The following is a 72,089-nucleotide window of genomic DNA, read 5'->3' on the forward strand; positions in this document are numbered from 1 at the left end:
TACTTGTTGCATTTCTATATGTGGAGTATGATTAAAACTTGTGCTTAAATCTGATTCTTTTCTTCCTTTGTTTCCCTTGGCTCAAATGATCATCAGTGAAGCAGTAAAGCAGTTTATGGGACTCTGCCACCTCCCAAGATAAAATTATAAATCAGAGCTAATTTGTTCAGATGCATTAATGGATGGTTGACTCACAATGAGTTAGAATGTGGGAAGGGCAGCATCAGACCTTGGTGACAACCAAGCCACCCCGGTTGGTTCTATTCTCACTCTCAAAGGAGGACACTACAGGACTGGGGCTCCCAAAGCTGCATTGTTAGATCCTCAAACCAAATAAGAATGGTTGTTTCCCTGAAAACTCTGCCGTCATTCTTGGGACATTCAGGCACCTCCTGTAAGGCTCATCCTCACTGTGGAAAGTTATTGAATGTGGTGAAGTCAATTACAAAAAAGAAGGATGATCACAGTCAGTAACAGCTGACATGTCCCTCGGCTTTCTCATGTGCCAGGCATTACCCTTGATCTTTGGCCAACTGTCTCCTATTTTGTATTCACTTTTCAAATAAACAGCTGGGGCTTAGGAAGGTGAGGCACTTTGCCTGCCCTCCTAGGTAGGTAAGTGAGGAAGCTGGCCCACTCTAACCCCAAATCCCCACTCTTGACCACTAACTGCACCATTCTTCAGTGAGCACAGTGGGTTTGCACAGTTCCACGCTTCTCTGGCATTTTGGAATCCTATGAAAACTTTAAATCCCTTTCACCTGCTCATTTCTAATTAAATGAAAAACAAGCCTCCTTGTATGTGTTTTTTTATATTTCTTTGGAAACATCTTTTTTACATTTACAGCCAAGAGTGGTCGGAGCCCCAGTATGTGCCAAATGAGGTATGTCTTCTCTTCCCTTTGTACATCATGCTAACATTTGCTTATTTCAGTAAGTGCAATGGCTAATCATGTGGCTGTTATGCTTACTCTTTCATACTGGTAGTTTTAGCCAAAATATTATTTAACCTGTAATCCTATGAGAGCAGGGACCATATCCTCCCTAATGCCTATCCTGATTCTTGGAACAAAAACCTGTATAAATGAATAAAGGAAGGAAGGGAGCAAAAAAGAAGGGAGAGAAATGCTTAGAATTCCACTGTTCCTTGAACACCAGGTATAAAGATACACAGTAGCTGCCCTGCAAGAGCTCCAGTCAAATGAGGGAAGCAGACTTGGAAACAAATAATAAGAACACAACCAGAGAAAGACTATCAGGTCAGTGCAGAGAAGTATGAGAGCAAGGATGAGGGGATCTGGAAGATTTCTCAGCAGAGTGACACTTGGCATTGAGGAAAGCGTGGCATTAGGCGTTGGAACCAACCCCTGGAAAAAGTTGGAAGGAAGACAGGCAGGTGCTTGATGGGCAATACCAGGCCCATTTCTACAGGGGAGAAAAAGATTCAGAGAGGTCAGCCAACTAGCCAAAGATTGCAGCTTATAAATCTTGGACCCAGCAGTCTGCTGCTCTCCTCTGGATGGTCTGGCTAGCAAGCTGGTCACTTAATACATGCCCCTCTATTGTTCTTGAGAGTTGCCAGGTTTTGCAGATCATCTGATGATTTGGCCTCTAGGTGAACAAAGAGGAGTTTGTTTCCATGGCAGGTCCTCTTCTCATTCTTTAGACTCTCTTGCCCTCTTGTGGTTATGCAGAGCTACAGCCACCTGAGCTGTCTTTATACCTCAGAGAGAAAACATCTAATAATGAGTGCTGGATTGCAGCCCAATCCCTTCCCAGTTCCAAAACAACACAACTCTTGAGCCAAGAATCTTTTAAAAACATTTATCAAAGAATACACTCATGGTTTTAAATGATCATGCATATTTTAAATAGCAAAAGGTCCAAATGGAGGTAGGAGGAAGTAAGAGGAGGAGGCATGAGTATATCAGATTCTATTTGTAAACACAGACGTAGTGCATGCAGGTTTAGAAAGCCCAATTCAAAATTAGTAGAATGTCAATAAACGTAAAAACTAAGGCACAGAGTGATAGGGAAAGGATTGCCTTAAACAAAGCTACCATTTTAAGTTCTGGACCCCAGTTGAATTGTCCACCTGGCGAGAGTTTTGCAGGGTGGAAACAATGCCTTCAGCCAGTTATGAAATAAGCAGAAGTCTGTTCCCTGAGAGAAGACATCTGCATGAAACCTACAGGCATGTGGGAACCAGATCTTAACCTTGGTTTCAACGCAAGTATTTGAGAAATGACTGCAAACAGCAGTAACTACCAGTTTTGTCTTTTATTATTCAGCTTTCTTGTTAACTTCAGAGGAGTGCAAATGTGAAATGGACATCGCCCCATCCCAGCAGAGGAAAACACAACATACAGCTAACAGAGACAAAGACTTTCTATTGCCAGGAACAATGGCCAACACTCATCACTCTTGGTAGAGGCAGTAGGAAACTGGGATTCAAACACACAGTGAAGAATTTCAGTTAGATGCAAGGAAGAAATTTCCACAGGGACTGTGAGTGATAATGTGGTATGTTGCAAAGAAAACTGAACTTAAAATATAGAACACTGGATTTTAGCTCCTGCTCTGCCACAAACCAGCCATGTGACCTTGTAAGAGGCATTTTACTATTCTGAGTCTCAGTCCCCTCAACTGCTAAAAGAGTATCACGATAAATCTCTAACTTTCCATTCAACCCTAAATGTTTATAAGCCAAAGTTTCTATGATGCTTCCCTTTGGAGGCTGTCAAAGAAAGAGAGAATATTTCAAGCTATTTCCATTTGTTTGGACACAGATGTGGTTGGAACCAGGAGAATAACTTAAATGGCTTCTTCAGATAGCCTTCTCTTCCAAAGTGTAGGGAATTTGGGGATGCTTGCCAAAATAGATTGTTAGCCTAATTAATTGATTTTAACACCTCAATGTTTTAAACCTTAATGATCATCTTCCAGAAAACAGAGCAAAAATTCAAAGCAATGGAAAGGGGAAAAAACATGTAAGAAAATCTAAGGTACAACCCAAGGAGTTTAGTATCCATAGATAAATTCAGAGAGAACACAGAAAACAGATGAGTAGAATCATCAACTAAATAATTCACCAAAAGAGAAAAAATAAGTCCCAAACTAGAAGGCACAAATTTCCGATGGAAAGTACACATTTTCATCAAGTGCTCACCCAGCACAATAGATGAAGATGGAAAGAGACACAAACTAAGGCATATCATTGTGAAATTAAAAAAAAAAAAGGAAATTCCCAGAAAAATATTCTTGGGAGACCACAAGCTGACAGCTCTGAAGCAGACACAGAGAGCAACCAGTTCAAATTGAAACAGGTCAGAAGGGATCTAAAAGAGACTTCTTCAGCAAAGTACATGTAATAGAACACATTAGGTACTCCAACAGACTGAAAGAAGATTTTGACAATTGATAAAAATGGTTGAGGTCGAATTGGTAATATGTAAATAGAAACTGAAGCAAACCGATAATTAAGACAAGTTTATGAAGTCTAGAAAAAAACAAAACGTTGTGCAAGAAAGAAAAAGTACTGGCCACCATTATAGCCCAGTCCCTCTGTTTTGCATTTATTTTGTAACCATTGCATTGAGAAATTGGAATTTCAAATCAGTGGGAAACAAACAAAATTTTTTAATCGCTGTTTTCATTCACACTCTGTCAAATCTTCCTTCCCCGCTCAATAGTAAATCTTTTAACACCTCGAACAAGTGCCATAACTTTTCAGTTATTAAAATTCACTTCCATCCTGTTAATAACTCTGGACTCATATTTGATTCAAAACTTTTCCTCTCCCTCATTGCAAATCAGACCTATGGCTTGAGGGACTTGGAGAGTGAAGGATGACACTCTTTCATTACCGCACCACCTCTGTGCTCAGGTCTGGATTCTTTGGTGATGGGAACAAGGAAGCGAGATACGGGAGGCTGGTGAACAGCAAACAGCTCCTTACTTAACTGAAGTCATTGCAGTTCTCTCTCTGGCCAACCCTGACTGGCCATTAAGGCTGGGCACATGGGGAGGCATCCAAAGCCGACTCTTTTGTGAGGCTCATGAGTATGTTGACTGGAGAGCACTGAAGGGGCCTTCTGACTACATGTTTTGTTGACATGGCAAATGCTACTCTGGCCTCACCTCTTCTATCCTCCCATATCCTGTCACTCATGCTGCATCTCCCACAGCCCTTCGCTGATGGGGTCCCCTTATCCTGTGTGTAGCTCTCTCAAGTGGAGTAGCATCAAAAGGGCTCAAGCCCAGCCACCTCTGCAGGCTCCACTCTATCCACTAGAGGCTCACAGACCCCTGCCAGACTAACTGGTGGTTGTGCTGATCATGGTACTGTTTCTGCAGCCCTGTAGTCTTCCTCCAATTCTTTTCTCTTTCTCTGGTAATCAGGGGCAGATCAGCAAGTCTGATGCCTAAGGAATGAGAAGCCAGTGACCCTGTCTTGCACAGACACACCCAATCTCTACACAGGATTGTAGGGAACCCGTTCACTTGATGATGGGGAAGGAAATCAACCCCTGTGCTACCCGAAGGGAGAGTGGAATGACCTCTTACCATGAACACGGCACTCCTCACAAAGCTAGTGACTCAAAACATTCCCTGTGTCTCCCATTCATTCTCAAGACTTCTTATGTATGGGACCATCATTCCCCTTCCCACCCCTTCATCCTGTGTTTGGAGGGTGACAAGTGCTAATAGGGAAGTTCTGCCTCCTCCTCGTAAGCCTGGAGGGAGATATCTGACTCCTACTTGCCTCTTGTTAAAAAATAGGATTACTTGAGCATCTTCCTTTCAGGTTGGGATTTCAGTTACAATTCTGGGGCAACATGCTCTTACATCTGTTCTAATATCTGTCTCCCTGATTAAACTGTGAGCTCCCCGAAGACCACATCTTGTGATCTCATGCAAAGGCCATATGTCATTTTTCAATGTATCCCAGCCCCTAGCATAGCACCAGGCATATAACAGATTCTCAGTAAGTACAGAGTAAATGAAGTGGGAGTGAAAGAATAATTCATAGGTGGATGGATGGAAAGATAGATAGATAGATAGATAGATAGATAGATAGATAGATGATAGATAGATGATGATAGATAGATAGATAGATGATAGATGATAGATAGATAGATAGATAGATAGATAGATAGATAGATAGATGATAGATAGATGATGATAGATAGATAGATAGATAGATAGATAGATAGATAGATAGATAGATAGATGATAGATAGACAGATAGACAGAACCTCTTTCCTGCTTCCATTGACATTGACAAATAAGAAACTACTACTGGTCTTGTGTGTTAGTGTCAGCCTCAGACAGCAAGGGAACAACATGACTCTGTCATTTAGGAACTCCCAAGAATTGATCGTTTCAAGCTCTCGTTCTGTCCTCTTGCAGTCTTTTTCATCCTCATCCTCTTGGGTTTCATTAAAGAAACAATGTTATTTATTCTATATTAAGAAGAAAAAAACACTTTTTTGTCTGAAATATCTGGATAATAAAAATTTTAAATATCTCTGATATCACAGATATCATTAAGTATTGAGTCTTTTTTAAAAAATGTCCACTATTCACATTTAAATATGAGAAGATGGTATAAAATGACCCTTCAACAAGTAACTGCCAGAATTCTATCTTGCAAATGTTTCCTATTTGGAAGGAGGCAAAACAAAAGCCTGGTTTTCCAATTGCTGAGACTTTTCATTTATTTCTTCTTAAGGATTCACCCTTTCAATAACATACTCCATCATGATTTCTGAGTACCTGAGCCATGAAGGACCAGAAATCAAGAAACGTGGGAGATACCACTGACTCTTTTACCAGTCTCTTGTAAGAGTAGGCAAGTAATTCCATTTGATTTCCTCATCTGTGAAATGAGGAAATTGAACCTCATGAATCTTAAGATGCCTCTAAAATTCCTTAATTTTAAGATTCATCCAGTAACTCTAGGTACTTAAAAGCCATGGAAAATCTGATGACTGTAAGAACTCTTCTTTAAAGAGAAAATTATTTCTGAACCACGTTTAGCAGACCGACTAATGGCCCTCCAAAAATACCCATGCCCTACTCCCTGGATCCTGTAAGTATGTTCCATCACATAGCAAAAGAGACTTTGTAGGTTGCTGACCTTATGCTAGAGAGACTATCCTGAGTCATCTAGGGGGTCCAATCTAATTAATTACATGAGCCCTTAAAAGCAGAGTAATTTCTCCAGTGGGAATGAGAGAGAGGTTGGCAGAAGGAGAAGTTAGATTCGAGAGGTAAGAGAGACTCAATTACAGTCGCGGGAGGGAGCACCACGGGAAGCATGAGGAGGAATGGAGCAGCCTCTAGGAGAAAAGCCTGGTCCCCAGTGGGCAGCCAGCAAGGAAATGGGGACCTCTGTTCTACAACTGCAAGGAACTGAATCAGGTCATCAATCTGAAGGAGCTGGGAAATGGATTCATCCCGAGACTTCAGAAAGGAAAGCAGCCCTGCCAACATGTTGATTTCAGTCTTGTGAGACTCAGAGCAGAAGGACCACTGAGCCATGATGTGCCCGGACTTCTGACCCATGGAAACGATAAGATAATCAATTTGTGTTGTTTTAAGTATCTACACTTGTAGCAATTTGTTACAACAGCAGTAGAAAACCAATACACCAACCATACCTTTAACATCTCCTTCACTCTGAATTCATGTTCTACTTGTTTCTGCAGAAGGAAAGAGACAATAAAAGGATGTTTTACCATCATCTAGAGGATAGAAACTCAGCAGGCCCTACTTTTTTGTGCTTTTAGTTAACTGTATGTAAACAACCTCCTTGGATTTTCTCCCCTTTAAATATTTATTGTCCAAAATTGTCAATATTAACCATTCTGAAATCAGTTTTTAAGTTAAAAAATTTTAATTAAATTATTTTAAGGAAAAGAGCATCATGTTTTGTTTTTAATTTTTTCAGTCTCTTTGCCTCATTTTTTTCCATTTTGTGCCTTAATCAGAAGAAGGAGGAGGAGAAAGTGCTTTTATCCTATTGGCAACCTTCATGCTACTCTCATTAAGAAACTTTCAGCGTTTTATTACAACTTCCTTTGGCCAAAGAATTATGCCTCAGTAAACCTACTACATGACATCATTCCTTCCCCAGAGCAGTGTTGATTCCTTACAGGTCAATGACTGTGTACCAGACACTGTTCTATGTGCCGGATTCATGTTTTTCAAACTGTGGGTCAAGACCGTTTGGTGAGTTGTAAAATAAATTTAGTGAGTCATGACCAGAATTTCTGTAAATGTGAAATAGAATAGAACAGAGACTATCAGAGTGTATCACTAGTGAGAGTAAGTATTGTTTCATGAAATTTTTGTTAAAGTCATATGCGTCTCTCTGTGTGAGTGTGTACATCTAGGAACACCAAATAGAAATGTAAAAAAAAAGGAAAAAGGATGTCCTACTGTAGATTATGGTTTAAAAAGATAAAAATTAGTGCTCTTGATTCATCATTTTATTTAATCCTCACAACTATACATAAGGTAAGTACTGTTATCCTCGGTTTGAAGATAGGGAAACTGAGGCTGAAAGAGTTTGAGCAGCGTGCTCAGGATCCAGCAGCTAACAAATGGTAGACTTGGGACTCAAATCTAGATCTGTCCAAGTCCATGCTTCTTCCCATACCCCATATATCCTTCACAGAATTGAGAAACAAAACCAGAAGCCGTATTCAAAGCCATCTTCGCACTTTTGAAAAATGTCACGATACAAAGAAAATGTATATAAATGTTTTTTTTTTGTCTGTTTGTTTGTTTGTTTGTTTGAGATGGAGTTTCGCTCTTGTTGCCCAGGCTGGATTGCAATGGCATGATCTCAGCTCACTGCAACCTCTGCCTCCTGGGTTTGAGGGATTTTCCTGCCCCAGCCTCCTGAGTAGCTGGGATTATAGGTGCCCACTACCACGCCCGGCTAATTGTTTTGTATTTTTAGTAGAGACAGGGTTTCACTATGTTGGCCAGGCTGGTCTTGAACTCCTGCCCTCAAGTGATCTGCCCGCCTTGGCCTCCTAAAGTGCTGAGATTACAAGCGTGAGCCACTGCGCCCGGCCACATATAAATGTCTAAGCCTACTATGTTCATGCTAACATAGATCAGCTCTGCCTTCCGCCTTATCAGAGCCATTTCACATGCAATCATGTTTAGGACGAAGGTTGGTTGGTGATATATATGTGTTCTATGACCGTTTTACCCCAAAGCCTTTGCTGAAATTAGATATCCAGTAATGACAGCAAAGCCTATGAATTAGCAACAATATATTTTCCCATCATTTCATTCAGGGCTTATATGGAGTGATTATCTGTATCAAATGTTATTTGGGTTTCTCCTTTACTCTTCATCTCACCCTTCCACAGCTATGTCGATCTTTCTCCAACCGCACTGCACCCCCTAAACCCTTCCTCCAACCCATCCAGAAGGCTGCTCAGCCACTGGTTTGAAGAACCATGTCCTTTTTCCAGTGGTCAGCCACCTGGCCATTTTCAAGCTGTGCTCCTACAAACTCCAACTCAAGCACACACACAGCATGGACATGGAGATTCTGCAATCCAAAATATTATCAGCATATTTTGCAAATTGTACAATTCCTTAGAAACAGCATGAAATTTTCTGATATTCCTCTCCATGTCCTACATTTCATGTCCCAGTTTGTTTCTGGCAATCTGACTTCATGAGGCCATCCGAGTGCAAATCATCCACATGGAGCCATCGTGCCACATTAACATTTCTTCCTCATCATTCTTAATATTGGCATTAGAAATATACACAGAAAAGCTGGGCACGGTGGCTCACACCTTTAATCCCAGCACTTTGGGAGGCCGAGGTGGGCGGATCATGAGGTCAGGAGATTGAGACCATCCTGGCTCACATAGTGAAACTCCGTCTCTACTAAAAATACAAAAAATTTGCCGGGCGTGGTGGTGAGCACCTGTAGCCCCAGCTACTCAGGAGGCTGAGGCAGAAGAATGGCACGAACCCGGGAGGCAGAGACTGCAGTGAGCCGAGATCGCACCACTGCACTCCAGCCTGGGTGACAGAGCGAGACTCTGTCTCGAAAACCAAAAAAATGTAAAGAAACATACACACCGCAAAAAAAATATTATAAGGGAATGTGATTTATATTTCCTGATATCATCGTCCTATCTTTCCTATGTTTTTTGTGGAGAGAAGCGGAGGACATATTAAAAGAAACGTCTGAGAATAGTTTACAATTTTCCAAAGTATCTGAAAATGATATAGTTTTTCTATAGAAGTGAAACCAGTTCTTTTCCCTGCACCGTGTGGCAGATGGAACGAGTGGTTGGCTTTTTGAGTGGTTTTGCAGATCTGATCCAAGCAGATAAAAATGATTTTAAGTATCTGATTCCCCTTGCACTCCAACATTTGACTTCTGCCACTTGGTTAGAATTCAAGAAAAATTAAAATCTTACTGTGCAACCAGGGCTCGGATCACAGTAAGCAGCCAGACCACCTCACCCTGACAGTAATACCCTGGGAAAACCCACACAAGAATAAAAGCAGACCTGCTCAAGGCTCAGCGATGGGCACTTGAGTTCTATGCGTGTAAAAGGGGTAGAGGGTTTGTGGCGTTTAAATTATATTGTGTTAAATAAGGCTCTGATTTCTCCAGTCCTTCTCATGGGAGTTTCAGGGGATGAGCAAACCCCTTTTATGTAAATTCAGGAAGTCTTTATTCACAGCCAGAGACAAATTTAGCCCCATTCCAGAGCCAAAGAGACTCACTGACTACAAGGTTGGCCAGCCTCAATGCCAGAATTCACCATCTCCCTCATCCCTCAAGAGTTTTAGAATTGTAATCAATGAGCTCACCATAAAAAAAAAAAATCCTAAAATCATTAAAAGTCCTCACAGACTTTCTTCCTGAGCAAAGTGAAACCAGTTCTTGTGCAGAATGCCCCCAAAATGCCATATTCAGAGGGTAGGATTCTTTCTGGACCTCAGAGCTTTCCATCAAATTCTCTAAGTGGCCTGGTGACAACCTAGAGTCACCTTCAAGCAAATGGTTCAATCATTTTGACTGACATGAATGAGACTATTTGATCAAGTATAAATCAAATCAATCAAATCAGATGTTCAAATTGATCAATAAGTTCAACCAAATGAGAAAGAGCCAGTTGGGAGCAAAAACATCCTTGGTAAAACCCAGAAGGATAACAAATTTTCCAGGTATGGTACAAAATAAAAGTTTTTGATACCAAATACTAGTGGAACATTTCTGGTAGCCAGACAGTCCATGACCACGGACCACGAGAACAGCCATTGCTTCAGTTGCTGCTGCCAGGGAATTCCTCTAACCAGGCATTTTAGGAAGCTGCCATCCCCTAAGTAGTGGCTATGCTCTGACCTCACTCTCAAGCTGCCTAGACCACTTCATTTGTTAAACATACCCCAGAACTCTCCTTATTTCTGAAAAAGCAGCATAGTTGTAGCCAATGTTGATCTTGCAGAAGAGACCAACAAATCAAGCTATAGACGTGCTAATCCAGCAATCCAACCAATTAAAGAGCTTCTGCCCTCAAAGGGACACAGAGACATGCTTAGAGGCCTTTGCAGGGACCATGCAACTCTCTTTGTAGCAACACATTTCAAAAAAGAAAAAAAAAAAACTAAGTGTAGATACACATAGGGTCATCACACTAACTCTCTGCCTTCCTTCCTGCCTTCCTTCCACCACATGGAGATGAAAACAAGAAACGTAGCCTGTCTTAAAGCTAGGACTAAAGCTCCGGCTTTAACCATCACCTATCATCTTAACACAACCCAATTCTTCTAGCAACAAAGTATGACAGCTGCAACTGCCAACAGACAATTTTACCCTTCCATGACCTTGGCAACATTGAAAGAGCACTGCTTTCCCACTGATTTGATAGTCACTATTGGAATAATGACTCTAGATAATCACTACAAATAAACTTTCTCTCTATAATAGTAGCCATTCCATTTCTGGTTTTAATGTTATTCACCTTCTTCCAAATAAACATCTTTTCCCAATGCCTGGAAAGTTCTAACCTTGTTCCAAATTTATATATTACTTTTCCATTATCTCAGGGCAGCAATAATAATAATAATAACAGTTATAACATCTTCCTTCTCCTAGAAGAATCCTGGCCACTTCTTGCACTTTTCTGGTTTGGAATTCTCTGATGGGCTTATTTTTTTCTTCCTCCTCCTCCTCTTTAGTGGAAAATGTTACTTCTAACTGCTGGATTTAATTTAATTTAATTTAATTACAGCATTTTCCACACATGCCCACAGGCTCTTGGTAATAGTTGCATTTTTAATAAATCTAATATATAATAATGACTTTGTTTTTAATTTTCCACTGAGAGTTGGATCCTGAGTTGAACACAGAGCTCCAGACAGGGGCGTCTGGTTCACTCCATGTGATTGGATTTCAGGGAACCAAGGGGCTCCTAATTGGAAAATAGCTGTGCTTTCACCCTCTATCCCCACACACCTGTGTTTAATGTCCTCAGCAAGCATCCCATAGGACATGAAATGACCACTTGTTTCAGTAAAAATGATCAAACCGGTTGAGCAGGCATTCCTCAGGCTGGACTGTGAAAGGAAAATGAAGGTAAGCGAGCAGTGCCTGGCCAAGACCATTATACAAAGAGATTTTGTGGACAGCACTCTGGTGGTGGCCTTTACAGAGTGACCCACTGCTCTCTGCCTTTATCCACAAGTCACTGGGCCAACTTAGAACTGTAATTAAACATAGTTCAACCAAAAGATGAATTTCATGACTACTGACTTCTCCTTTGCAAAGACCATGGTTGATATTCATCGGTAGCTATTTTATGACTGTCCATGTTCAGTTCATTCAACTATATGGTAAGTTAACAATGTTTGGGGTTTTTTTCCCTTGTCTTTCTCCCCAATGCCATGTGTTCAGTAAAGAGCTCAGCACCAATAGCTTCCCAATAACATATAGGGCTATGTTTATTGGGTATTACCCTGTTTCAGACACCATTCTGAGCATGTCACCTGCACTGCTTCATACAAGTTTCTTGTGCTGTTGTCTTCATTCTGTGGATGAGAGAATGGAGACTTACAGAGGTTAAATATCTGGCTCAAGTTCACCCTCCTAGTAAATGGCAGAACCATCCAACTGCAGAGTCTGAGTTCTTAACCACTAGTCTGAGGTCACCAACTAAAGCCTTGTACAGCAAAATCTGCACCAAAGCACTCAGAAAGTGCTTTACTTTCTTAATGCATTGGGCATCCTCTTGGAGCCAAGTGTAACGTGTGATGGAGTGGACCTAAGCTATCTTAATAACTGAGATCTGCCCATAAGAAAACTTCTCTGTGGATTCCAAGCAGCTACAGGAAATTTGGGCAAGCAAGACAAGTCAGTCTTCAAAATGAGTGAGAGATCCTGCTACAGTCTATCTCACTTGACCATCGTAGGAGATGGCTGCTTCAGAAGGATGGTGTAAGAGATGGCTCCACTATGGTGCCCTGCTGGCCTTGCACATGTCCGGATGGGACATGCAGGCAAAGGCTTGGACTGCAGCTCATCTATGTCTTCAATGAATGTCTCACAATCCTCCCTAAACGTGAGCTCAGGAGAGGCTCATGATGAGCTGCTGTGAGACCCACCTACCTCCCTCTCTCTTCTGGGGGCTGTCACAAGGTAATTTCTCATTGCCTCAGAGGTTCTGATGAAGTATGAAGAATTCGGGGCTGCCTCCCTAAAAGCAGAGATGCAGGATATAAATCCATTGTACTGTAGCTTAGAATTGGCTCCTTAGCAAAGGGGAATCCCTTAAGTTGTGTTGCCATTGTCCAGTCCCTTTTATTTCTGTGTCGTTCCTTCCTGGTGTGTAGGATAAGGACCTCAGGGAGCTGAGTATCTTCAGCTACTTTTCCTTTTGCTGTCTATGTAAGTAATTAATGGCCTGAATGTAAAAGTGACTTGTTCTACTTTATAAGTCAGATCACTCAAGCCTTGGCCTTATATAGCATTTGTGTGTGTTTGAAGAATTGTCCCATCAAGTTGGTCACCTATACAGACAATGTAATGAAAATTAGCCAAAAGGAATATATCAATAAGAGCTCCCTCATTTCAAGTGACACTGTAAAGTGATACAAAAAAAAATTTATATATATTTATAAATAGCACACACGTGCACACATACACACACACACACATACACACACACACATACACACACACAAGTGTCTATGAAAAGCATCCCAGGGAAAATAGAAAAGTCACTAACTGAGGGATTTGCCTCTGTGTGTCTTTTGTTAACCAAGCTGGTGGTAATTTGGGGAAAGAAATGCAAATGCATTCAGTTTAACAAAACTAATATTTATTTTCTGTAAACAAACCCAGTAGAATTCTCAGTGGGCACATATTTCCACATCAGAATTTAACATTAAGTATTAATTCTGCATTTCAGAATCTGTGTAAATCCAAATGCTAAGATGTGTCTGAGGATGGATCCCATTTACTCATCAGGTCTCATATGGGCCATAACAATAAAAAGAATGCAGGGAACTCCCTGTTACATGGCAGGACTTGAGAATGGACTGTAAATACACAGATTGCCAATTTTTAAATAGTTATGTTCAAAGAACATGTAAAAAAGGATTAACACTAAAAGTTTCATGACCTTATTTTAAACTAGTTTTGATCATTCAAGACTCACAAGACAAAGTAAATGAGCAATTATTAAATAATCTAATTACCATATTATTAGTTCGTTTTCATGCTGCTGATAAAGACATACCTGAAACTGGGGACAAAAAGGGGTTTAATTGGGCTTACAGTTCCACGTGGCTGAGGAGGTCTCAGAATCATGGTAGGAGGCGAAAGGCACTTCTTACATGGCAGTGGCAAGAGAAAATGAGGAAGAAGCAAAAGCAGAAACCCCTGATAAACCCATCAGATCTCGTGAGACTTACTATCATGAGAATAGCATAGGAAAGACCAACCCCCTGATTCAATTACCTCCCCCTTGGTCCCTCCCACAACATGTGGGAATTCTGGGAAATACAATTCAAGTTGAGATTTGGCTGGGGACACAGCCAAACAATATCTCCATGGAATACTAAAAAAAAAAAAAAAAAAAAAAAAAAAAAAAAAAAAAAAAAAGAACTAGAGGAGACAATCTTTGTCCTGAAGTCCAAAGCAATTTGTTGGAGAGGTAAGATTTTCACTGATCACAATAGAAAACAAAAATGTTATCATGAAGGGCCTCAGAATTACCTTTGGAAAAACCAACTCTCATATATCAGGTTGGCAGGAGCAGTTAAAGATTATCTGATGAAAGAATGCTAAATAATAACCACATTTTTACTCTTTAATTCTTTTGAGTGTCTTTCCATTTCACTAAATTGATCAGCTGTTATAAATCTCAGCTATAATTAGCTTCATGGACATCACACACAAAGGAAAAGTGAAATCACTCCCTTCTACAAAATATAAATGTCTTTGACCCACCCTAATCTCACTGGTATATTCACACACACACACACACTTACTACAAAGCTATAAACCTTTCCAGTTGGACTCCTTAACTCTGTTTTATTAAGAATGACATCATGCACTACTCCTTAGTTTACTTTTTAAAAATTTACTTTTTTACATTTCTTTCCCCATAGAAGCATCTAACCATAAAGATAGTCTTTAGACTATGATGATTAGAGGCCCATCCAGTAGGTTTCAAATACATGAGGGAGAAGGTCAGACAGGCGGGGAGAAGCCAGTTGATTCGGATGAAAACAACAATACCTCCCATTTATGAAGCACTTCAACATACAGGCACCCTGCTGAAATCTTAACAAATATCTCATTTAAGTCTCACAACAAATCCGAGGTGTAGATTTTATTATCTCCATTTAGTGATTAGGAAGCTGGGGTTTGAATGGTTCAGTGATTGATCTAAGACAAAAATGCTTCACACCTAGGTCTATCTAAGTCCCTTTCCCTGCTTTCATCCATTCCACAGAAATTGAAAAAAAGTGCACAGATTCAAAACTTCAAATCCTACTAGCGAACAGGCAATTGGTTTACAGTATGCAAATGTCTTAGCAGGAATTCTCATGAAAATAACTTTCCCTTCTCTACTTTGAATTAGTCCTTTGGAGCTTTTAAACTTAAAATCATAAGTTTCCTTTTACTAAGGGTCAGCCCTGGAAAAATATCTTTCTACCCCACAAAACGAGCTCCCTTTTGGGATTCCCAAGCTGAAGTTGGTTTCCTAAATTTACCAAATGAGAATACTCATTACTGTTTTATGTCCTCTGATTGAGGAAGTTCTCCCTTTCCAAAGACGTAATATTCCCAACAAGATCCCACTGCTTCTCTGTGAGAAACATGCCAGGAGAATTATTGCTATACCTTTAAATGCGTTCTTATTTTTGCCAGCTAAAAAGAGAAACTTCAACAATGTCATCCCCTCCCTCATCAGGCTTTCTTTCCAAATGCATAACAGGAACCCACAGAGGGTAACCTGCTGATTCCCTTGAAGCAAGAGGATCACAGAGCAAAGGTTTAAATTTCTGTTATTTATCCCTTCTTTCATTGATGATAAAGTACATCCTCACAGTTATTTCTATCTCCTCATCCACCAAAGTAAAAAAACATAGGCTTGAGGCAGGGTGTTGAGGGTTGGAGGCACTGCAAAAGAATACTAAATCACCAAAGTGGTGCATCTGCAGAGAGCAGAATGCTTCTAGAATATTGCCATCCTTACAACAACTATTATTATCTCAATAGTTGTGTATAGAAAACACCATGCTTAGAAAATGAAAGAAAAACTCGGAGAATTAAAATGACTTCCCCATGGCCATATAGCTAGAAAATAGCAAAATATGGATATGGTGTCTTACCGGCTTGAAGCTGCCTGACTCCACGCCCAGTGTTCTCCCCAGTGTGTCCACCATAGTAAAGAGGTAGTGAGCATTTCCCCTGCTAAGTTCTGATTGGACCCATGGTTGCATTATAGCAAAATATGGCCCTTAATAATTAGTGCCATTTAAATTAATACCCCAGATTTACAACAACCATCTCAGCATCTCAGCAGTTATATGTTATGATACTACTCTATCACTAAGTCCTTTCTAAACTGAAATGTAACCCTTTCGTCATTTCTCTATTCAAATAATTTCACCATAATGTCCCATTATTATATGATCAAGTTCAAATTCTTTGGTGAGTATTTAAGGCCCTTCTTTTTTATTTTTTATTTATTACTATTATTACTTTTAGAGACAGGGTCTCACTCTGTCACCCAGGCTGGAATGCAGTGGCTCAATCATAGCTCACTGCATCCTTGAACTCCCAGGCTCAAGGAATCCTCCCATCTCAGCCTCCCCAGTAGCTGGGACTGCAGGTGCATGCCACCATGACTGGCTAATTTTTTTTTTTTTTTTTGAGAGTCTCAATATGTTGTTCAGGCTGGTCTCAAACACCTGGCCTCACAGGATTCTCCTGCCTCGGCCTCCCAAAGTGCTGGGATTATGGGCGTGAGCCACCACTCCTGGCTTCAAAGCCTTTCATTTTTATTTGTTTACTTTCTTTTAGGTTTGGGTGTATGTGTACAGGTTTGATATGTAGGTAAACTCGTGTCACGGGAGTTTGTTGTACAGATTACTTCATCACCCAGGTACTAAGCCTAGTACTCAATAGTTACTTTTTCTGCTGCTCCCCCCACCTTCCACCCTCCTCCCACCCTCCACCCTCAAGTAGGCCCCAGTATCTGTTGTTCTCTTCTTTGTGTTCATGACTTCTCATCATTTAGCTCCCACTTATAAGTGAGAACATGCAGTATTTGGTTTTCTGTGTCTGTTAGTTTGCTAAGGATAATGGCCTCCAGCTCCAACCGTATTCACATGAAAGACATGATCCTTTGGTTTTTTTATAACTGCAGAGTGTTCCATGGCGTATATGTACCACATTTTCTTTATCCAATCTGTCATTGATGGGCATTTAGGTTGATTCCATGTCTTTGCTATTGTAAACAGTGCCACAATAAACATCCACTTGCATGTATCTTTATGGTAGAATGATTTGTATTCCTCTGAGTATATAACCAGCAATGGGATTGCTGGGTCTAATAGCAGTTTTGTTTTTAACTCTTTGAGGAATCCCCATCCTGCCTTCCACAATGATTGAGCCAATTTACACTCCCACAAACAGTGTGTAAGTGTTCCCTTTTCTCTACAACCTCAACAGCATCTGTTATTTTTTGACTTTCTAATAAAAGACATTCTGACTGGTGTGCGATGGTATCTCATTGTGGTTTTGCCACTTGCATTTCTCTAATGATCAGTGATATTATTTTTCATATGTTTGTTGACCACATGTACGTCTTCTTTAGAAAAGTGTCTTTTCATGTCTTTTGCCCACCTTTTAATGGGGTTATTTGTTTTTTCTTGTAAATTTCTTTAAGTTCCTTATAGATGCTGGATATTAGACCTTTGTCAGATGCGTAGTTGCAAATATTTTATCCCATTTTGTAGACTGTTTATTCTGTTAATTGATAGTTTCTTTTGCTGTGCAGAAGCTCTTTAGTTTAATTAGATCCCATTTGTGGATTTTTGCTTTTGTTGTGATTGCTTTTGGCATCTTTGTCATGAAATCTTCGCCCATTCTTGTGTCCAGGATTGTATTGCCTAGGTTGTCTTCCAGGGTTTTTATAGTTTGAGGTCTTACATTGAAGTCTTTAATCCATCTTGCATTGATTTTTGTATGTGGTATGAGGAAGGGGTCCAGTTTCAATCTTCTGTATATGGCTAGTCAGTTATCCCAGTACTATTTATTGAGTAGGAATCCTTTCCTTATTGCTTGTTTTTGTCAGCCTTGTTGAAGATCAGATGGTCCTAGATGTGCAGCCTTATTTCTGGGCTCTCTATTCTGTTCCATTGGTCTGTGTGTCTGTTTTTGCACCAGTACCATGCTGTTTTGGTTACTGTAGCCTCGTAGTATATAGTCTGAAGTCGGGTGACGTGATGCTTCCAGCTTTGTTCTTTTTGCTTAGAATTGCCTTGGCTATTCAAAAGCCCTTCATTTTTCAACAGGGGCTTGGGGGCACTGAATTCCTGTGGGTTCTCCTGGTTGACTAAGCTGGAGTAGACTGGTGAGCCAAAGGGACCTTCAACCTAGACATGAGGCAACTCTAAGCTGAATGACATGTTTATTCTCTCTATTTTTGGTATATTTAAATTTTATAAAATGAAACATATTTTTAAAAATTATCCCCTAACAGTACATTATTTCTGCAGCTCTAGGTTTTCATGTTCCACCTTCATCATATTATTATTTTGTAATCTTATACAATATTTTTCTTTATATTGACTTTAAACCGATCCACTAATGATAATACTCAAGATTTGTACTAATGATAATACTAATGTTATCACAGGTTTGATGAACTAGTGTTGTCATTTTCTAATATACATTAATATCAGTGTGTAACTATCAAAAGAAAAATATTTCTGCCAGTACAATTTGTAGCAATTATTCAGATCAACAACTATATACAGACCCTATTTTGGGAAACACCAACGGGAAAAAAGTTAACAATCACAAGTCTTTCAATTAGATGGAAACAAAAGGAACACTGAGGAGGGGAGCAAATACTGCCTTTATAAAGTGTTATGGGACCAAGCTGAGAAAGACCTCGAATGCCAAGTCCTTTGGTGGTAACATCTCAACTACTGAAGAAATGAAATTATCAGCCAGGGAAATGGGATTATCAGAGCTACACTTGAGGGAAAGCAATTGCGCTGCAATGTGTAATAACTGAAATCCTGATCTTCCCCAACCCTAAAATATGCTCCTCTCAGGATCTTCCCCTTTCAGTTAAGTGATAGCCCCTCCCTGCCTCCATTCTCCCAGTTGCTCAGGCTGAAATCCTTGTCTCTTTTTTTCTCAGTCATCCACAGCCCATCCATCAGCAAACCCTTTTGGTTTTACTTTCCAAATAGAACTAGCCTTTTGTCAGCATTTCTACAAGTACCACCAACTACAAAAAAGCATCATCTTTTTAATTTTTATTTTTTTATTTTTTAGGAGCAGGGTCTCACTCTGTCACCAAGGCTGGAGTGCAGTGGTGCAATCATAGTTCACTGCAACCTCAAACTTCCAGGCTCAAGCAATCTTCCTGAGTAGCTAGGACTACAGGTGTGTGCCACCATGCCCAGCTAATATTTTTATCTTTTTGTGTAGAGACTGGGTCTCACAATATTGCCCGGGCTGGTCTTGAACTCCTGGCCTCAGTGGATCTTTCTGCCCCAGCCTCCCAAAGCGCTGGGATTACTGGCATGAGCCACTGCACTAGGCCTCATTTGTCTCTTGCTTGTATTATTAAATAGACTCCTAATGGCTTCCTGCTTCCTTCTTATCTCCCCTGCAGTCTTTTCTCCACAAAGCAGCAAGAGGTATCTCTTTTTTAAATAAAATACTTGTGTGTATTTTATAAAAACACGTAGCCTTACATAATCTCAGCATAATTATCAAAATCAAGAAAATTAGCACTGATATAATACTATTATCTAATCCACAGTCAATAGTCATATGTAATTGATTGTCCCAATAATGTCCTTTAATAGCTCCCACCCATCCCCGTGCAAGATACAATTCTATATCACATCATGTATTTATCTGTTATGGCTCTTTGTTCTCGTTTAATCTGAAACGATTCCTTAGCCAATTTTTTTGTTTCTTAGCCTGAATATTTATTAAAAAAAAAATATATAAACCGGTTATTTTGGAGAAGGCCTCTCAGTTTGAGTTTTTCTGATATTTCTCCATGATTAGGATTCAGCTAACGCGTTCTGGGGGGGCAAGAAAACCATGAAAGTGATGTGGTGCCCTCAATGCATCATTTCCAGAAGCACACAACACTAGTTTGTCTATTTTTCATCATATGAATGGTGATTCTTTATGAACATCTGACAATGTTCTTCAACCCTAAGTAAGTTCCTGCTTTCCCCTCTGTACTTCCTTTGCAGGTAAATACCTTAAGATTATGCAAATAACTGTTCATCATCAAACTTTCAATCACTAGTTTTAGCACCCACTGATAATTTTCTAAATTCACTCTCCCTTCTACATTTATGAATTGGCAATATAATGTAAGGAAAAACATTTTTGTCCCTCCAATTTATTTATTTATTCACCCATTCATTAATTTACCTTAGTACAAACTCATGAACCTTAACAGAATTTATTGGTTTATAATCCCAATTTTATGCTAAAATTGGTCCAGATTTGGTAAACAAAACCTCTTTAAGCTAGTTGCTATGTCCTGTTTATTATTAGTAGTAGTAGTAGTAGTATTGTTATTATTACACTTTAAGCTCTGGGATACATGTGCAGAACGTGCAGGTTTGTTACATAGCTACACACGTGCCATGGTGGTTTGCTGCACTCATCAACCCATCATCTACATTAGGTATTTCTCCTGATGCTATTCCTCCCCTACCCCCCAACCCCAGACAGGCCTAAAACCATAAAAACCCTAGAGGAAAACCTAGGCAGTACCATTCAGGACATAGGCATCGGCAAAGACTTCATGACTAAAACACCAAAAACAATGGCAACAAAAGCAAAAGTTGGCATTGGGATCTAATTAAACTAAAGAGCTTCTGCACAGCAAAAGAAACTATCATCAGAGTGAACAGACAACTTACAGAATGGGAGAAAATTTTTGCAATCTATCCATTTGACAAAGGGCTAATATTCAGACTCTACAAGGAACTTAATTGAATTTACAAGAGAAAAACAAACAACCCCATCAAAAAGTGGATGAAGGATATGAACAGACACTTCTCAAAAGAAGATATTTATGCGGCCAACAAACATACGAAAAAAAGCTCATCATCACTGGTCATTAGAGAAATGCAAATCAAAACCACAGTGAGATACCATCTCATGCCAGTTAGAATGGCGATCGTTAAAAGGTCGGGAAACAACAGATGCTGGTGAGGATGTGGAGAAATAGGAATGCTTTTACACGGTTGGTGGGAGTATAAATTAGTTCAACCATTGTGGAAGACAGTGTGGCGATTCCTCAAGGATCTAAACCAGAAATACCATTTGACCCAGCAGTTACATTACTGGGTATATACCCAAAGAATTATAAATCATTCTACTATAAAGACACATGCACACGTATGTTTACTGCAGCACTGTTCACAATAACAAAGCCTTGGAACCAACCCAAATGCCCATCAATGATAGACTAGATAAAGAAAATGAGGCACGTATACATCATGGAATACTATGCAACCATAAAAAAGGATGGGTTCATGTCCTTTGCAGGGACATGGATGAAGCTAGAAACTATGTCCTGTTTTTCAAAAAAAAAATGAATTTTTTATGTTTGAATAATTTTATACTTATAGAAAAGTTACAAAGATGGTAGAGAGCTCACATATACCCCTTACCCAACTTCCCCCACTATAACCATTTTACATTACCATGGCACTGTTCTCAAAACTAAGAAACCAGCAGTGGTACATTACTATTAACTACACTCCAGACTTAATATTAAAGTTTACCACTTTTTCCACTAAGGCCCTTTCTCTGCTCCAGGATCCAAGGCAGCATGCCATGTTGCATTTTGTCCTCATGTCATCTTAGTCCACTCTACTCTCGCAGTTGTTCAGTCTTGCCTTGCGTTTCATGACCTCAACAGTTCTGAGAAGTACTGGTCAGGTCATTTTTAGAACATACCTCAATACAGGTTCATCATGATTCAACATGGGTTATGAGATTTGGAAAAGAATACCACAGAGATGAGGTCCTTTTGTCATCATGTCAAAACAGGAAGTAGTGTGGTAGCAACGTGACTTATTACTGTGATGTTAAACTCGATCGTTTTGGTTAAAGTAGTGTTTGCCAGTTTTCTCCACTGTAAAGTTACTATTTTCCCCTTTCTATTTCTACTCACTGGAAATCAGTCACTATGTCCAGTTCACACTTAAGGGGAGTGAGGAGAGGGTAGATTATCCACACATACTCTTTGAAATTCTTCTGTAATGAAAATTTATCTCTCGTCCTTCATTAATTTGATTATTCAATTATTTATGTATAGCAACATAGGCTCATGTACATTTATTTTATACTTGTGTTATAATTCAATGCTACATTTAAAAAAAATTACTGTTCAAATTCTTCCAGTTTTGGCCCCCAGGAGCTCTTTCAGGTTGGTATGTCTATCCCATGCATGCCTCCATGCTTTTACTTTTTGAGCACTTCCTTATTTCCTGACACTACATGACTCTCCAGGCTCATCTTGTATTTTCTGCACTCTTGCCCTAGAATCAGCCATATCTCCAAAAAGCCCTGGCCCCTTTCACTGAAAAACAATGTTTATAAAAAGCAAGATCTAAGTGTTCGGCATGCTCATTGCTCCTGGAGTGGCACTGGCTCTAGACCAAGAAACTTCCTTTTAAACCATAAGCGAGAGAGGGATGGTGGTGAGAGATGAGGCTTGAAAACCCACTGGGTTTTTGTTGTGCTGATCTCAGTAAGGACCAAAGCAGTAATTTACATTCTACATCCTCTGGGAGAACAGAATAAATCCCACAGATGAATTAGTTGGGAGAAAAACATGAACATAGGTGACGCAGTGCATGCCAGAATTGAGAGAACTAGATGAAAAAGGAGTGTGCAAGGAGAGGCCTGGTGTATGCCTGTGTCCAGTGAAATTATAAATTGCATGCTCTTCACACCCAAAAGTGTCCCCATTTGGACAATAAATTACCTGGTCAACTTAGAAACTGCCTTGAAGATGAGATTTGTGATAGCTGAGCCACTGATTATTACAATGTTTTGCTGTGTCAAACAATGTAATCATTCCTTTGCACATTTTATAGAAATTTATATAAAGATTTAAACCATATTTCAGTGTTTCTTGGATGTCAAATGTGCCCCTGTTAAATGTGCTTCTTTTCTTTTTGGCACCTAGCTGTCCTCCCCAGGCTAAGGCCTCCCTCCAAAGAGGAAAAGAGCTCCATCTGAAAAATCCGTTTGCTACAAGAGATAGAAAGAAATTATTTAGGCAGACAGTATGGGTAACAGAGTCCTCAGCAGAATTTCCCTTTTAACAAAAACAGCCTCAAAATCGTTTCTTTTCTAACAAAGAACCGCCTGAAAAATCGAGCTGCAGACATAGATATAAGCAAGCTAGAAGCTTGTACAGGTGAATGCTGGCAGCTGTGCCAATAGGAAAGGGCTACCTGAGAGCCAGGCATGTTCCACATGGAGGCTCCATCTTCCCTTTTCTTTGTCACCACGTGTACAGTAAGGAAACAGGCAACACGGCACCAGCCAGATAGAGAACCAATCTGCATAATAGAAGATTAGGGTGGCGTGGCCAGCTTTTTCATGCCCTATGCAAATGGCACATCTAGCCCTAAGCAGTTTTTTGCACCCTATGCAAATGGCACACCTGGTCCAACCAATCTTTTGTGTCCTATGTAAATCGAACACCATCTCCTCAAGCTCATCTATAAAACCTGCTGCATTTCTCCATGGACCAGAAAACCTGCTCGGGACCCCTCTCTCTGCAGGAGAGAGCTCTTCTCTTTCTTTCACCTATTAAACCTCTGCTCTTAACCTCACTGCTCGTGTGTCCGTATCTTTGATTTATTTGGCGTGGGACACTGAACCTCAGGTATTACCCCAGATGAACGATGCCACTTTGCATTGTTTCTATAGTCAATTAACCTCATCAATTTTGCTCAGTTTATAATCTCTGAACTTTTTCTACCTGAGGCCCTTTTGGTGTCCTAGGAGAAGATATGATGAATAGGAGGAAAGAAATTTAGAAATTTACCTTCTTTTTCTTTTTTTCTTCTTGAGATGGAGTCTTGCTCTGTCACCAGGCTGGAGTGCAGTGGCGCAATCTCAGCTCACTGCAACCTCCGCCTCCCAGGTTCAAGTGATTCCCCTGCCTCAGCCTCCCAAGTAGCTGGGACTACAGGCACATGCCACAACGCTCAGATAATTTTTTTGTATTTTCGTAGAGACGGCGTTTCACCTGTTGGCCAGGATGGTCTTGATCTCCTGGCCTCAAGATATGCCTGCCTTGGCATCCCAAAGTCCTGGGATTACAGGCGTGAGCCACAGCCCCCGGCCAAGAAATTTCCCTTCTAACCATCTTTTCTCGCTTACCCAATCCTCTTTCAGCCTGACTTGTATCTTGGGTAACATCTTAACCTTACGTCCACACCTTCCTCCACTGTGTGTCCTCACTTCACTTCAACACACCATCTTGAAGGACACACGTAGCATGGGAAGTAAGCTTCATGCAAGGATCTAGAGTTCAGATTTTGACATTTGAAACCACTACCGTTTATGCAGCAAGAAAAAGTTTTCTTCTTAGATTAAAAAAAAATGCAGAGCAAACTATACAGTGTAATTTGAAAACTCCAACTGTCCACCCAACAAGAAAAAGGAGTCCAGTAATTCCTGGCAATGACAGAAATTTGGTGAACATACATAGTGCTAAATTTGGAATCTAGGTGAACACTCACTTTTAAATAGGTTTTATGAAGCAATGCTTGCTCTAGAAAGTGTGGTCCTAGAAAATTTAATCAACTGCAAAAGAACCGCTAGAGTTTGTGAAGGCTTGACAATCAAATCGTTTTAAATATTTAACTAGTAAGGTCTCCTGGTTTCTTTCAAAGTTGCACCAGCAAGGGTTACCTAAGTGCAAGCAAGCCCAGGTGACATTTTTATATTTCCAGGAAACTCTTGTGCCAGGATTCAGCCCTTAGAGAATGATCAAATCTTCATTAAAACTCCCAAAAGCAGGAATTGAGACCAGGAAATAAGACATTCTCACTCCACCAGTGTGTTTAGCGCCAGAGCTCAAACTGTGAGAGCTGTTCGGGAAAAGGTTTCAGACCCGGCAGAGGATGTGTTGTAAAAACCCACAGCCCCCATAGCGACCTGCCCCGTTTCCTGCAGAAAGAGGCAAGGACCTGCCCAGAGCCAGAGGTCAGAAGGTAGCTGTGAAGAAGCCCTGCTCAAGTGGCCTCCTCAACCTGGCGTCCTGAGAATGTGGCTCAGAGCCAAGCCTGGGAAAATTTGGGGAGTCCATCTGAGGTCCAAGGTACAGTCCCTTCCTCTCACCACCTCCTTCTTTTGGGGGGCTGTGGCCGGGGAGTGGTTTCAGGAAGCAGGGTCTTGCTCTGATACCCTGGCTGAGTGCAGGGGCACAATCATAGCTCACTGGAGCCTCAACCTCTTGGACTCAGGTGATCCTTCCACCTCAGAATCCCGAGTAGCTGGGACTACAGACATGTGCCACCCTGCCTGGTTAATTTTTTTATTTTTTGTAGAGATGTGTTCTTGCTATGTTGCCCAAACTGGATAAAGAAAATGTAGTGTATATACACAAAAGAATATACACCGCCATAAAAGAGAACAAAATCACATCTTTTGCAGCAACATGGATGGACCTAGAGGTCATTACCGTAAGTAGAAACATCTCAGAAACAGAAAGCCAAATACCGCATGTTCTCGCTTAAAAGTGGGTGCTAAATAACATGTACACATGGACGTAGAGTGTGCAATAATAGTCACTGGAGGCTTAAAAGGGTGGAGAGGTGGGAGGGGTGAGGAATGAGAAATTAATTACTTGATGGGCATGACGTAGGTTATTTGGGTGATGGTTACACTAAAAGCCCAGACTTCACCACTGTGTACTATATCCATGTTAAAAAAAAAAAACTGCACTTACACCCTTTAAATTTATACAAATTTTATAAGAAAGTGAAGAAGTAGAGTTGTCAATGAGTGCTGATTGTTAATCAGGAGACTCTTGTTCTGATACTACCACAACTTACCATTGGATTTGAGAGCTGTTGCTTAGATTCTTTGGGAGTCAGTTTTCCCATCTATAGAATGAGAGTCTGGAGCAGGTAAATATAGTGTAATGGAAAGTCCACAACACCGAGTCACAATTCCTGGTGTGAAACCTAAAGCACATAATTTAACCTTCCTTTGCCTTACTCTCCTTTCATTTAAAATGGAGATAATAAGATCGGTGTTGTCTATTTTATAGCGCTACTTTGAGGGTCAAATCATGTGAGAGTTCTTTAAAAACTTTTCAGTGATACATAAACATACAGCATTACTCCAACCGTTGCTGCTTTACCATTGTCTTCTAAGTTCCCTTTACATTCTAAAATCATGATTTCAATGTCTTTCAACATGAAATACTGTTCATGGCATTTCCTTAACTCTTTCATGGTCTTTCATCTATTCAGCCTTGGAATGTGATCTTAGAACAAATGAACCAAAGACAACACCAACATCCACCTCTTCTTTCTCGCTCTTTTAAGTTCTAACAGTCGAGAATGTTAATGCTCAGTGTTACTTAGAATAAAGATCGTCCAGTAGATGGTGCTGCTGTCTCTGAAATGGACTGAGAAACCAAAGCGACTTCATCTTCCCTACTAAAAAGTTTGGAGAATACAGTTGAGGCCAGTCTATGGAGAGCCTTGACTGGCAATCAAAGAGTGTTTGAGTTATTGTCTATTCAATGTTAGGTCAGTCCACAGTGTGAGCCGAAAAAAAAACAATGATGAAAGGCATTAATTAGAAAAGTTAATTTGATAGAAAACTAAACGATAGGATGTAGAAGACAGTGACCTGTTCAAGAGTGAAAAGACAGAAAGGCCTTGAGTTTCCGGAGTCTATAGATAAGTAATAAAATGCATAACAATAATAACAATAATTTAAGTAATACTAATTTTTAATAATTTAATATCAACAATAATTATTATGAAGCACTCTTCTAATCACTTTACATAATGTTAACTATTTAATCTTCACAATAAAGCTATGAAGGAGAAATTGTTATTATGCCCATATTATAGAGGAGTAAACTGAGCTTGAGTAACTTGCCCAGAGTCACTCAGCTCATACACGGACTTAAGCTGAGATTCACATCTAAGCAGTAGGCTCCAGAGTGTGTGCTCTGGTGACCTACACTAAAATGGCTTCATATTTTACAGCCTCCATGGTAAACAGCAATAACATCGAACAAATCATCAACAATAACATCCACTAAATGGACGATTAGAAAAGAGAGTAAGATGACAGTCCGGCCTTTCCCACCCTTAATTTAAGGTGAGGGCAGGGTGTACCTCACTTAAACCAATGAAGTCATTTGGTCCATTCACTATCTTAATCAACATGGGATTCCCTTTTACAACTTTTCAGAATGGTTATTATAAGGTGGAAAATGAAAGGCAAGGTCATTTTCTCCGAAGACCTCATCTTTTCCTTATAATCAAATTGGCCTTTGTTTGTCAGGCTTAAAATCAAGGTGAAAGGTTCCTTCACTACTTCCTCTATGTATAAGAGATAGTGTTGGCTCCATATCTGTTCACCCGTCCACCCATTTTTTAACATAGCCACATCTTGACTTCTTACAGGAACAAGGACAAGTTGGAGGTGGAGAGGGGAAAAGTCTAGTGCATAGCATTTATTCTTGATGTAACAGTGTATTTTGTCATTTTTTCATTTGTATTTTCATGTGCATCTCATTGCAAAGTGTTCGGGTCACTTTGCTCTTTGAAGGCTGTGCTCTCTAATTGACATTAAATCCATAATGCATTGAGGTAGAGTGAATTACAGGAACCTAACAGTAAGAGAAAGGAAAGAGGAATCACTTATGAGTTGAACTGTCACTGAGCTGCCCAAATAACTACATATAAATAGGAAGTATATGGATCTGAAATTCTCAAGAGCTGTTCCTTCAGCACTACTGAATGCAAATTCTTGGTATGTTCCTAAGGACCCTAGACTTCCCAGTCTACTGGAACTTGAGATCTTTCTGTTGAAAAATAAGAAATGTTGTATATATTCAAATCACCCTAACATATCATTTCATTCAAATGCATGCCCTGCTTCTTGCTAGCTATTTAACCCTGGGAAAGATACTTACAATCTTCTTCCCTCAGTTCCCTTGTCTATAAAATAGAACTAACTTGTAGGATAGTTTTTTTAAAGATAAATGAATTAATGCATGTAAAGCAGTTAAAACCATACCTGATACGTAATAAGTGAACTGTAAATTTTAGCTCTATTTATGTTACTTAATATCTCATTGGAGTCACATAACAACCTTATGAAATAAGATGGGTACACAGTATTATTTTTATTAACAACTAGATTTCAGAAAGATTATGGGACTTTCCCACAATCATACAGCTAGTCAGTCTGAGAAAATTAGAAAAAAGGCACTTGACATCTAGTAAGTGCTCAACCAGTGTTTGCTGCCGGTGTCACTCTGATTTGGCAATGCTAAGTTTCAATTCCAGATTTTCTGACTCCAGTCCCAAATTATTTTCTTTCTTTCCTTTGTTTTTTTTCTTTTTCCCTGCACTCAGCTTTCTATAGTGAATAGAAATACAGTTTAGAACTGAAATACCAGCCAGACCTTGCAAGCAACACTATTACTTATAAGGCACTTCAATACCCAGGTTTTCCAAGTCTTAACAAAATAAAATAAACTTGATGCCTCAAATTAAGACCAAGACTAAAAAAAATAGATCACACAAAAGTTATACTCAAGACGATTAGGAGGAAGATGGCAAATAAGAGACAGGGCTAATGTGCAGCTCCCACTTGGACCAACAGAACAGTATGTGGAGACTTACATCGTTTTGCTCCAAGAACCACCACAGGAATGCACCAGGAAAACTGAAAGAATTCATGGATCCTTCGAAGGAAGCAGTGAGAGGTGACAGCATGCTGCCAGTCCTCACAGCCCCGGCTTGCTCTCGGTGACTCCTCTGCCTGGGCTCCCACTTTGGCGGCACTTGAGGAGCCCTTCAGCCCACCGCTGCACTATGGGAGCCCCTTTCTGGGCTGGTCAAGGCGGGAGCCGGCTCCCTCAGCTTGGAGGGAGGTGTGGAGGGAGAAGCGGGAGCGGGAATCGGGGCTGCGCGCGGCGCTTGCCGGCTGGAGTTCCGGGTGGGCGTGGGCTTGGCGGGCCCCCCCCACTCGGAGCAGCCGGCCGGCCCTGCCGGCCCTGGGGAGTGAGGGGCTTAGCACCCAGGCCAGCGGCTGTGGAGGGTGTACTGGGTCCCCCAGCAGTGCCGACCCACCGGCACTGCGCTTGATTTCTCACCGGACCTTAGCTGCCTTCCCAGGGGGCAGGTCTCGGGACCTGCAGCCCGCCATGCCTGAGCCTCCCACCTCCTCCATGGGCTCCTGTGCGGCCGGAGCCTCCCCGAAGAGCGCCACCCCCTGCTCCACGGCGCCCAGTCCCGTCGACCACCCAAGGGCTGAGGAGTGGCAGCGCATGGCGCGGGACTGGCAGGCAGCTCCACCTGCTGCCCCGGTGCAGGACCCACTGAGTGAAGCCAGCTGGGCTCCTGAGTCTGGTGGAGATGTAGAGAACCTTTATGTCTGGCTCAGGGATTGTAAATACACCAACCAGCACCCTGTGTCTAGCTCAGGGTCTGTGAATGCACGAATCGACACTCTGTGTCTAGCTGCTCTGGTGGGGCCTTGGAAAACCTTTATGTCTAGCTCAACTATTGTAAATACACCAATTGGCACTCTGTAGCTAGCTCAAGGTTTGCAGACACACCAATCAGCACCCTGTGTCTAACTCAGGGTTTGTGAGTGCACCAATCGACACTCTGTATCTAGCTGCTCTGGTGGGGCCTTGGAGAACCTTTGTGTGTATACTTTGTATCTAACTGATCTGATGGAGACGTGGAGAACTTTTATGTCTAGCTCAGGGATGGTAAACGCACCAATCAGCACCCTGTCAGAACAGACCACACAGCTCTACCAATCAGCAGGACGTGGGTGGGGCCAGATAAGAGAATAAAAGCAGGCTGCCCGAGCCAGCAGTGGCAACCCGCTGGGGTCCCCTTCTACACTGTGGAAGCTTTGTTCTTTCGCTCTTTGCAATAAATCTTGCTACTGCTCACTCTTTGGGTTCACACTGCTTTTATGAGTTGTAACACTCACCACGAAGGTCTGCAGCTTCACTCCTGAAGCCAACGAGACCACGAGCCCACCGGGAGGAACGAACAACTCCAGACGGGCCACCTTAAGAGCCCTAACACTCACCGCAAGGGTCCGCGGCTTCATTCTTGAAGTCAGTGAGACCAAGAACACACCAATTCTGGACACAGTAGTTTGTATTTCTGTGGGATTGGTGGTGATATCCCCTTTATCATTTTCTATTGCGTCTATTTGTTTCTTCTCTCTTTTCTTCTTTATTAGTCTTGCTAGCAGTCTATCAATTTTGTTGATCTTTTCAAAACACCAGCTCCTGGATTCATTGATTTTTTTTGAAGGGTTTTTTCTGTCTCTATCTCTTTCTGTTCTGCTCTGATCTTAGTTATTTCTTGCTCTTTGAATGTGTTTGCTCTTGCTTCTCTAGTTCTTTTAATTGTGATGTTAGGGTGTGGATTTTAGATCTTTCCTGCTTTCTCTTGTGGGCATTTAGTGCTATAAATTTCCCTCTATACACTGCTTTAAATGTGTCCCAGAGATTCTGATACATTGTGTTTTTGTTCTCACTGGTTTCAAAGAACATCTTTAGTTCTGCCTTCATTTCGTTATTTACCCAGTAGTCATTCAGGAGCAAGTTGTTCAGTTTCCATGTAGTTGTGTGGTTTTGAGTGAGTTTCTTAATCATGGCTCTAATTTGATTGCACTGTGGTCTGAGAGACAGTTTGTTGTGATTTCTGTTCTTTTACATTTGCTGAGGAGTGCTTTACTTCCAATTATGTGGTCGATTTTAGAATAAGTGCAATGTGGTGCTGAGAAGAATGTGTATTCTGTTGAGTTGGGGTGGAGAGTTCTGTAGATGTCTATTAGTTCTGCTTGTTGCAGAGCTGAGTTCAGGTCCTGGATATCCTTGTTAACCTTCTGTCTCATTGATGTGTCTAATATTGACAGTGGGGTGTTAAAGTCTCACATTATTATTGTGTGAGAGTCTAAATCTCTTTGTACGTCTCTAAGGACTTGCTTTATGAATCTGGGTGCTCCTGTATTGGGTGCATATATATTTAGGATAGTTAGCTCCTCTTGATGAATTGATCCCTTTACCATTATGTAATGGTCTTCTTTGTCTCTTTTGATCTTTGTTGGCTTAAAGTCTATTTGATCAGAGACTAGGATTACAACCCCTGCCTTTTTTTTGCTTTCCATTTGCTTGGTAGATCTTCCTCCATCCGTTTATTTTGAGCCTACGTGCGTCTTTGCACTTGAGATGGGTCTCCTGAATACAACACACTGATGAGTCTTGACTCTTTATCCAATTTACCAGTCTGTGTCTTTTAATTGGGGGCATTTAGCCCATTTACAGTGAACGTTAATATTGCTATGTGTGAATTTGATCCTGTCATTATGATGTTTGCTGGTTATTTTGCCCATTAATTGATGCAGTTTCTTCATAGTGTTGATGGTCTTTACAATTTGGCATGTTTTTGCAGTGGCTGGTACCTGTTGTTTCTTTCCATGTTTAGTGCTTCCTTCAGGAGCTCTTGTAAGGCAGGCCTGGTGGTAACAAAATCTCTCAGCCTTTGCTTGTCTGTAAAGGATTTTATTTCTCCTTCACTTATGAAGCTTAGTTTGGCTGGATATGAAATTCTGGATTGAAAATTATTTTCTTTAAGAATGTTGAATATTGGCCCCCACTCTCTTCTGACTTGTAGAGTTTCTGCTGAGAGATCAGCTGTTAGTCTGATGAGCTTCCCTTTGTAGGTAACTCAACCTTTCTCTCTGGCTGCCCTTAACACTTTTTCCTTCATTTCAACCTTGGTTGGTGAATCAGACAATTATGTGCCTTGGGGTTGCTCTTCTCGAGGAGTATCTTTGTGGTGTTCTATGTATTTCCTGAATTTGAATCTTGGCCTTCCTCGCTAGGTTGGGGAAGTTCTCCTGGATAATATCCTGAAGAGTGTTTTCCAACTTGCTTCCATTCTCCCCATCACTTTCATGTACACCAATCAAACATAGATTTGGTCTTTTCTCATAGTCCCATATTTCTTGGAGGCTTTGTTTGTTTCTTTTTGCTCTTTTTTCTCTAACCTTATCTTCTCACTTTATTTCATTAATTTGATCTTCAATCACTGATACCCTTTCTTTCACTTGATGGAATTGGCTATTGAAGCTTGCGCATGTGTTTCCAAGTTCTTACACCATGGTTTTCAGCTGGAGTCCTGCTATCCTACACTGCCATGTGCTCCTAGGAGCAGAGGCCTTGAGGAGGTCTCCAGGAAATCACAAACTTCCCACTGCTGACATGTCCCTGAAATGAGTGACCCTAAGGAGCAAAGGTTGGGTTTGCAAACTTCATTCCTCCAATCTCCAATAAATACAAGGAAAACTTGGACCCTCTTCAAATAGGCTCAGCTGTTATATGGGTTTTATGCAGGAAGCTGTTCACATATAGATTGCTCTTTGAAAGTATTTGAGAGTCTTCGAACCAAAAAACACACACACAAACACACACACACACACATAAAGTATGTCTTTTTTATCAGTCCCTTCCACCTCAGGTTGACCCCCCCTTCCCTGGAGAATTGTTTCTAGGGAACATTTAAGCTGAGTAAATTGGCTGACAGCTCTATCTCCTGGGTGATTCCAATTCAGCAGCTTTTATGGGCTGTTATTACACTGGAGTCTCACACCTAAGGTCAATGAGTCTGTCTCTTATTACCCTCAGTATTTGCTTTGGCAATACCTTGGTTGTAAGGCTAAATTATTTACATACAATCAAAATATAAGTTATATATATTAAGCAAGGCTGAATTCACTATTCACAGTTTAAGTTCATCCCTACTTTAAGACCCAGGAAGGTAGTAACTGGGGTTCATTGTAATGTCCACACACACATCCCCACTACCACCTCCAATACTCAGCACACCATTCATTTATCCCAAAAATACTTACTGATCATTTATGAAGTGGAATTGCAAATTTATCTCATTCTACAATGTGATCATGCAAAGGAAATATTTAAGAACATAGGTTCGAGTTTCAAACTGCCTGGTTTTGAATTCTGGTTCTATCATTTCATAGCTGTGTGCCTTGGGGGAAATTTCCTAGCCTTTCTGTGCCTTAATTTCCTCATAAGCAAAATAGGGACAGCCATAAGAACTACTGCAGAGGGTTACTGTGATTAAGTCTGGCACATTCCTCATACATAGTAAGTGTCAGTAACTGTTAGTAAGCATCATAATTTTTTTTAATGTAATTCACACTTTCCTTCTAACTCCTCTTCTACTAGTTAATGGGAATAAAATAACTTAATGTCCATATGATTTTAAAACACTTTAAGTAAATGTCAATCTCTTTAGGAAAAATTGACTAGTCACTCAGATTTTAGTCTTCCTTACCATCCCCACCTTTCTTCTCCAAGGCAACATCATGAAAGAGTATGGCTCACAGAGCATGGTGACAGAGAGAAAGAATCAGAGACCTAAGGCATGATGTTCTCCACATCCTCCCACCTCCAGGGAGATTTGTCTTCTGCGCAGTTGCCAGAAGCCCTATTGGACACAATGCTGGCATTTGCAACAGATGAACTCATAATCATTCCATTGGTTTAGCGTCAGGCACTGCTCCCTGGAAGCCAGGGCCACCTTCCCTTCATGATTTAGTCACACCTACACACTCCCAACCACTACAGGCCCTCTGGAGGTCTAGCTGTGACTCCCACTCTGTCCTAGCCTGAACCATCTACCCTACAGTTCATTGCTACAGAACCCCTTGCCCTGGTACACTAAGCCCCTCTAGCCCAAGTCCCCAGCACACCTCAGCTACATTTGGGTCCAATTCATGCCTCTATAAGCAAGAGAATCTCCAGAAAGCTATGACTTGAGGCTGCTCCTCTGTCTCACAACACTGAGCTGCTAAGCTGATGTCACCTTTCCAAAGTTTGATACAGGAGCAGCCCGTGGGACTTTCTTCTTTCAGAGAGTGAGGAAGGAACCCCCTCATTTACTGGTGTTCCCTTTAGCTTATCTTACACACCTCTCCGTTCCAGAGCATCATCCACAAAGGATGAATAAAAACCCACAGATCTAACCCCTTCCTTGCTCTCTTCCCTTCCCTCTGTCCACAGCCCCCAGAACCTGAATGTCCTCTATTACCATTATAGCAAAGCCAGTGACCAGAGGGGAAAAGTGTCTCTTCTTTATAATACATTAATTCTAGAAGCCTGGGCCTTGACAAATTAAGCAGAGATATAAAAGAATTTAGAAATATCATTATTATGCCAGAAGTTGAATATTCCTTCTCCCCCAGACAGAAAGACGCCTCAGACCAATTATGGAACTCAAGGACATAATTTCCACTGCCCTCATTAGAAGTGACCAAGTAATATTGAAAAGTAAGGATGTCTCAGAATGCAGAATCAAGGGCCAGAGGGTACAGCCAGGAACGACTCCAAAGAGCAGAAGCAAGGCCAAATCAAGTCACGCTCTTCACTCCAAGAGAACTGTAAACATTTCTCCATTGGGATTTCAGAACTGTCATGAAACAGTGGCTGCTATGTGCCTCCTCTTATTGAATGGGAATGTTTATTGTGGTTGTTTTGTTCCTATTCACTATTGCACGTTGGGTATGTAGGGGAACATAACATGTCTTTTTATTCTAAGGGCTTCAGACCAAAAGGAGATGCATCCAAGAAACCACTACAGACCTAATATTGATCATAACATCCTGGATTTTGAACCTGATACTATGATTGTGTAAGACCTTGAAGAACCTTGAAAGGGCGAGAATGTGTCTTGCATGTGGATAAGATGTAAATAATTCTGGCTAGAGGATATACAATGATTGACTGCCAAATTGGCCTTCATTCTCCACTTTCCCTGTATCTACATCCTTTGCATGTGACTTTGAGGACCCTCACATCATGAAGTGTGGTCTACTCCCACAGCCATTGAATCTGGGCTTGTCTCATGCCTTGCTTTGGCCAACAGAATGCAGCGTAAGTGACATGTACCAGTTCCGAGCCTAGGCCTCAACGTCCATACTTCTACTCTTGCACCTCTCCTTTGCCAGGAGAATAATCCTAGAATGGCTTGCTGGAGGATGAGGGGCTATGTGGACCACAGCCAAGCAACTAAGTCCCCAGATAGGTGAGAGAGCCCAGCTAAGATCGGCAAAGCCATCAGCACTGAGAGTCAGCACTGACTTGCTGCTGACTCTCAGTGCATGAGCAAGCCCCCAGTGAGCCCAGATAAGCAGAACTGCTCAGCCAACCATAATCATGTTAGCAAATATACATGTTTATTATTGTATATCACTGAGGTTTTTTGGTGGTTCATTATGTACAATTATTGTGGAAATAACTGATCCTCGGGTTAAAATGCATCAGCAGAAATGAGGGGAACATATATAGAAGTGGATATTGAGGGTGTCATACTGGAGAAGAAGGGGCTGGGTAAGAAGAATATAAATGTGGTTCAGGGACAATTCTCTGATATGGGACCACTCATCTGTTCTTCAGGATTCAAAGCTCCAGCAAGGAACAATAGTTGATCCTGACAGCTTGCTGGAATGGCTCTTTAAGGACTGAATTTGACAATAACTGACAGTAAATGAAGTTGAAATGTGAGAATTTCTCGGGCACTGAAATAGAGAGATTAGAAGCCTTGGAGAGGTAGAAATGTTATTTAAAACCTGAGAACCTACCATATTTCCACATTCTCTTGGAGAACCCAAAAGACACTTCCCTTGCTAAGACAGTAAGGAGTATACTGGTGAGAAGTTCAGCAGTGACTCTGCAAGCCAGAATTGGTGGTAGGACATACCGATATGAAATAAGATTCCCTAGTATCCATAAAGAAGATGAAATCTCAGAATAGCGGATCCCAGGTAGCAGCACTTAACTACTGAAGCAAGATAGATATAATTTTACCTTAATGGTCAGCAAGCTCAGAGCAGCAGTCAAGTTCCATAAGACATAGGGATTTAGAGTGAAAGTAATAGATCACAGTATTCTTGGGGGCAAGATTGATGGACATCTCCTAAGACATTGGATAATTTCTGGTTATATAATAGGAAAAAAATGAAGAGATGATAACCTGAAGGCTCATAGCAGTTGCTCACAATGAAATATCACAGTTGCTCATCCAGTGTCCTGATCTAAATCTCTTCACAGGCCCAGAGCCCACTGATTGAGGACAAAGTCGGGTCCCTTTGAGGAACAACCCTATAACCACTGCACAGATATGTTCTAAATATTCTTTCCATCCTTCCCCCAAGAAGACCTGCAATCATTTGACAAAGTAACTACAAACTTCCAAACAAAGTGGAAAGGCCAGAATTTTTTTAAGGACAAGTACACATAGGATCTCAGCTGTTTTTGCTACCAGCTGCTTTGGGCACTATGGTCCTCTGGTTATAACATAGGCTTATGGGGCTGGGCTCGGTAGCTCATGCCTGTAATCGCAGCACTTTGGGAGGCCAAAGAGGGTGGATCACAAGGTCAGGAGATCGAGACCAGCCTGACTTAACATGCTGAAACCCTGTCTCTACTAAAAATACAAAAAATTAGCCAGATGTGGTGGCACGCGCCTGTAGTTCCAGCTACTCAGGAGGCTGAGGCAAGAGAATCACTTGAACCCAGGGGTGGGGGGGTTGCAGTGAGCTGAGATTGCGCCACTGCACTCCATCCTGGGCAACAGAGTGAGACTCCATCTCAAAAAAAAAAAAAAAAAACACACACACACACACACAAACAAAAACAAAAAAACACAGACTTAATGGAAGCCAAGTAATAAATGGAGTTCTGGCCCAAGTCTGTCTCACAGTGACTCCACTGGGACTATGCAATTTTCAGCTGGCAGAATCCTCACACTGGTTCCCTGACCTAGAGAGTAAGAGTTATTATGGCAGGAAGAACAACATGAGAGCTCCTGAAACTGAAAGGCAGCAAATCAGAAGCTATATGGAATTATTGGAGGGACAGCCAAGATTATCATCACCATCGAAAACCTGAAGGATGCAAGAGTGGTGAGCCTTGTTATAGCCTCATTCAATTCACCTATCTGATCTCTGTGAAAAGGAGATGGATGGTGACAGATAATGGTGGACTACCATAAACGTAACTAGATGATAGCCCAAACCATGGCTGCCATGTTGAATGCTGCATCTTTACAGGAACAATCAACACAGACCCTGTCACTTTGAATGTGTTTGTCAATGTGATGAAAAGTTATCAATAGCCAAAAGCAAGGATCAAAACCAGTTTATCTTTACATAGCTTGTTTCAGGGTAAAGTTAATTGTCCTGCTTTCTGTGATAATATAGTCTACAGGGATCTTGATCATCTTGACACTTCATAGAACTTTGCCCTGACCCAGTACATGTATATAAGATTGTACCAGCTGGACCTGGTTCACAGTAGGTGGTTGGCACAAAGATGCTTTAGAATAGAGCAACTTTTTCAGGTGTCTCAAACTTTTCAGGTATCAGAACTCTCTTTACACACAAAAATGACTAAAAATACCCAAGATTTTCTGTTCTTGTGGGTATTTACCATATTAGAAATTAAATTAAGGTAATTTAAAATATTTTTTAAATTCTTTAGATATAATAAACCCAAAACATGTTAGCGTAAATAATATATTTTAAGAGAAATGATCACATTTCCAAACAAAAAAATTTGTGAGAAAGTGTCATTGTTTTACATTTTTGGAAATCTATTTAATATCTGGCTTAATAGAAAATAGCTTTTATCTGCTTCTGCAATTCAATATGTTGTTTTGATTGAAGTCTAAAGTGTATGAAAAAATGTGGCCTCACACAGATTTGCAGTTGGAAAGGGGAGGAGTTTTTTAATAGACTTTTCAGACAATTGTCAATATTCTTCATTGGTAAAATATACAAAACGCAATAAATGATCATTTCTGTGTGATTAGTTGCAATGCAGAATCTGAAACCATACCAATAAGCTTTCCATATTCTGAAATATTAAAAATCATTTGCCCATCTTGCACTTTAAATGAATCTTTTACCCACTTATGATTTTGTAATAACCTTGGTTGCATTAATCAGGGCTCTCTAGAGAAACAGAACCAATATATAGATATAGATAGAGATATAAAGAGATTTATTATGAGGAATTGGCTCATGCCATTGTAGAGGCTGAGAAGTCCCACGATCTGCTGTCTGCAAGTTGAAGAACCAGGAAAGCCAGTGGTATAATTCCAGTCTGAATTCTAAGGCCTGAGAATCAGGGAAACCTATGTTATGAATACCAATAAATTGGAAAATATTGATTCTTTGAGCTATGCAGGTATTTCAAATACTGATGCATTTCAATATGCAACATCAACAAATCAAATTCATTAATATCCCAACCACTCTTAGGAAAATACAGAAATATGGGATCAAGATGGGAGAAACAAGTTCTTCAGAATACTAATTTTTACTTGAAAGGTTAAATTTTATCATTGCTAATAAATACTGTCAGTTGTTTTCCTTGAAGTGACATGCTCACTTTTTTTAATTTCAAGAACATATCTGTGAAATACCAAAGTATGAGGAACCATAGCTTGTCTGTCAATCGTTCTTTCAAATAAAAATGGTATTTCCTGAAATGCAGTTAGTGAACTGGCTAACTAGTTAGATTGCTACCTCACACCTTACATCTAAACAGATAATGTTTAGTGTTATTCAGGATACAGGGAAACAAGAATGCTAATAAACTGCCACTGAGAGAGGAAATTGGCACAATTTCCAAAGGAATATTTGGCAATATGTATCAAAGACACTTAGATCAGAAATTCGTCAAAATAATTGACTTGGCTGGGCGCAGTGGCTCATGCCTGTAATCCTAACTTTGGGAGGCTGAGGCAGGAAGATGCCTTGAGCTCAGGAGTTCCAGACCAGCCTGAGAAACATGGCAAAACCCTACCCTGTCTCTACAAAAAAAAAAAAAAAAAAAAAAAATTAGCCGGGCATGGTGACATGTGCCTGGAGTCCCAGCTACTAGGGGGGCTGAGGTGAGAGGATCGCTTGAGCCTGGAAGGTGGAGATTACAATGAACTGTGATTGTGCCACTGCACCCCAGCCTGGGAGACAGAGTGAGTGAGGCTCGGGCAAAAAAAAAAGGGGGGGTTGACGCCTAAGAATTTTTCCTAAATAAATAATCAAGAGAGGAGTCAACAGTATAAACAATGTTTATAGCAACATTTGTTTACAAAAGCAAAAACTAAGAAACAACCTCAATGGGCAGCCTCTGTGAATCAGCTAAGTCAATTATGGTACCTCTACACAACAGAATCATTAACACGTTAAAACATACGGTTAAGTAAATACAGCAGGTTACAAAACAATGTGGGTTTTTCCCTCCCTGGGTTATTTAGAACTGTGTTGCTTAATTTTCAAATATGGAGAGGTTTTCCACATAATTTTCTACTACTAATGTCTAATTTAATTTCATAGTAGTCAGATAACATACTGTGTATGAAATCAAGCTTTTAAAATTTAAAGAAACTTGCTTTCTTGCCCAGCATATGGTTTATCTTGATAAAAATTTATGTGTGGTTGAAAATAACATAAATTTTCTGGGAGGATGAAATGTTCCACAAATGTCAATTAAATCAAGTTGGCTGACAGTGTTGTTCAGGTCTTCTATATACTTGGTGACTTTCTGTCAATTTCTTCTATCAATTGTCAAAAAGCAAATGTTGAGGTTTCCAACTACAACTGTGTTTGTTTACTGCTTCAGTCCTGTCAGTTTTTCCTCTGTGTATTTTGAAGTTCTGTTATTTGCCACATACACATTTAGAATTCTGATGTCTTTTTGATTAACTGCTCCCTATACTATTATGCGAAGTCTCTTTTTTATTACTGGTTATATTCTTTATTTAAAATCTATTTGTCTGGTGCTAATATAGCCACTCTAGCTTTCTTAGAAGTGTCTGCGTGATATTTCTTCTTCCATCTTGTATTTTTTACCCTATCTGTATCTTAAAGTGTATTTCTTATAGATAACAGACAGTTGACTCTTGCTTTCTAATCAACCTATAGATGACCAGTACCAAATTAATCTGTGTTACTAAAAATTAAAAATTGTGTCTCCCTAGTCTCATTTGGAGTCGATACTATAATTCATCAAAACTCAAACATATCAATGTCCAATATGTATATGAAGTAAAGACAGTGACTAATCATTAATAACGGCTAATAAACAGAGATATTTCTAACTAACCCTTTCAATTATTTAAAACAAAAGGCAAGCAAAGTTCACAAAACTAAACTTGTTCAAAACATAGTTTCCTTTATGACTCCCAGGATCTCAGGCCAGCTTAATCCATTTGACATACTGCATTAACACCTTAAGTGAGTCATTGCATTTTATAAATCAATTGGACATCTAGCCTAACATGATTAAAGTTAATGCCATTGGTAATGTTGACTTTTAAAATTCTGATTATTGCCCTACTCCCCTGTTTGTCTGAGCTATTTTAAAACTGTTTTATCTATCAATTGCTCTGCTGTATTTTGATGGTTAATGAAACAGAATTTAATACACTCAAACAACGTCATCTAGGTCCCACTGACCATGGTACCATCTCACGGGGAAAACAGCCTTAAACTGAGCTCATTTTGATACTTCAGTGAGAAAACCTGACTATCCTAGGGTTCATGATTCTTTATAACAAATAGTCATTCCTAATGCAAATGTTATGTACCAAAAGTTTGCTTCACCTTCCCATAGTAGTGGTGTTAAAAATGGTGGCTAGTTTCCAAAACTAGATCACATGAACCTACCTAATGGAAGATAAGCCCCAAAAATGGAAGTGTCATAAAAAGAAGTAATTTTGATATTAGTACTTAAATATATTGAGAAAGATAAAACTTCGTTTTTAAATGTTGTCTATTCATCTTAAACATCATGGCCGGGCTCGGTATCTCACGCCTGTAATCCCAGCACTTTGGAAGGCCAAGGAGGGCAGATCACTTGAGGACAGGAGTTCAAGACCAGCCTGGGCAACATGGTGAAATCCTAAAATACAAAATTTTAGGGTTTTTGTTGGCATGCACCTGTAATTCCAGCTACTTGGGAGGCTGAGGTGGGAGAATCACTTGAACCTGGGATGCGGAGGTTGCAATGAGCCGAGGTCACACCACTGCACTGCAGCCTGAAAGACAAAGAGAGACTCCATCTTGAAAAAAAAAACAAATCAGTGTTGAATAATGGAAAGTTTAAATATAGAAAAATAAAAAGACAAATGGGGGGTTTTTGTACAAACACTTTTGCAACCTTCTGGACACTTGCAAGATATTACAAGGTTAATGAACGTTTCTTCGTTACACATATTAACTCTAGGAGTTTTGACTTTGCTTTTCCTAGACAGAAGTATTGCCTAATAGTGCTGCTTAAATGATACATTTAAAAGAAGACACTCCAATTATGCCAGTTACTGTTATTTATGTGTTTGTCTAGCAGCTAATATGTTTTAAAACAAATAATTTTCTTAATTTTAAAATATTAATTTGAAGGTCTTATTAAATAAAATGCAAGGGTTTTAGCTGAATTTCTATCCAATTTCAGCATACTCAAGGTCAGAAAGTCATTAATGAAATCCGTTTTAAAACCCTATGTATCGGGGGGAAAATCTTTAAACACACAAACATAAAATTTCCCATGAAAAGGATATCAAGAAAAGCAACATTTGTCATAGTCTAATTTCTAATATATCCTAATGCTTTTTATAAACATGACAAAGTTATCTCCTAATATAGGGTGAGTTTATTCCTTTTCTCTGACTTCTGTGGAAGTAGAAAAATAAAGAGTATGTACGGCTGCCATCACCATTGTTAATCAAGCATGAATCAACTATGAGACTGGCTAATTATTTGTAGCCAGGTTTCTTCCACAATGAGTTCTAGGCAGCTCTTAAATGAATTTATTAGACCCTTCCCCCTCAAGATTTTAATGCCTCATAAACACAATGATGAAGATGTCTCAGTCATACTGAAATGAAATGAAAAGCGTACATTAGATGAGGATCTATTTTCATATATAAAAGCAAAGTTATAAGTGAATTTAAACTTTTGGTTTTTATCCAGATTATCCTCTCTGTAGTCCTGTCTTCTTGCCCAGCTGCAATGAAGAGCTTCCCTATTTAGGTTTCCTATTTTGTTAAAACCAGGAAACTGATCTACAGAAGGAAAATAAACTCCATCAAAACACATTATAGGTTCAACTCAAAACAGCACTGCCTATGAATCCTTGGGGTTGCTGAACACAGCTATTCTTCCCTGTCATAAGCCTCAAAAGCACTCCAAATACTGCATTTCAGAAGCCTCAGATGTTGACCTTTGAAGGCTGAAATCTGATCACACTCCAGGCTTGGGAGTACTGAGCCTTCAGCTCTCACCCAAGGCAACTGAGGCACGCACTAGAAGCCCTCATTTGTCTCTCTGGGAAGTCAGTATTAGACCCTATGCTTTTTAGGACATATCATCTCCAACCTGGTTACATCTATTTCATCCTACCAGAAACAGGCAGTTAACCGAAATGTTAAAAATAATGACTACTGGCCGGGCGCGGTGGCTCACGCTTGTAATCCCAGCACTTTGGGAGGCCGAGGCGGGCGGATCACAAGGTCAGGAGATGGAGACCACGGTGAAACCCCGTCTCTACTAAAAATACAAAAAAATTAGCCGGGCGTGGTGGCGGGCGCCTGTAGTCCCAGCTACTCGGAGAGGCTGAGGCAGGAGAATGGCGTGAACCCGGGAGGCGGAGCTTGCAGTGAGCCGAGATCGCGTCACTGCACTCCAGCCTGGGAGACAGAGCAAGACTCCGTCTCAAAAAAAAAAAAAAAAAAAAAAAAAATGACTACTGCACATTTAGCTATGCAAAATGAAATATCATTTTAGGGCTACAGATATCATTGCAACACGGCAGGTCTTTTATTTTTTTATTAGAGTAATTCAAAAATGTTATATAACTTTATTATTTTATGATCCTTTGAACCCATGGACGTCCTCCTTCCTCGTTACATGAGCCCATTCAACCTTCCCAACATCAGTGGACTGGTGGCAAGTTTCCAGTTCAGTTGCCCTATACAGCGTACTTGTGATAGACATGGTGAAACTATTTATTGGTGGTCATCGAGTTCAGTTGGGAAGGTGAACTGGGTGGCAACTTTGCAGTGTGATATCTAGAATACTGGGAATGGTGGATACCTCCCTTCCACCACTCCAAAAAAAGATCACTTCCTCCAGAATGGGCAAGGACAAGGGTGAAGCAAGTAAGGCACTGAACTTGGGGGTAGGGGGGTGGTGTGCAGAATTTAAGGAGGTGTCCAAAAACTTAGTAATCAAGATAAATAATATTTTGATGCAATCTTTTCAAAAATAAAAAATTAACACAGAGAAATCATGATGAGGGAAATATCAAAAATTTTAATAAAAACTGAATTAGAGCCTGCAGTTGCATGATTCAGCCTCACACTCCTCACCTAACCCTGGCCCTTCTGGACCGACCTAGTGATCCCAGAAATTTCACACTTCAGAAGCCCCTCTTTTTACATCATTGTCTATAATGAACATGCAAATTTCTGAGAGGAAGCAGCATATTTAATCTCAGCAAATTATATGTAATATAATATAATATAATACATTATAACATTATAGGCTAATGTTTATTAGCCTACCAACTGCCTTCCAGAAAACAGATTTTGAGGGGGCTGGAAAGAAAAAAAGGAATTATTGGTTCTCTGTCTTTTGTACAACAAATGGGGCAGCATCAAGTTAAAGCCCTTTCTGTTGCTGATTTATCCAAGACTAAAGCCACCGTTGCTAGTTTCATACTCAAACAAGATTTCATTTGCTGTATATTCTAGATCCTGGACATACGGGGGCGCTTCCAGGCCACAGATAAGGCTTAGAATGAATTTCTGCTTTTTTAACTTCCAAAATTCATTAGACTCTGTTGCAGCCCCAAGGAGAAAAGCATAGAATTTTTCTCAGCAGATATATTCAGCCCTTATAGGTTTTACAGCTGCTATGTATTTATCCAACTATGGAGGATTTGTAAAAAATGCATCCAATTCAAGAGGACCTATAAAAACTTTCATAGTGCTATAAGGCGAGTACTATGCAGTCACAAAAAAATATGATGATGACGATGATGATAATAAGGCTACCAGTTATTTTCGCCATGGCCATCACTTCAAACAACTTCATAATTTATAGGATGACTTATAGTATTTTAACTGAATCTACAGTCCCTTAAAATTATAAAGATGCTTATTTTAAACATCCAATAGATTACTTTTTAAAGAAATTGTAAGGAGTGACTCAGACCACCAATGACAAAAATTGCACAACAAATAAGAATTTATTTTGTAATAAATTTTGTTCAAAAATTTTTTGTAAAAAACAATTCTGTTGCTCCAATGAGATTTCCCCTTCTATATCTAAATACATATTCTCTCTCTCTCTCAAACAAAAAAATTGTTTATTTTTAAATTAAATTCAGTACAAGTTTATGTGTTAAAAATATCAAATAATCTCTTGATTGGAGATTTTTCTCCTTTCAAAGTGTCTAAAGATGAATGAACGTGGTGTTCATTTCTTAACCTTTTCTGTTTTTACTTTTCCTGATCCTACAAAAAAAATTTACAAAGAACATATTAAATACAGATCTGCTGAAAGTAAAGGCTAATTTTAAGCTTTGATGCTTAAATGGAAACAAAGCTATTTTCCTAGGAGAGAGATAAATGTTTAACTCAACTCTGGAAAATTCATAGACTATCCCCAAAGTGAAATGAACAAGGTCAGGTCATGCCAGTAGGAATGCAATCCATGACCGTATATCAAGGAAGGAAGAGCTCATACTGGTCATTCACAATCCTACAAAACTAAACTTTTAGACACAATATGATTTGCCTATGACATAAGACTTCATATAAAAACATAAAATAATGCAGAACAGAATATGAAAACAAATTCAAGAGATAAAAGAAGGATTGATGAGTGTCCCTACCTATGTTGAGAGAAATTAATTTACACATCCATGTTTTGACTTTGGTGTCCTTAAGGAAATAGAGGCAACATGTATGTGTATATAATACACACTTTTCTTACAGTAGAAATTATGTGAAATGCAGAGGATGTTTCAGGTTGATGAAGATGAAATTAAGGTGCTTAACAAATATCAATAAATGTAATACACTAATAGGCAAACTCTTTAAAAAATTATAGGCTGTCAAAACTCCAGGAAAAGAATTTCTTAGAAATTATTTAATGGAGGGGGATAAGCCCCATTAAATTGAAAATTTGAGAAGACCTTGGACAATTTTTACATTGATTTTTAGATCACCTCTTATGCTTTCTTTATGCTAACAACTTAGCTGGTTTCATATTGCCATATACTAAAATTTTCCATATCAAAAAATTACTAAGATAATGGCTAATCAGTTGTTCATTCAAATGTTTCCTTTCTTTGTTCTTACACTACACATTAAAAAACATGAATGACTGCTCAGACAAATTCAAGCTCCACACTTAGATATGTATAAAATAGCCTACTCCTTTTAAATTCAACCCTGGAAACACCAGTTTTGCTTAGATTAATCCTTTGACAAACCTATAAAATAGAAAACATGACATTAGCTCACATGGGACGTAATTCTAGACCAAATTTCAGAGTTCTGTAGTCACTGTATTGGCACTTAATTAAGGAGTAGGCTCTTCAAAAATACCTTCCAAATCAATCTTTTCCAGAAATGTTTCTCTGCATCTTGAGAATTTACAAAGTTCTTGTGCCACTTATAAAAACAGAAATATTCTATTTACTAAAGGCTGGAGTTTGAAAAGTTAGCATTTGATATTAAAAAGTCTTCATTTTTTTTCCTGCAAGAGTTGAAAAATTAACTCCTTGTGACTGAATACATTAATACACTAATGTATTGTGTTATAAATATGTTTTTATAACTGTTACAATCTAAACTATAATCAGAAAGATTATTTTATTTATGTATAAAATTATCAAATAACTCTTCAGATTTTTGGAAGACAACTAAAGGGAAAAATATTAAGAAGACATAAATATTAAATTGCAATACAACTAATTAGGTAAGCTGATAAGTTGTTCACGTTTAAAATGTTGAGCCATTCAGTCATAGTCATTGTAAAGACATTTCATTCTAACTAGGACATTTTCAAAACAAAACTAAGTGTAGCTCCATTATTCAACTTAAGGGCATTAAATGAGAAAATGCAGAATGTGTTCAAAAAAATTTAAAGGACTCTATCCAATTTTGTAGAATGTAAAAACTCAGGACTTCAGGAATAAACAGAATACATAGAAGATTATCCTGAAAAGTGTAAATGCAGAGACGTTGACAAGGCTGTTACAACTGACCATTCCTGAACTGAGAGAAAATTGTTCTGAGGTTTACATATTTTTAGCTTTTAATGTCATGCTAACCTATTCCAGATGATATGGTATTTCTCATGAAAAATACTAGATTCCTAAGGAAATAAACAAGGTGTTTAAGAAGAAGACATTGAATTGTATATTCTTTAATTTGCTTCTAATTTATTTTATACATTTAGAAAAAAATATTGAGCTCACAAATTCCATGTCACTTTCATGTTAATTTGATGTGTAAGTTATGTTATAGGACACAAAATTGATACTATGAAAGTAAATAAATGTGCTCAAGTTAAGTATTTAATCTGTAACATTCTTATTAATATTATACCAAATATGTTATTGGTTCTACAAGAGAAAGTTAAATCACTGAAAAAGTACATTGAAAGTTTGGCAATCAAATGTTTTCTTTTAAATATATTTCAAGTTTGAAATTGATTAGTGAGTCTCCTATTTATTAACTACAAATTGAAAATTGCCTCCTTTAAATAGTGCCAGGCAGCCATGACTAATCTAAACATTTTAAGAAATGTAATGAGATTATGATATCGGTAAAAATTTGTAATTAAAAGTTTATTTGCCTAACTTGTAATACTCCTACAAGCAAGAACCACTATCAGTGATATATTTTCTTTTATTTTATTTATTTATTTTCTTTTAGCCACTGCAGCAAAATGTTTGGTTGATGTTCTCAGCCATCTTGCAAATCAAAAGTAAATATCTACATAGCATTACATTTATCTCAACGCTGTTACTGTGAAACCAATAACCATATAAAATGAATTCATTTTTTATCTAATATAATGAAATACCTGCCTTATTTACAATGTTTATTATTTGGGTGATTTTTTAATGGCATCTACATCTTCACTCTGTTTTTTCCGTGAATTAAATTGTGCATCACAAACAAAATTATATTTGTTCAGGGACTAGTTGAAGCTGAATGGAAATTTTCTATATTCTGAAACATGAAGAGAACTTAATACTCAAGATTTCAGTCTATCTCTTGGAAACTTTTTGTAGTCTTTCTAGAATAAAAGTACCATAAAAATTATTACCTTAATATCCAAAATTCTTTATAGCTATTGCTCTAGCTGATCTGTAACAGAAGAAAACATGAATGAAACAATGCCCTAATCAATAATGTAGCAAAAAGTGCATGCACAAACTCTAGGTCCCTTTTAAGTTATTTTGCTTTTCTCTCTGTCTGATGCCAGTATTTTATCTGACTTATTATGTGCGCTTTTCTGTGTGCACTTACAGTAAATAGTAGCTGCTAAAATGTATAGATAATGATTGTCTCTCCACATTTAAATGGTAAATTCCAAACAGAAAGCTAAAGGTAATTTACTGTCATTATTGCCTGCATCCTTTCTAACCCCTTGGGATTAAGGAAAATAAGAAAGATTTTCTCACAATAAAAGGGTTTCAATTTTTTTTCAAAGCATAGATTGTGAGAGCTGGGTCATCAATGATATTTGAGGATAATCAACATTTCATACATTTGCTGCCATCTTTTGAGAAGCAGTGCTCGCCTCATAGTCAAGAGTGTGAGCTCTGGAGCAAGACCACCTAGGTTCAAGTCCTGGCTCTGTCACTTACTAGCTGATGAATTCAGGCAAATTCATTTCCCTATGGTTCAGTTGTCCTCATCTACCAAAGACGAATAAATGATGATGATCTCATCATTCAATAACCTGCCTCATTGAATCACTATAGGAATTAAATGAGTTTAAACTGTGAACACCTTAAGACAGGGAATGTCTGGAATGTGCTAAGCATTCTATATGTGTTTACTGGTTTTTAAATAATTACATGCTTTTTGTGATTTTGCACTTAATCTTATCAGAGTGGTAGTTTTATTATCCCAATCTTGCAGATGCTGGATATCATCACTCTGCCTTTGTTATCACTAGTCTTTAATACCCTATCACAGCAAAAGGCAATAACTAGAAGCTCCAACTTTTCTTTCAGATTTTCCTCTTTCCTTTGCAACTGATTACCTATTTAAGTCTTATTGTGAAAAACCAGCAAGAAATAATTCACTTGTGCTTTTGCTTTTAGCAACTGGGTTGGAGATAAGATGACCATGATTTATGATAAAAAGATAAAAGTGCTTAACCCAGACATCTTATTAACAAATGTGGTTACTGTTAAGACATGTAAAAATTTTTTTCTGTTATCTTATTCACATGCCATGAAGAATTCCAGCTCAGAATTAGGGTTTTTCAAGGCATGAAATATCTGACAGTAAAGGGTCAAAATAAAAAAGTATATACTCCCCTGTCAAATAATATTCCAAAATAATATTGGAAAGTATCAGACACGAATGAAAGTATCATTTGTTAATTCATTCAGGAAATATTTAATGATTTCCCATTATTTCACAGGGCAAACTAGAATTCAAAGCAGAACTTATAAGAGTGGTAAAACTTTATTACGGTGTCTAGGAGCAATTTTGTGAGCTCAGATTAAACCTTTTCATTGTCACCAAGGAGTCAGCCTAAAAGCCTATGAAAATGATGTTCATTTTGTATTCTACCCTTACAAAGTTCTTACAGGCCTATAGCAACAGCTATGACTCCTGACCCCTGCACCAAAAAGTAAGGCACACGCTTGGACTAAGTCGGTTAGGAATAGGAATGGATACATAATGGGGAAATACAAAGGTCCCTGGTCAACTTCACAGTCTGTCATCTAGTTGCTCCGGTTTTTAACATCTTCTGCAATCTTCGTGAAACAGAACAGATCATCGCAATCTACTGGTTTTTTTTTCCCCCTAAGAAAATGCCCATGGAAAAGTGCTGGATGTCTTGCAAATCTGTTATCGCAATGCAAAATCACACCAAGTTTCTTTAAGAATCACAGTGCATTCCCTCTCCCCCTGAACTAAATAAAGCCTGCCTTGGGAAGCAATTCAAAACTGGAATTCTGCATCTACATTGCTCAGTTACCCAGGCAGCTGAAGCCTTTGAACAGGTCTCAGAAAGTCCTTCAAATACAGTCTTTTTAGGTCAAATGAAAACAGTCCTGTTAAGTCATTCACTAATTCTTCTCTACAAACAGAAGTCTGGTAAATTCTCAGGGAACTAAGAAAAAAAACAAACATCCTCTTTCTTCCAGAAAAATTTTTTTTCTTACAAAAACTACACCATTATGGTTTTTTTTTACTTAAACTCTAAGGACAAAATTTTTTTAAGACTTCCATTGTTGATTAAAATAATATTTTATTATAATATTAAGCAAATATGAAAAAACATAAAATTAGGTTATATATTTTAGATCATTTGTGGCTCTAAAAGAAACACATTTTAAAATGTAATGCCAACAAAAAATTAAGCAAATGACATTACTTTAATGTGATAAGTCATATTTTGCTAAAACAAAATCCACTGCCCACAATGTAAACATGGTGCTGATGTTATGATGGAGAAATTTTTGGATTAGCATGCCCAAATTATTATGCACTAGGTGATGAATTCAAATTTCTGTATCTACCCTCTATGTAAACTGGAGTTCTGAAGTAAGGCTGCCTTAGTTCAAATCCCAAAGCTGTCACTTCCTATGTTCTGAATGTGTGATGATAGGCAAATTACTTAACATCAATGTGCCTCAGTTTCCACATCTGTAAACTGGTCATGCTAATAATAACACCTACTTCATAGGGCTCTTGCGAAGCTTATGGGGGGTAAGTGTAAGGTACCTGGTATACAGTTGGTACTCAATTAATATTAATTATTACCTTTTATTACCTTGAGCTCTGCATAATAAGTCTGCAAAGACTTAGTTCAATAGACACAGCAGACAATGGGTAGTGGAATTTCAACTTTCGCAGGAAAAAAGGAACTAACCCAAACCAGGTTTTCCGTATAAAGCCACCGGCCTGGTTTGCACACACAAGAATGAAGTCCCCAGTTACCATGAGAAACAAGCTGCTTTTTTGGAAAACAGGTGAAGATGCACCCACCACCAGACCCTGCTCACTACCTGGGACTCAGACTGTAATTTCCCAACATGAAAGCCACTGAAGTAAAACTGCTTCTGAATTGGGGTCACCTGCAACATCAGTTTCTTTTCTACTGAATTATTTCCATCCACATAAAAGTATCACTTAATATTTCATCTATAATATGTCTTTTATTGTAGTAAAGTGTATGTAACATAAAATTTATGATATTACCATTTTAACCTTTTAACCATTTTTAGATGTACAATTCTGTGGCATTAAGCACATTCACATTGTTGCACAATCATCACCACCATCCATTTCATTTTTCATCTTCCCAAACCAAAACTGAAGGCCGTTTAAAAACTAACTCTTCATTCCCTCTTTTCCCAGCCCCTGACAACCATCATGATACTTTCTGTCTCTATGAATTTGACCATTCTAAGGACCTCATATAAATGGAATCATACAATATTTATCCCTTGTGTTTTTTAAACAAAATGCCTTCTCTTGACCCCATATCTCCTTCCAATCATAGCCCTATTTTTCTGATCTCCACCAGAGTAAAACTTTTAGAAAAAGCTGTCTGTACTTGGCTCTACTTTCTCCCTTCTCATCCTCTCTCCAAGTTACTTTAAAAGGACTTTCATCCCAAATATTGGTCAAATATTGACAAAGCCAATGATCAATGCTTTGTGCTTGTATTACCCAACCCAACCCACTCAGTAGCATTCGAAAGGTCTGACCACTGTCTCCTCCTAGAAACACTATCCTCTCCAGCCCTCCCTGACTGTAAACTTGCCTGGTTCTCCTCCTACCTCATGGCTGCTCTTCCTCCAGCTTTTTTGTTGGCTCCTCCCCAGACTACCAGATCTCCAAAGGTCAGAGTGACCCAGGGCTCTGTCCTTGATTCTCTTCTCTTTTCCATGCACACAGTGCCACTCAAAGCCTTGGTCTGCATACCAGTGTCAGTCCATTAACTATTTGTTACCAGACTGCAATGACAGAAATACAGAAACTGACTAAGCCTTTAGAAAGTTCTAATCGCAATTTGACAGTATATGTTTATGTTGTTGTATCTAAGAATAAAAAATTAGGCTTGAATTTGAATACTTTTTTTAATAGTTCATATTTCATTTTTATAATGATTTATACAATTGTATTTTACAAAGTATTGGTTTGCATCAGATTGGATTAGAAAAATAAAGCTGGTCCTTCCCCACAGACAGTTTTGAGAAGCACTGATCCACATTATTTCCTGGGTGATCTCATCTAGCCCAATAGTTTTTAATAATATTTCTATGCTGATCATTCTCATAATTTATGTCATCATCTCTGACCTCTTCTGTAAGCTCCAGACTTGGACATCCAATTGCCTACTTAAAATCTCCACTTGGACTTCAAGTGGGCATACAAATCTTAACATGAACAAAACAGAACTATTAAATAAACAATATAAAAGAGTCAAACAATAAAAGTAGAAGTTTATTCCTTGACAAGTCTCATAAAATAATCTGCACTAAATCACAACAGGGGAAAAGAGAAGGCAAAATAAGCAATATGAGAACAGAGGGGCTGGTAACTATACATCAGTAGAGATTTTTAAAATATGAGTACACTGTGAACAAGTTTACTAAAATAAATTTGGAAAATGAAATATACAAATGCCTAAAAAATATAAATTACCATAATTGATTCAAAAATAAAAAGAAATAGAAAACCTGAACATACCAATAGCCATTAGAGAAACTAAAAAGTCATTCAAAAATCTGCTCCTATCCCACACCAAAAGGGTATAGGGCCTAGACAATTTTACAAATGAATCTAACCAAACTCAAGCAACAGATATTTCATAAACTATAATTTATTATTGTCATGTCTTTCTGGTCAGTTGACATTTATTATTATATAATGTCAAAAACTACCACAAGAGATATAGAAAGACATTATTTCATAATAAAAGGGTCAATTGACCCAGGAAGATATGACAGTTATAAATATATCCATCCCCAACCTCACAGCACCTAAATATATAAAGCAAACATTGACAGAACTGAAAGAGAAATAGACACAAATGCAATAATAATAGGAAACTTAAATACCCCACTTTCAATAATGGATAGAGCGTCCAGACAGAAAAACAATAAGGAAACAGCAAATTTGAAGAGCATTATAGATAAAAATGGACCTAACAGACATATGTAGAACAAATTTAAGAAGACTGCAATCATACCAAGTATCTTCTTCAACCACAACGAATGAAACTAGAAACAACAGCAAAAGGAAAGCTAGAAACTCCACTGATATGTGGAAATTAAGCAACACATTCTTGAATAACCAATGGGTCAAAAGAGAAATGAAAGGGAAATTAGAAAACATCTTGAAACAAATAGACGTGAAAACAAAATGTACCAAAACGTATGGGAGGAAGCAAAAAATGCATTACCAAGAGGAAAATTTATGGCAATAAACCCCTACGTTAACAAAGAAGAAAAGCCTCAAATTAACAAACCAACCTCAAAGAACTAGGAGAACAGACTAAGCCCAATTTCAGCAGAAGAAAGGGAATAATAAAGATTAGAGTATAAATAAAATAGAAAACTTTTAAAAATCGGCAACACTTTTTTGAAAAAACATCAATAAAATTGACAAACCTTTAGCTAGGCTAACTAAGAGACAAAAAGAGAAGACTTAAATAAAAAATGGAAGAGCAGTCATTACAACTAATGCCACAGGATTAAAAAGAATAGGAGATTACTATGAGCAATTATACACCAACAAATTGGATAACTTACAAGAAATTGATAAATTCTTAGAAACATACACCCTAACAAGACTGAATAATGAAGAAACTGAAAATCTGAACAGACCTATAACCAGTAAGGAGATTGAATCAATAACCAAAAACCTCTCAACAAAGAAAAGTCCAAGACCAGATGGCTTCACTGGTAAATTTTACCAGAAATTTAAAGAAAATTTACCATCAATTCTTCTCAATCTCTTCTAAAAAAATTGAAGAGGGGAGAACAATTTCCAACTCTTTTGAAGCCAGTATTACCCTAATGCCAAAGCCAAACAAAAATATTACCCAAAAAAAGAACCTACAGACCAATACTCCTGATAAACACAAATACAAAAATCCTCAACAAAATATTAACAAAGGCCAATTGTGATGGCTCATGCCTGTAATCCCAGCACTTTGGGAGGCTGAAGCTGAAGGATTGCCTGAGGCCAGGAATTTGAAACCAGCCCTGGCAACATAGCAAGACCCTGTCTCCACAAAAAAAATTAAAACTTAGCAAGGCATGGCGTCATGTACCTGTAGTCCCAGCTACTCAGGAGGCTGAGGCAGGAGGATCACTTGATCCCAGAAGTTTGAGGTGACAGTGAGCTATGACCACACCCTTACACTCCAGCCTGGGCGACAGGCAAGACCCTGTCTCAAACAAAACAAAACATTAGCAAACTACATTAAATAGCACATTAAAAGGATCCTACACCATAACCAATTTAGATTTTTCTCTGGAATGCAAAGTATTTCAACATACAAAAATTAGTGTAATATACCACATTAACAGAATGAGGGACAAAAACCACACGATCATGTCAGTAGATGTAGAAAGAGCATTTGGCAAATTCAACACCATTTCATGATGAAAACTCTCAACAAACTAGGAATAGAAGCAGACTTCAACATAAAAAAATTATATATGAAAAGTCAGTTAAACTTATACTCAGTGGTGAAAAATTGAAAAGTTTTCTCCCTAAGATTAGGAGCAAGACAAGGATGCCCAGTCTAGCTACTTCTTTTCAACACAGTACTGGAAGTTCTAGCCGGAGAAATTGGACAGGAGAAAGAAATAAGCATCTAAATCAGAGAGAAAGAGGTAAAATTATCTCTGTTTGCTGATGACATGATCTTATACATAGAAAATTCTAAAGACTGTAGACACACACACACACACACACACTGAGAGAGAGAGAGAGAGAGAAACTGTTAGAACTAAGACAAATTCAGGGAGTAGTGGTTCTCCCAGCACACAGCTGGAGATCTGAGAATGGACAGACTGCCTCCTCAAGTGAGTCCCTGACCCCTAAGTAGCCTAACTGGGAGGCACCCCCCAGTAGGGGCAGACTGACACCTCACACGGCTGGGTACTCCTCTGAGACAAAACTTCCAGAGGAACAATCAGGCAGCAACATTTGCTGCTCACCAATATCTGCTGTTCTGCAGCCTCCACTACTGATACCCAGGCAAACAGGGTCTGGAGTGGACCTCCCACAAACTCCAACAGACCTCCAGCTGAGGGTCTTGACTGTTAGAAGGAAAACTAACAAACAGAAAGGACATCCACACCGAAACCCCATCGGTACGTCACCATCATCAAAGAACAAAGGTAGATAAAACCACAAAGGTGGGGAAAAAACAGAGCAGAAAAACTGGAAACTCTAAAAATCAGAGTGCCTCTCCTCTTCCAAAGGAACGCAGCTCCTCACCAGCAACAGAATAAAGCTGGATGGAGAATGACTTTGATGAGTTGAGAGAAGAAGGCTTCAGATGATCAAACTACTCTGAGCTAAAGGAGGAAGTTCAAACCCATGGCAAAGAAGTTAAAAACCTTGAAAAAAAATTAGATGAATGGCTAACAGAATAACCAATGCAGAGAAGTCCTTAAAGGACCTGATGGAGCTGAAAACCACGGCACGAGAACTATGTGACAAATGCATGAGCCTCAGTAGCCAATTCAATCAACTGGAAGAAAGGGTATCAGTGATGGAAGATCAAATGAATGAAATGAAGTGAGAAGAGAAGTTTAGAGAAAAAACAATAAAAAGAAACAAAGCCTCCAAGAAATATGGGACTATGTGAAAAAAACAAATCTACGTCTAATTGGTGTACCTGAAAGTGACAGGGAGAATTGAACCAAGTTGGAAAACACTCTTCAGGATATTATCCAGGAGAACCTCCCTAATCTAGCAAGGCAGGCCAACATTCAAATTCAGGAAATACAGAGAATGCCACAAAGATATTCCTCAAGAAGAGCAACTCCAAGACACATAATTGTCAGATTCACCAAAGTTGAAATGAAGGAAGAAATGTTAAGGGCAGCCAGAGAGAAAGGTTGGGTTACCCACAAAGGGAAGCCCATCAGACTAACAGTGGATCTCTCAGCAAAAACTCTACAAGCCAGAAGAGAGTGGGGGCCAATATTCAACATTCTTAAAGAAAAGAATTTTCAATCCAGAATTTCATATCCAGCCAAACTAAGCTTCATAAGTGAAGGAGAAATAAAATCCTTTACAGACAAGAAAATGCTGAGAGATTTTGTCACCACCAGGCCTGCCCTAAAAGAGCTCCTGAAGGAAGCACTAAACATGGAAAGGAACAACCGGTACCAGCCACTGCAAAAACATGCCACATTGTAAAGACCAGCGAGGCTAGGAAGAAACTGCATCAACTAATGAGCAAAATAACCAGCAAATATCATAATGACAGGATCAAATTCACACATAACAATATTAACCTTAAACATAAGTGGGCTAAATGCTCCAATTAAAAGACACAGACTGGCAAATTGGACAAAGAGTCAAGATCCATCAGTGTGCTGTATTCAGGAAACCCATCTCATGTGTAGAGACACACATAGGCTCAAAATAAAGGGATGGAGGAAAATCTACCAAGCAAACGGAAAATAAAAAAAGGCAGGGATTGCAATCCTAGTCTCCGATCAAACAGACTTTAAACCAACAAAGATCAAAAGAGACAAAGAAGGCCATTACATAATGGTAAAGGGATCAATTCAACAAGAAGAGCTAACTATCTTAAATATATATGCACCCAATACAGGAGCACCCAGATTCATAAAACAAGTCCTTAGAGACCTCCAAAGAGACTTAGACTCCCACACAATAATAATGGGAGACTTTAACACCCCACTGTCAACATTAGACAGATCAACAAGACAGAAAGTTAACAAGGATATCCAGGAATTGAACTCAGCTCTGCACCAAGTGGACCTAATAGACATCTACAGAACTCTCCACCCCAAATCAACAGAATATACATTCTTTTCAGCACCAAACCACACCTATTCCAAAATTGACCACATAGTTGGAAGTAAAGCTCTCCTCAGCAAATGTAAAAGAACAGAAATTATAACAAACTGACTCTCAGACCACAGTGCAATCAAACTAGAACTCAGGATTAAGAAACTCACTCAAAACTGCTCAACTACATGGAAACTGAACAACCTGCTCCTGAATGACTACTGGGTACATAACGAAATGAAGGCAGAAATAAAGATGCTCTTTGAAACCAACAAGAACAAAGACACAACATACCAGAATCTCTGGGACACATTCAAAGTAGTGTGTAGAGGGAAATTTATAGCACTAAATGCCCACAAGAGAAAGCAGGAAAGATCTAAAATTGACACCCTAACATCACAATTAAAAGAACTAGAGAAGCAAACACATTCAGAAGCTAGCAGAAGGCAAGAAATAACTAAGATCAGAGCAGAACTGAAGGAAATAGAGACACAAAAAAACCTTCAAAAAATCAATGATTCCAGGAGCTGGTTTTTTGAAAAGATCAACAAAATTGATAGACCGCTAGCAAGACTAATAAAGAAGAAAAAAGAAGAATCAAATAGATGCAATAAAAAATGATAAAGGGGATATCACCACCGATCCCACAGAAATACAAACTACCATCAGAGAATACTATAAACACCTCTACGCAAATAAACTAGAAAATCTAGAGGAAATGGGTAAATTCCTCGACACATACACCCTCCCAAGACTAAACCAGGAAGAAGTTGAATCTCTGAATAGACCAATAACAGGCTCTGAAATTGAGGTAATAATTAATAGACTACCAACCAAAAAAAGTCCAGGACCAGACAGATTCACAGTCAAATTCTACCAGAGGTACAAGGAGGAGCTGGTACCATTCCTTCTGAAACTATTCCAGTCAATACAAAAAGAGGGAATCCTCCCTAACTCATTTTATGAGGCCAGCATCATCCTGATACCAAAGACTGGCAGAGACACAACACAAAAAGAGAATTTTAGACCAATATCCCTGATGAACATTGATTCAAAAATCCTCAATAAAATACTGACAAACCGAATCCAGCAGCACATCGAAAACTTATCCACTATGATCAACTGGGCTTCATCCCTGGGATGCAAGGCTGGTTCAACATACACAAATCAATATATGTAATCCAGCATATAAACAGAACCAACGACAAAAACCACATGATTATCTCAATAGATGCAGAAAAGGCCTTTCACAAAATTCAGCAACCCTTCGTGCTAAAAACTCTCAATGAATTAGGTATTGATGGGACATATCTCAAAATAATAAGAGCTGTCTATGACAAACCCACAACCAATATCATACCAAATGGGCAAAAACTGAAAGCATTCCCTTTGAAAACTGGCACAAGGCAGGATGCCCTCTCTCACCACTCCTATTCAACATAGTGTTGGAAGTTCTGGTCAGGGCAATCAGGCAGGAGAAGGAAATAAAGGGTATTCAATTAGGAAAAAAGGAAGTCAAATTGTCCCTGTTTGCAGATGACATGATTGTATATCTAGAAAAACCTATTATCTTAGCCCAAAATCTCCTTAAGCTGATAGGCAAGTTCAGCAAAGTCTCAGGATACAAAATCAATGTGCAAAAATCACAAGCATTCTTATACAAATAACAGACAAAGAGAGGCCAAATCATGAGTGAACTCCCATTCACAATTGCTTCAAAGAGAATAAAATACCTAGGAATCCAACTTACAAGGGACAAGAAGGACCTCTTCAAGGAGAACTACAAACCACTGCTTAATGAAATAAAAGAAGATACAAACAAATGGAAGAACATTCCATGCTCATGGATAGGAAGAATAACTATCATGAAAATGGCCATACTGCCCAAAGTAATTTATAGATTCAATGCTATCCCCATCAAGCTACCGATGACTTTCTTCACAGAATTGGAAAAAACTACTTTAAAGTTCATATGGAACCAAAAAAGAGCCCGCATTGCCAAGTCAATCCTAAGCCAAAAGAACAAAGCTGGAGGCATCACGCTACCTGACTTCAAACTATACTACCAGGCTACAGTAACCAAAACAGCATGGGACTGGTACCAAAACAGAGATATAGACCAATGGAACAGAACAGAGCCCTCAGAAATACTACCACACATCTACAACCATCTGATCTTTGACAAAACTGACCAAAACAAGCAATGGGGAAAGGATTCCCTATTTAATAAATGGTGCTGGGAAAACCGGCTAGCCATATGTAGAAAGCTGAAACTGGATCTCTTCCTTACACCTTATACAAAAATTAATTCAAGATGGATTAAAGACTTAAATGTTAGACCTAAAACCATAAAAACCCTAGAAGAAAACCTAGGCAATAACATTCAGGACATTGGCATGGGCAAGGACTTCATGTCTAAAACACCAAAAGCAATGGCAACAAAAGCCAAAATTGACAAATGGGATCTAATTAAACTAAAGAGCTTCTGCACAGCAAAAGAAACTACCATTGGAGTGAACAGGCAACCTACAGAATGGGAGAAAATTTTTGCAATCTACTCATGGGACAAAGGGCTAATATCCAGAATCTACAAAGAACTCAATCAAATTTACAAGAAAAAAACAAACAACCCCATCAAAAAGTGGGCAAATGATATGAACAGACACTTCTCAAAAGAAGACATTTATGCAGCAGAAAGACACATGAAAAAATGCTCATCATCACTGGCCATTAGAGAAATGCAAATCAAAACGACAATGAGGTACCATCTCACACCAGTTAGAATGGTGATCATTAAAACGTCAGGAAACAGCAGGTGCTGGAAAGGATGTGGAGAAATAGGAACACTTTTACACTGTTGGTGGGACTGTAAACTAGTTCAACCATTGTGGAAGACAGTGTGGTGAGGATCTAGAACTAGAAATACCATTTGACCCAGCCATTCCATTACTGGGTATATACCCAAAGGATTATAAATCATGCTGCTGTAAAGACACACGCACACGTATGTTTATTGCAGCACTATTCACAATAGCAAAGGCCTGGAACCAACCCAAATGTCCATCAATGATAGGCTAGATTAAGAAAATGTGGCACATATACACCATGGAATACTATGCAGCCATAAAAAATGATGAGTTCATGTCTTTTGCAGGGACGTGGATGAAGCTGGAAACCATCATTCTGAGCAAACTATTGCAAGGACAAAAAACCAAACACTGCATATTCTCACTCACAGGTGGGAATTGAACAATGAGAACACATGGACACATGAAGGGGAACATCACACACCGGGGCCTGTTGTGGGGTTGGGGGTGTGGGGAGGGATAGCATTAGGAGATACACCTAATGTTAAATGACGAGTTAATGGGTGCAGCACACCCAGATGGCACACGTATACATATGTAACTAACCTGCATGTTGTGCACATGTACCCTAAAACTTAAAGTATAATAAAAAAAATTCTATGAGAAAAAAAAAGAATTAAGACAAATTCAGTAAAGTTGCAAGATACAATATGAACATATAAAAGTCAGTTGCATTCTACACACTAATAATGAACTATGTACAAAGGAAATTAAGAAAAATAATCCTATTTATAATAGCATCAAAAAGAGTAAAATAAGCTTAACAGCTTAACAAAGAAAGTGAAAGATTTGTACACTGAAAACTACGTAACAATGATAAAAGAAATAAAAGAAGACACAGATAAATGGGAAAACATGCCTAGTTCATGGACTGGAAACTTAATGTTAAAATGGCCATACTATCCAAAGTGACCTACAGATTCAGTGCAATCCCTATCAAAATGCCAGTGGCATTTTGAAATAGAAAAAACAATCCTAACTCATATGGAACCACAAAGGACTCCAGATAGCCAAAACAATCTTGAAAAAGAGCAAAGCTGGAAGCATCTTGCTTTTTTATTTCAAAAATATATTATAAAGCTGCAGTAATTTAAAAAGGATGATAGTGGCATAAACACAAGCACATAGGCCAATGAAACAGAATACAGAGCCTAGAAATAAATACGGGGCCTAGAAATAAATCCATTCATTTATGATCAATTGACCATGCCAAGAATACACAACGGGGAAAGAATAGTATCTTCAACACATGGTTTCGGGGCCAGGCACAGTGGTTCACGCCTGTATTCCCAGGACTTTGGGAGGCTGAGGCTGATGGATCACTTGAGCGCAGGAGTTCAAGACCAGCCTGGGCAACATGGCAAGACCCTGTCTCTACAAAAAATGCAAAAGTTAGCCGCATGTGGTGGCACACGCCTGTGATCCAAGCTACTCAGGAGGCTGAGATGGGAGGATTGGCTTGAGCCTGGGATGTAAAGGCTGCAGTGAGCCGTGTTTACACCACCGCACTTCAGTCTGGGTAATAGAGCAAGAGCCTGTCTCAAGTAAATAAATGGTGTTGGGAAAACCGAATATCCACATGCAAAAGAATAAAATTGGAACCTTAATTCACACCATACACAAGAATCAATTCAAAGCAGATTAAAAAATTAAATGTAATATCTAAAAGAGTAAAACGCCTATAAGAAAATATAGGGGAAAACCTCATGACAGTGGTCTTGGCAATGATTCCTTGGATGTGACATTAAAAGTACACACAACAAAAGCAAAAATAGACAAGATGAGTTACATCAAACTAAAAAGTTTCTGCACAGCAAAGGGGACATTAACAGAGTGAAATACAATCTACAGAATGGGAGAAAATATTTGCAAGCCATATATCTGATGAGGGGTTAATATTCAAAATATATAAGGAACTCCTTCAATTCTAGCAAAAAAAAAAAAAAAAAAAAAAAAAAACTCAATTTAAAAATGAGGCTGGGCGCGGTGGCTCACGCCTGTAATCCCAGCACTTTGGGAGGCCGAGGCGGGCGGATCACGAGGTCAGGAGTTCGAGACCACGGTGAAACCGCGTCTCTACTAAAAATACAAAAAATAATTAGCCAGGTGTGGTGGCGGGCGCCTGTAGTCCCAGCTACAGGCTGAGGCAGGAGAATGGCGGGAACCCGGGAGGCGGAGCTTGCAGTGAGCCGAGATCGCACCACCGCACGCCAGCCTGGGTGACAGAGCAACACTCCATCTAAAAAAAAAAAAAAAAAAAGAACATTTCTCAAAAAAAGACATACGAATGGCCAATACCTATATGAAAGGATACTCAGCATCACTAATCATCAGAGAAATTCAAATCATAGTAGGTATCACCTCACAGCCATTAGAATGGCTATTTAAAACAAATAAATAAATAACACAGGTTGATGAGGGCATAGAGAAATTGGAACCCTTGCATTTTGTTGGTAGGAATATAAAATGATGCAGCTGCCATGGAAAATAGTATAGAGGTTTCTCAAAAAAATAAAAATACAACTACTATGTGATTCAGCAATCACTTCTGGGTATTTATCCAAAAGAACTGAAATCAAGATCTCAAAGAGATATTTGCACTCCCATGTTTATTGCAGCATTATTCAGAATGGCCAAGATGTGGAAACAACCTAAATATAAATGGATGAATGAATGGGTTTTTTAAATGTGGTATAGACATACAAGGTCGTAGTATTCACCCTTAAAAAGGAAAGAAATTCTGCCAAATGCAACAACATGGATGAACTTTGAGGACATTATATATGCTAAGTGAAATATACCAGTCACAGAAGAACAAATACTTCATGATTCCACTAATATGAGATATCTAAAAATAGTCAAACACGTAGAAACAGAGAACAGAATGGCAGTTGTCAAGAACTGGGTAAGTTAGAAATAGAGTTGCTCTGCAACAGGTATAAAGTTTGTTATGCAAGATGATTGAGTTCTGGGTATCTGTTGTACAGCATCATGCCTGTAGTTATCTATACTGTATTGTACACTTAAATATTTGTTGAGAGGGTAGATGTCATGTTAAGTATTCTTACTACAATTTAAAAAATTAAAATGATTTCCACATAAGCAATAATAGTTGGGTGACATGTATTTATACTAACAGATAAGAATTCTTAATCTAAATTGATATGGTAATTTAAATAATTTTTATTTCTTTCTTATTTCATAGGAATAAAAGGCAAATATACAAATATGCAAAACAAAAAAGAGTGAAAGCTGTTCATAGAAACAATAGAAGGGCTCAAGAAAGAGCCCTAGACTGGGCTTCCAAAAAAATCTACAACTGCAGCATAGAACCTTGCTACAAAGCGATCTCTGTCTCGGCCATGTTTTCAGAAAGCCAATCTGCCATCTCCCATTCACATTATGAAAATTCAATGCTATTTCTATCAAAATCCCACAGGATATCTTTGTGTATGAAAACCTATAAACAGATTCAAAAATTTATTTGATAGTATAAAGATTCAAGAATAGCCAAGTCAATTTTCTAAACAGATTACCAGCAAACACTTTCACAGACAACTGCAGTTCAGGAACATTTTGAAAGGGAATATCTAACTTCCAGTAGTAGGGAAAGTGTGAGAGAAGGAGCATGCCTTAAGATATAATTTAAATGTCTAAGAGGACCTTTGCTTCCGGCAAACGCAAACCAGGACATTCAGGCCAACTCTTCTGCTGAGGACAACTAGAAAAGTGGAAATTTAAATCTGCTTAGAGGCATTAGAGAACTATCAAGCAAATGCAGAATTACCAGTTTAGGAGATGGGGGATGAGAAGGTGCAGGAAAGTAAGCCCAATGTTTGGGATTGCTTGTCCCTAAGAACTCCTGGAAAGTTTCGTGTCACTTTGGAAATTCTTGCAGTTTTAGGGGGACAGGTATTGGAGTGAGAGTTTGCCAACAGGTGAACCTGATAAACATCCCTTGCATTAGATTAGAATCTTGACAGGATCCATTTAGAAGTAAGTGTAAACCAGACGTAAATAGATCCCTACAGAAGAGCAATTCAGCTAGAATCCTCTCAGTCTGTAACATTGGATTGAGATGATCCAGCATTGTTAGTGCCCCCTGGATAACTGGGAAAAGCAAAATGATATCCTTTCTGGGATAAAATAACATCAGTCCAGCCTCAAATTATTTATACAAAAAAATTTTGCCAAACAATATGAAGCATACAATCAAAAATAAGCAGACAAACGAGAAGACAATGTGACATGAATAAAAACCAAGAAGGAAAAAACTAGAGTATATAAATATCAACAAGGACTTCAGTTATTATAGTTTCAGAGACAGTCTTCAAAATAAATAAGTTTACAAGTTCAAGAAGATAAAAGACATGAAAACTTCAGCAGAGAACTGAGAAAAATGTATATGCATGTACCTGAAGAAACAAATGAAAATTGAAAAACTAAAAAGTAAAATAATTAAAATTGAAAACTTGATGACTGAGTATAACAGCTTTTACATACACTTAAAAAGATTAGAAATGAGTTGGAAGATAAATCATAAGAAAAAATTCAAAATAAAGCATGGAAAGATAAAGAGATGGGAAACAGATGATAGGGTATATGAAAGGCACAGTGAGAAGATTTAACATTTGAATATACCTAGAAGGAAAGAAGAAGGAGAATGGAAAAGAAGCAATACTTGAAGACATAATAGCTGATTTAAAAAAATAGCAGATGACTGATTCAAAATCTGCAAACCTCAAATACAAAAAATAAAGAGAAATACACACTGGGTGTATATCGTACACAACTGTGGAAGACCAAAGACAATGGGGATATCTCAAAAAGAATGTTTGGAGATATAAAGAAAAGGAAAGAAAAAAAATGAAAAGATTGTCTTCAGAAAGGCAGAACAGCTGACATTTCAACAGAAACAACAAAAGATAAAAGACAAAAGAATGATATATTTAAGTTCTTAAAGAAAATGACTGCTGACTAATCTGATAGAGACATAACCAAAAAGACACATGCAGTCTTATGTCCATCCCAGCGCTATTCACAATAGCAAAGACATGGAATCAACCTAGATGCCCATCAACAGTGGACTGGATAAAGAAAATGTGATACACATACACCATGGAATACTATGCAGCCATAAAAAATGAGATCATGTCCTTTCCAGCAACATGGATGAAGCTGGAGGCCATCATCCTGAATAAATTAACACAAGAACAGAAAACCAAATATCGCATGTTCTGACTCATAGGTGGGAACTAAACATTGAGTACACATGGGCATAAACATGGGAACAACAGACACTGGGGACTACTAAATGAGTAGTAAATGAGGGTTGGAAAACTACCTATTGAGTATTATGCTCATTACCTGAGTAATAGGATCATTCATGCACCAAACCTCAGTGACACACAATTTACTCATGTAACAAACCTGCACATATACCCCCTGAACTGAAAATAAAAGTTTTCCAAAAAAAGAAAAAAAAATTTAAAGACTTATTATAAGGCTATAGTAATTAAGACAGTGTGGTACTGACACAAGGCTAAATAAATAGACCTATGTACATATGGACACAACTTATGACAAAGACAGCACTGGAGAGTAGTGGGGTGTCTTTTCAATAAATGGTGCTGGGCCAACTGGTTAGTCATATTAGAAAAATAAATGAAACCTGACCCAATCTCACACAATGTTCATATATTAATTCTAGGTGAATTATAGATCTAAATGTGAATGGTACACAAATCTTTTGAAAATACCATAGGCAAGTCTTCATGATTTTGGGATAGGAAAATGCTTAAGCAGTACACAATAAACACCCACCGTATCAAAGGACGGAACCTGATAAATTGGATAAACTAAAATTAAGAACTTCTGTTTATCAAAATGCACCATTAAAACAATTAAAAGGTAAGCATCAAATAAGAAAAGATACTTTTAGCACATACATTTAGAATGACTGTAGTTTCTTGATTGCAAAGTGACCACATTTCTTGACCTTCCCCTGTGTTCCAGCCATTACTTTTGTATTCTAGCCAGCCAGGAAGGCTGGAAAGAAGGGGGAAGAATTTGCACACACACTACTACTTACATTCCATTTTACGAAATTGTCACAAGACCACATATAGCTGCAATAAAGACTGGGATATAGATTTCATTCCGAGTATCCATATGCCTGGCTGATAATCAGAGTTATATCAAGAAGAAGAAAAAAAGAATGTATATTGAGGAATAACTAGCAATCTCTGCCATGTTCTTAATTGGAAATATTCCTTCCAGAGAAGTTTAAATTGAAAGTGATACACTGTGAGCAAGTGGCATAACTTTCCTAGAACTCTGAGGAGCTTATTTTTTTGTTGTTGTTTTTCCATTTTTCTCCTTATGTTCCTTTACCAAAACAAAATCATTAAGAACTATCTTGGGAAACCCTATTTTTCTTTTTTTTTATTATTATACTTTAAGTTCTAGGGTACATGTGCACAATGTGCAGGTTTGTTACATATGTATACATGTGTCATGTTGGCGTGCTGCACCCATTAACTCATCATTTGCATTAGGTGTATCTCCTAATGCTATCCCTCCTCTCTCCCCCCACCCCACGACAGGCCCAGGTGTGTGATGTTTCCCACCCTGTGTCTAAGTGTTCTCATTGTTCAATTCCCACCTATGAGTGAGAACATGCGGTGTTTGGTTTTCTGTCCTTGCGACAGTTTGCTCAGAATGATGGTTTCCAGCTTCATCCGTGTCCCTACAAAGGACATGAACTCATCCTTTTTTATGACTGCATAATATTCCACAGTGTATATGTGCCACATTTTCTTAATCTAGCCTATCATTGATGGACATTTGGGTTGGTTCCAGGCCTTTGCTATTGTGAATAGTGCTGCAATAAACATACGTGTGCGTGTGTCTTTACAGCAGCATGATTTATAATCCTTTGGGTATATACCCAGTAATGGAATGGCTGGGTCAAATGGTATTTCTAGTTCTAGATCCTCACCACACTGTCTTCCACAATGGTTGAACTAGTTTACAGTCCCACCAACAGTGTAAAAGTGTTCCTATTTCTCCACATCCTTTCCAGCACCTGCTGTTTCCTGACTTTTTAATGATCGCCATTCTAACTGGTGTGAGATGGTACCTCATTGTGGTTTTGATTTGCATTTCTCTGATGGCCAGTGAAGATGAGCATTTTTTCATGTTGTCTGTATAAATGTCTTCTTTTGAGAAGTGTCTGTTCATATCCTTTGCCCACTTTTTGATGGGGTTGTTTGTTTTTTTCTTGTAAATTTGTTTGAGTTCTTTGTAGATTCTAGATAGACTGTAAAAATTTTCTCCCATTCTGTAGGTTGCCTGTTCACTCTGATAGTGGTTTCTTTTGCTGTGCAGAAGCTCTTTAGTTTAATTAGATCCCATTTGTCAATTTTGGCTTTTGTTGCCATTGCTTTTGGTGTTTTAGACATGAAGTTCTTGCCCATGCCAATGTCCTGAATGTTATTGCCTAGGTTTTCTTCTAGGGTTTTTATGGTTTTAGGTCTAACATGTAAGTCTTTAATCCATCTTGAATTAATTTTTGTATAAGGTGTAAGGAGGGGATCCAGTTTCAGCTTTCTACATATGGCTAGCCGGTTTTCCCAGCACCATTTGTTAAATTAATATGGAATCCTTTCCCTATTTCTTGTTTTAGTCAGGTTTGTCAAAGATCAGATGGTTGTAGATGTGTGGCATTATTTTTGAGGGCTCTGTTCTGTTCCATTGGTCTATATCTCTGTTTTAGTACCAGTCCCATGCTGTTTTGGTTACTGTAGCCTTGTAGTATAGTTTGAAGTCAGGTGGCATGATGCCTCCAGCTTTGTTCTTTTGGCTTAGGATTGTCTTGGCAATGTGGGCTCTTTTTGGTTCCATATGAACTTTAAAGTAGTTTTTTTCCAATTCTGTGAAGAAAGTCATTGGTAGCTTGATGGGGATAGCATTGAATCTATAAATTACTTTGGGCAGTATGGCCATTTTCATGATATTGATTCTTCCTATCCATGAGCATGGAATATTCTTCCATTTGTTTGTGTCCTTTTTTATTTCATTGAGCAGAGTTTATAGTTCTCCTTGAAGAGGTCCTTCTTGTCCCTTGTAAGCTGGATTTCTAGGTATTTTATTCTCTTTGAAGCAATTGTGAATGAGAGTCCATTCATGATTTGGCTCTCTGTTTGTCTGCTTTGGTGTATACGAATGCTTGTGCTTTTCACACATTGATTTTGTATCCTGAGACTTTGCTGAAGTTGCTTATCAGCTTAAGGAGATTTTGGGCTGAGAAAATCGGGTTTCCTAAGTATACAATCATGTCATCTGCAAACAGGGACAATTTGATTTATTTTTTTCCTAGTTGAATACCCTTTATTTCTTTCTCCTGCCTGATTGCCCTGGCCAGAACTTCCAACACTATGTTGAATAGGAGTGGTGAGCAAGAGCATCCCTGTCTTGTGCCAGTTTTCAAAGGGAATGCTTCCAGTTTTTGCCCATTCAATATGATATTGGCTGTGGGTTTGTCAAAAATAACTCTTATTATTTTGAGATATGTCCCATCAATACCTAGTTTATTGAGAGTTTTTATCATGAAGGGCTGTTGAATTTTGTCAGAGGCCTTTTCTGCATCTACTGAGATAATCATGTGGTTTTTGTTGTTGGTTCTGTTTATATGATGGATTATGTTTATTGATTTTCATATGTTGAACCAGCCTTGCATCCCAGAGATGAAGCCAACTTGATCGTGCTAGATAAGCTTTTCGATGTGCTGCTGGATTCGGTTTGCTAGTATTTTATTGAGGATTTTTGCATCAATGTTCATCAGGGATATTGGTCTAAAATTCTCTTTTTTTGTTGGGTCTTTGCCAGGCTTTCATATCAAGATGATGTTGGCCTCATAAAATGAGTTAGGGAGGATTTTCTCTTTTTCTATTGATGGGAATAGTTTCAGAAGAAATGGTACCAGCTCCTCTTTCTACCTCTGGTAGAATTAGGCTGTGAAACTGTCTGGTCCTGGACTTTTTTTGGTTGGTAGGCTATTAATTGCTGCCTCAATTTCAGAGCCTGTTTGTGGTCTATTCAGGGATTCAACTTCTTCCTGATTTAGTCTTGGGATGGTGTATGTGTCCAGGAATTTATCCATTTCCTCTAGATTTTCTAGTTTATTTGCGTAGAGTTGTTTGTAGTATTCTCTGGTGGTAGTTTGTATTTCTGTGGGATTGGTGGTGATATCCCCTTTATCATTTTTTATTGTGTCTATTTGATTCTTCTCTCTTTTCTTTTTTATTAGTCTTGCTAGCAGTCTATCAATTTTGTTGATGTTTTCAAAAACCAGCTCCTGGATTCATTGATTTTTTGAAGGGTTTTTGTGTCTCTGTCTCCTTCCATTCTGCTCTGATCTTAGTTATTTCCACAGTGTATATGTGCCACATTTTCTTAATCTAGCCTATCATTGATGCTAGCTTTTGAATGTGTTTACTCTTGCTTCTCTAGTTCTTTTGTGATGTTAGGTTGTCGATTTTAGATCTTTCCTGCTTTCTCTTGTGGGCATTTAGTGCTATAAATTTCCGTCTACACACTGCTTTAAATGTGTCCCAGAAATTCTGGTATGTTGTGTCTTTGTTGTCATTGGTTTCAAAGAACATCTTTATTTCTGCCTTCATTTCGTTATGTACCCAGTAGTCATTCAGGAGCAGGTTGTTGAGTTTCCATGTAGTTGAGCGGTTTTGAGTGAGTTTCTTAAACCTGAGTTCTAGTTTGATTGCACTGTGAGACAGTTTGCTATAATTTCTGTTCTTTTACATTTGCTAAGGAGTGCTTTAATTCCAACTATGTGCTCAATTTTGGACTAAGTGTGATGTGGTGCTGAGAAGAATGTATATTCTGTTGATTTGGGGTGGAGAGTTCTGTAGATGTCTATTAGGTCAGCTTGGTGCAGAGCTGAGTTCAATTCCTGGATATCCTTGTTAACTTTCTGTCTTGTTGATCTGTCTAATGTTGACAGTGGGGAGTTAAAGTCTCCCATTATTATTGTGTGAGAGTCTAAGTCTCTTTGTAGATCTCTAAGGACTTGCTTAATGAATCTGAGTGCTCCTGTATTGGGTGCATATATATTTAGGATAGTTAGCTCTTCTTGTTGAATTGATCCCTTTACCATTATGTAATGGCCTTCTTTGCCTCTTTTGATTTCTGTTGGTTTAAAGTCTGTTTGATCAGAGACTAGGATTGCAACCCCTGCCTTTTTTTTGTTTATTTGTTTTCCATTTGCTTGGTAGGTCTTCCTCCATCCATTTATTTTGAGCCTATGTATGTCTTTGCACATGAGATGGGTCTCCTGAATGCAGCACACTGATGGTCTTGACTCTTTATCCAATTTGCCGGTCCGTGTCTTTGAAGTGGAGCATTTAGCTCATTTACATTTAAGGTTAATATTGTTATGTGTGAATTTGATCCTGGCATTATGATGTTAGCTTGTTATTTTGCCCAATAATCGATGCAGTTTCATCCTAGCATCGATGATCTTTACAATTTGGCATGTTTTTGCAGTGGCTAATTGTTCCTTTCCATGTTTAGTGCTTCCTATAGGACCTCTTGTAAGGCAGGCCTAGTGGTGACAAAATCTCTCAGCATTTGCTTGTCTGTAAAGGATTTTATTTCTCCTTCACTTACAAAGCTTAGTTTGGCTGGATATGAAATTCTGGGTTGAAAATTCTTTTCTTTAAGAATGTTGAATATTGGCTGCCACTCTCTTGTGGCTTGTAGAGTTTCTGCTGAGAGATCCACTGTTAGTCTGATGGGCTTCCCTTTGTGGGTAACCCAACCTTTCTCTCTGGCTGCCCTTAACATTTCTTCCTTCATTTCAACTTTGGTGAATCTGACAATTATGTGTCTTGGAGTTGCTCTTCTTGAGGAATATCTTTGTGGCATTCTCTGTATTTCCTGAATTTGAATGTTGGCTTGCCTTGCTAGATTGGGGAAGGTCTCCGGGATAATATCCTGAAGAGTGTTTTCCAGCTTGGTTCCATTCTCCCTGTCACTTTCAGGTACACCAATCAGACGTAGATTTGGTCTTTTCACATAGTCCCATATTTCTTGGAGGCTTTGCTCGTTTCTTTTTATTGTTTTTTCTCTAAACTTCTCTTCTCACTTCATTTCATTCATTTTATCTTCAATCACTGATACCCTTTCTTTTACTTGATCGAATCAGCTACTGAAGCTTGTGCATGCATCACGTAGTTCTTGTTCCATGGTTTTCAGCTCCATTAGGACATTTAATATCTTCTCTATGCTGTTTATACCCGTTAGCCATTCGTCTAATCTTTTTTCGAGGTTTTTAGCTTCTTTGCAATGGATTCGAACTTCCTCCTTTAGCTCGGAGATGTTTGTTATTACCAATGTTCTGAAGCCTACTTCTGTCAACTCACCAAAGTCATTCTCTGTCCAGCTTTGTTCCATTGCTGGTGAGGAGCTGCATTCCTTTGGAGGAGAAGAAGTGCTCCGATTTTTAGAATTTTCAACTTTTCTGCTCTGGCTTCTCCCCATCTTTGTGGTTGTATCTACCTTTGGTCTTTGGGGATGGTGATATACAAATGGGGTTTTGGTGTGGATGTCCTTTCTGTTTGTTAGTTTTCCTTCTAACAGTCAGGACCCTCAGCTGCAGATCTGTTGGAGTTTGCTGGAGGTCCAGTCCAGATCCTTTTTGCCTGGGTATCACCAGTGGAGGCTGCAGAACAGCAAATATTGCAGAACAGCAAATGTTGCTGCCTGTTTCTTCCTCTGGAAGCTTGGTCTCAGAGGAGCACCCAGCTGTATGAAGTGTCAGTCGGCCCCTACTGGGAGGTGTCTCCCAGTTAGGCTACTTAGGGGTCAGGGACCCACTTGAGGAGGCAGTCTGTCCATTCTCAGATCTCAAATTCCATGCTGGGAGAACCAATGCTCTCTTCAAAGCTGTCAGACAGGATGTTTAAGTCTGCAGAAGTTTTTCCTGCCTGTGGTTCCACTATGCCCTGCCCCCAGAGGTGGAGTCTACAGAGGCAGGCAGGCCTCCTTGAGCTGAGGTCAGTTCGAGCTTCCTGGCTGCTTTGTTTACCTACTCAAGCCTCAGCAATGGTGGACAACCCTCCCCTAGACTTGCTGTTGCCTTGCAGTTCAATCTCAGACTGCTGTGCTAGCAGTGAGCGAGGTTCTGTGGGCGTGGGACCCTCCGAGCCAGGCGCAGGGTATAATCTCCTAGTGTGCCATTTGCTAAGACCATTGGAAAAGCACAGTATTAGGGTGGGAGTGTCTCGATTTTCCAGGTGCCATCTGTCACGGCTTCCCTTGGCTAGGAAAGGGAATTCCCCAACCCCTTGCACTTTTCGGGTGAGGCAATGCCCCACCCTGCTTTGGCTCACACTCCATGGGCTGCACCCACTGTCCAACAAGCCCCAGTGAGATGAGCCTGGTACCTCAGTTGGAAATGCAGAAATCACCCATCTTCTATGTCGCTCACGCTGGGAGCCGTAGACTGGAGCTGTTTCTATTCAGCCATCTTGGAACCCACTCGGGAAACCCTATTTTTCACAACTGATAGTTGGATCATTGATGTAGAAGATTGTAAACTAGGGGCTGCATATACACTGAGCCTGGAAAATACTTATTTTTATCTTAGGAAATGCTCTTAAAAGAAGGAAACTGATGCTTAGATTTTAATCTGTTTTGTAATCAGATTCATTCTTGAATTGATTGTGGTTCATCTCTGAGTGCTAATATTGAGGGCATGAAACTGGTGCTATATTAGACATT

The sequence above is a fragment of the Symphalangus syndactylus genome, chromosome 19 (assembly GCF_028878055.3).
Source record: "Symphalangus syndactylus isolate Jambi chromosome 19, NHGRI_mSymSyn1-v2.1_pri, whole genome shotgun sequence".
Classification (NCBI taxonomy): Eukaryota; Metazoa; Chordata; class Mammalia; order Primates; family Hylobatidae; genus Symphalangus; species Symphalangus syndactylus.